Source organism: Musca autumnalis, unplaced genomic scaffold, assembly GCF_047663935.1.
Source record: "Musca autumnalis isolate F117 unplaced genomic scaffold, ASM4766393v1 scaffold_3, whole genome shotgun sequence".
Taxonomy (NCBI): domain Eukaryota; kingdom Metazoa; phylum Arthropoda; class Insecta; order Diptera; family Muscidae; genus Musca; species Musca autumnalis.
The window spans coordinates 233,752,998-233,825,086 of record NW_027411866.1 but is presented as its reverse complement, the minus strand read 5'-3'; positions in this window follow the sequence as shown (position 1 = coordinate 233,825,086).

Genomic DNA, 72,089 nt, shown 5'->3' with positions numbered 1-72,089 from the left:
GTTGGATTTGGCTCGCTTTCGAAGACCAAAACGGTCGTTTCCTGCTTTGTTTCGGGCTCCTAACAGATATCCAAGATTCGTCGTCTGTGACGATCTCATAAACGTAGTTTTTATTCACAATTTCTTTGCATCAATCCACAAGGGCCTCTTTTTGAGCGATTTTCCAATTTTACAGTCAGGTGTTCATGCGATATCAAATGTTAATAGGTGGAAGAAATGCCCTAGGATGCCTCTATCCCACGATATATAACATTGCGATCCGTTACACACAGCTTAATTTTTTTTCTTGCACAACGACCGATTTTTAGGGACACTCACGACCTTCGTTTTTTTTGCGAGTGTCGGCCACGATTAAATTCATTAAACCAGATTTTCATAGTGATATATGATGGCCCTTTATCGATAAACAACGATTTATTTTGATCGATGCACTTTTGTCGTGATTATCGACGTCGATCGTCCAACGTTATCGGACAAAAATGTTCACAAGTAAATTCCATTTTTTTTTTTGCAAAGTGATTTTTTCAAGTCACTGTACCACAACACATGGTCATATGTCAAACTTTCCAAAGTAATCTTAAGCTAAAAACTGCCAAACTTTAAAAAAAGTCAAATGACACCTGGGGACACTGCGTGTTGCCTAGGCCAGAAGGTCTTTTAGTGGCCCTCGTAAGAGTTGTGTTATTGTTTAGCATGCTATTTACCATCACATTATATATGGACCAATATTAAAGAAGATATGTCTTGGCACATAGTGATTAAAGAATTCGGTTTTTTCAAGTCTCGATATCTCTGGAACCGTAAGTAAAAAAAAAATCTGAAAATATATAAAATGTTTTGCTGATGAGTTGCGTGATGCTGCAAAAAGGAAATCAAAAACCACTTCTTGAAAAAGTGTCAGATTTCATTCAGAAATCGCCATATATACGTTATAGGGTCGCGAATGATTATTTCTATGCTCCATACTATTTCAGTTGCTGCGACAACAACATAAATTTCGATTTTCTATACTCAATAAACTCGTAGTTTTATGTTTGCCATTGAAATACTTTAAGCTTCAAGCAAGCATTTTGTAATATCGATTGTTAATAACCTCTCCCCGAATGATAAGACCAAAACACATAAATCTAAAAAATGTAGCCATTCTACAGCAAAAGTCAAATACAAAAGGCGGAGCAAAACAACATGTTGCCAACAAATGCACATCAATTAAAGGTCATAAACAATTGTAAATAACTCTTCTCAAATAATAACAAAAATATTTCCAAAGGTCAACTATAACTTCATAACACAAAAATATTTACTTTTTTTTTTAAAGGTTGCATTTTTAGGCGAAGATAATTTTTATACCCTCAGCCTTTAGGCTAAAGAGGGTATTTACACTTTGATACGACCAAAAATGTGCCTCATAGAAATAATGGTTTTAGACCCCAAGAATGTTTGTACGATATCCGTTTCAGACAATTTTGAGTAGATCTAGCAATGTCCGTCCGTCTGTCGGTCTGTCTGTCTGGCTGGTGCGCACGATAACTCTCGAACGGATCAATCGATTCGGTTCAAATTTTGGTTATCGAAATATTTTGTCCAGATTCGATTTAAGTTCGAAGATGGGCCATATAGGTCCACTCTTCAGGTACCTCCCCCACAAATGTTCAAAAATTGTCGCAAAACTTGTGCGCACGATAACTCTTGTAGGGAATAACCGATTTGGTCCATACTTTGCAGATCGTGTAATTTCTACGAAACTTAGATGAGGTTCCAATATGGACTCAATCGGTCCACTCCTTCGGGTACCTCCCACACAAAATTTCGGAAAAGTTCAGTTTAGGACCTGGTCTCGAATCGCTTTGATTTTTGTTTACGCAAGTTGTATTCGCTGTCCTCTATACGACGCCGTAAGTTTCATTAGGGGCAAGTCCATACTTCCTGAGAAAATAGCCTGAAAGTTACAAAAAACCCTCTGACATCGTGTGTAGTGGCTGGAGCGCAAGATAACTCTCGAACGGATCAACCGATTCGGTCCAAAATTTGGCTTTCGTAATATTTGTCCAAACTTAGCTCAAGTTCAACGATGGATTATATCGGTCCACTCCTTCCGGTACCTTCCCCTTAAAAGTTCGAAAATGTTCGGAAAATTTGTGCGTACGATAACTCTTGAAGGAAGTAACCGATTTGGTCCATACTTTGCACATTATGAAATTTCTACCAGACTTATTTGAGGTTCCAATATGGACTCAATCGGTAAACTCCTTCGAGTACCTACCACACAAAATTTCGGAAAAGTTCAGTTTAGGACCTGCTCTCGAATCGCCTTGGTTTTTGTTGTAACATTTTGTATTCACTGTCCCCTATACGAAGGTACAAGTTTCCTCAGGGGCAAGTCCATACTTCCTGAAAAAATAGCCTGAAGTTGAAGAACAAACCCTATGACACCATGTTGATGGGTGGAAGCGCAAGATAATTCTCGAACGGAAATGCCGATTCCGGCCAAAATTTGGCCTTCGTAATATTGTTTCCAAACTTAGTTTAAGTTCGTAGATAAGCCATATCGGTCCACTCCTTCAGGTACCTACCCCACAAATATTCAAAAATATTCGGAAAAATTGTGCGCACGATAACTCTTGATGGGAGTGACCGATTTGGTCCATACTTTACACATTACCATAATATCTACCAGATATAGATCAGGTTCGAATATGGACCATATTTGTCCACTCCATCCACACACAATTTTGGATAAGTTCATTTTAAGACCTGCTATTGAATCACTTTGTTTTTTCTTGAAGCAACTTACATTTGCTGCCTCAATTACGATGGTAAAAGTTGTTTCAGGGGCAAGTCCATACTTCTTGAGAAAACAGCCCGAAGGGTGTAAAAACCGCCTATGGCACACCCATGGTCTACGTCGGTCCATTCCTTTAAGTTCCTTTTCCGCAAAATTTTTGAACTTTAATCCTAATTAACATTTTTGTCGGTTCATACGACCAAAATTTTGAAACCCCCTAAATACATAAGTTTTTTGTGAAAAAAGTGTTTCAATTTGCACAGGCTGAGGGTATATCTCTGTCGGCAAAGCCGACTGATACTTTTTTACTTGTTAGTATTAATTTTTAATTAATTTCTCGTTGGAATTTATTTGATCATTAAGCTCGATTTCCAACGAGAAATTATTTAAAAATATATACTGTTGCCACAGTGGAACTACAATGATTCCATCGTTGCTTTGTTAACGATAATAAAAAACAACCTTTATATTTACCCATGATCAACAATACATACTACATTGCTACTACTAATTTAATCCATAATAGGCTGCGCTATACATGGCCAAAACACACGCTCATAATCCTTTAATACAAGACATCCAAACAATTCATCCAAAACAATTCTTATGGACGTCATGGTAAGCAACTTCTTTATTTGTCGTTAACCAACAACCAAAAGCCCTAACAAAGGCCATTAACCTACCATCGAAATTGCAGTATTAATTGTTCATACAGCTGTGTTGACAGGATGTTGTTCAAATGAAATCTCCATTAATTGTTCATATTGAACTATCAAAAAGGATTTAAGCCCATATTTTTTTCTTCTTAATTATTGACACTGTCTCGCACACAGACATTGGAGCCAATAATCGTTTTATCAACCATACAAACTTGACCATTCGCATTCGAAAACACACATACAAATTAAAACATTTCAGTATTATTTCTCTCTTCATTTCATAATGGATGTGGTCAATTTGTAGAAAATAAATATGCATTTACTGTGTTCAACATTTACAAGCAGACAAACACAATACATCAGACAGATGAGCAGAGAAGAGCGTTTTAAATGCGGTCTTAATTCTTTTGGTAAAGTTAAGGTCAGTTAACAAAAGTCTTACACATATGTACATATGTAGCTTTACTTTAAGGTGACTATGTAATACAACTTAAGTTCTTTTGAGTACAAAGAAGGCCTGGTTTTAAGCCACGGGAGAAACGTTTAACATCCGTTAAGTGTATCAAGGAAACCTGTCACGCGTATTACATTCACTTTAAAAATATTAGCAACTTCTGTTAAGACCTCAGTTTAACAACCTAAAATTAATAAAATCGTAAGGACGATGTTCATTTTGAATACAACAGAAATTACACTGTGAACTAGAGGTGGGTGGGGCCACCGTGGTGCAATGGTTAGCACGTCCGCTTTGCACTCAGAAGGTCTGCGGATCGAATCCCAGGCCAAGCAACATCAAATTTTCAACAGTGGCAAAATTCCCCCTCAGTAATGCTGGCGACATTTCCTGAGTATTTAAGCCATGAAAAACTTATCTACAAGTGGTGTCGTAAGACACGCCGTTCGGACTCGACAATAAAAAGTAGGTCCCATATCATTGAGCCAATATGAATCGGCGTGCACTCATTGATATGAGAGAAGTCTCCCTTGTCCCTTCGGGTATGTTGTGGAAACATATGTATGTACTAGAGGTGGGCGCGTGTCGTGCCGTGAGTACTGCGTGCTCGTGCCTTCTCGATCGTCTGATAGTGCTTTTTTTAAGGCACGATTTTGCACGACACGACCAAACACGATTTGCACTATGTGCCACGATCGTGCTAAATTTTTGGGCTCCCTTTAGAAGTCGTGCAAGAGACCATACTAAACTCAAAAATCGAACACGAATATAAAACCGACCAAAAAATTCACAAATTGTTGTTACCTAAAATTATTTGCTTCGTTTTTGTTGTCTGGTTCTTTTTGTCATTTTGTTATGGAGAGGCCAGAACAAAAATATGATGTTTGTTTGCCATTTGTTTTGTTCATGAGATAGAAGCAAATACAAATACAACTCAAGGGGTTAACGCAATATACTGTCATTGAAAATCAGTTGTTTATCTTGCTAAATTTGACATTAAAGTAGTTGGGAAATTTTGTATTTGTAATCGACAATGGTTCCAACGTTGTTTCGGATTTTAAAACATTTAAACGTATACCTTGCGCTTGCCACAATTTGAACTTAGTTATGGATGATGTTGTTGAAAAACATCCTCTTCCCGAATTGGGACTTAAAGCTAGAACCTCTATTGGGTTTTCTTAAAATATGCAAAGAGTGTTCCGTAAAATTTACACATTTTTGCCGTTTGTTCTGAACAACTTTTGAAAGTTTGCTCAATTGATACCAGTTACTCTCAATTCATGAAAGATTTGACGATTGTTCTGAACAACTTTTGAAAGTTTGCTCAATTGATACCAGTTACTCTCAATTCATGAAAGATTTGAAAGCCCTTAAACAAAATGTTTTATCCTTACAGAGTGGACGTGCACTGGTGATGGCCAAGAGTATGTGTCCAGCGGCAAAAGTCAAAGTTAAATTGATGTTTAGAAAAGTAGATGAATTGCTAAAATTTGTTATGCAATTTTATTTACAGATGACAACGCCCAATAGGATTATTAACTTCGTTGTATGAAATGCTCAATGTGAAATGAAAAAAAAAATATTGGGTAAACTATTTCTTGTAGTTTTTATGTGTTCAGTTGTTTTTATGTGAATTTTCATTTATAGTTTACTAGCAAAGTGCCCGCTACTTCGTATGCGGAAAGGATATAAAACGAAAATAAACAATATATAATATGGAAATGACGAACACTGAAAATTTTGTTGTACTAATACCAGTTTTAATCAATATTTTTTTTTTATTTTAGTACTTTTCGTACCCCTTTATTTGATTTTCAAAAATATTAGCCGTATATCACCCTTACACATTAACAGCGAGACCAACGTTGCACGCCAATACTCACCCTAAATACGAAAAATACAGATTCCAGCACTGTCCCTACACCCAACAACAAATTGAGTACCATTAAGTACTTTTCGTATACTTATGGTACGTATTTCGACGACATATCCCAACCCTACATTGGCATTAATACAAAATAATAACAGTAATCGTAATTCCAAATCTCAAGATTCCAGCTGTATCCGTTCGTGCAATTCCAAATTGTACCAAACTTAGTACCATTTCGTATTCTTCGTACCCATATGTAAGATTTTCGGATTTTCAATCCTTCACTTTAACAGTAATCATAATTCCGAATTTCAAGACCCAAGCCCTATCCGTTAAACCAAATCCAAATTGTACCAAATTTAGAACTTTCGTACTCATATGTACGAATTGTCTTTCCTCAATTCAACAGGCCTACAATAATCATAATTTCAAATTGCAGGATTCTACCGCTATCCGTTCACCTAAATCCATATTGTACCAAATTTAGTACTTTTTGTAACCATAAGTACGATTTTTCAAAACTACCTGAATTCTACCCTTCGTAATCGTAAACTGTAATCGCAATTCCAAATTTCAGGATTCCAGCTCTATTAATTCACCCAAATCCAAATTGTATGACTTTCCAAAACAACCTGAATCCTACACTTCTACAGTTATATTAATTAACGAAGTCAACCAAAATATTGGAATAAAAATAAAAATTTAAAACTAAACATAAACAACGTCTTTTCACTGACCTTTAGCCGAAATATACATCAAATATAAATTACCATATTGCAGTTCAACAATAAATAACAACAACATTAATTCCAAATTTCAGGATTCCACCTCTATCCTTTCACCCCAAATCCATATTGTACCATAATTAGTACCATTTAGTACTTCTCTTACCCATAAGTACGAATTTCCAAAACTTCCTCAATCCTGCAGTCGAACAGTAATCTTAATACCAAATTTCAAGTGTCCAGCTCTATTGATTTACTCAAATCCAAATTGTACCAAATTTAGTATCATTTAGTACTTATCGTACACATAAGTACGAACTTCCATATTTAGTACCCTTTAGTATTTTTCGTACTTTTCTAGGACGGCTTTCCAAAAACCCCTTTACACAAAAGCAAATTGTACTAAATTCTGTAACAATTAGTACTTTTCATGGTATGACGCTACACCCGATACCAAATTTAGAACGATTTAGTACTTTTCGTGTATATATGGTATGCACGTACTTTTTAAACCACCTCCATATACGCTACACACCAACACTCATCCTGGCAACCACATATGCCAATCCTACACTGACATTAATACCAAATAATAACAGTAATATTATTTCGAAATATTTAGGATTTCACATCTATCCGTTCGCCCAATAACAAATTGTATCAAAACTACCTCAATCCTTCACTTCAACAGTAACCTTAACTCCAAATAACAGGATTCCAGCTTTATTCCTGCACTCAAATCAAAATTGTACTATTTAGTACCAGTTGGTAAAATTCGAATTTCACAAACTACCTCCATGTCTCAATCCCACACTCCAACAGTAGTTTTACCAAATCCAAGGATTCTAGCTCTATCCGTCCCACAAATGCAAACTGTACCAAATTTAGTACCACTTAATACTTTTCATACCCATAATTATGAATTTCCAAAACTACCTCAGTCCTAAAATCCAACAGTAATCCTAATTTCATATTTCAGGCCTCAAGCGCTATCCGCTCACCATAAGTACTAATTTCCAAAACTACCTTTATCCTACACTCCAACTGCAATCTCAATTCCAAATTTAAGGATTCCAGGTCTATTTGTTCACTCAAATTTTACCAAATCTAGTACCATTTAGTACTTTTCGCACACTAATAGTTTCAAAAACCCTTTGGTACATCTGTTTTACTCTTTATCAGTGACCCTCAGTAAAAATTTGAGGAAATAAGCTCTATCCGTTCACCCATATCCAAATTGTACTACATTTCGTACCATTATTACTGTTCGTACAGTGATCCTAATTCCAAATATCAGGATTCCAACTCTATACGTTAGCCCAAATTCTAATTGTACCAAATTTAGTACCATTTAGTACCCATAAATACAAATTTCCAAAACTACCTCAATCGTACACTTCAACAATAATCTCAATTCCAAACTTCAGGCTTCCAATTCCCCGTTGTACCAAATTTAGTACTTTTCGTTCACATAAGTACGAATTTCCGAAACTACTTCAATCTTACACTCCAACAGTAATCTCAGATCCAAATTTCGGGATTCCAGCTCGTTCACCCAAATCCCCATTGTACCAAATTTAGAACTTTTCGTTCCCATAAGTACGAATTTCCAAAACTACCTCAATCCTACACTCCAACAGAAATCTCAGGATTCCAGCTCTATCCGTTTACCTAAATCTATTGTACCATTTCGTACCTTTTGTACCCTAAGTACGAATTGCCAAAACTACTTTATTCCTAGTAATATCAATTCCAAATTTAAGGATTCCAGCTCTATCCGTTTACCCTAATCCAAATTGTACTAAATTTAGTATTATTTAGTACTTTTCGTACACTCATAGTTTATAAAAACCCTTTTTTCACCCTCAGTCCAAATTTGAGGAATCAAGCTTTATCCGTTCACCCAAACCCAAATTGTACTAAATTCTGTACCATTTAGTGCTTTCCGTATCAATAATTACGAATTTCCCACACTACCTCAAACCTACACTACAAAAGTAATTTTAATTCCAAATTTCAGGATTCCAGCTCAATCCGTTCTTCCAAATGCAAATTGTACCAAATTTAGAACCATTTTGTACTCTTTGATCCCATAAGCACGAATTTCCAAAACTACCATTCATTTATTCCTATTCTCTAACAGTAATTGTAATATCATATTTCAGGATTTCAGCTCTATATGTTAACCCAAATCTCAACTGTACCAAATTTGGTACCATTTAGTACATATGTACACATAAACACGAATTTCCAAAATCACCTCAATTCTACTCTCCAACAGTAATCTTAATTCCAAATTTCAGAATTCCAACTCTTCCTGTTCGTCCAAATCCAAATTTAGTACTATTTAGTACTTTTACCACCTATAAGTACGAATTTCCAAACTTATCTCAATCTTACACTCCAACAATAATCTTAATTCCAAAATTGAAGATTCCAGCTCTTTTCGTTCATCCAAATCCCCATTGTACCAAATTTAGTACCATTTAGTACTTTTCATACACATAAATACGAATTTCCGAAACTTCCCCAATCCTACACTCCAACTGTAATCTCAATTCCAAATTTCAGGTTTCCAGCTCGATTCGTTCACCCAAATACCTATTGTACCAAATTTAGTACCACTCAGTACCTTTTGTACCCACAAGTACGACTTTAGTACTTTTCGTTGCCATAAGTACGAATTTCCAAAAGTATCCCAATCCCACACTCCACTAGTAATCTTATTCCAAATTTCACTATTCCAGCTCTATCCGATCACTTAAATTCATATTGTACCAAATTTGGTACCATTTAGTACTTTTCGTACCCAAAAGTACGAATTTCCAAAATACCTCTATCCTACACTCCGACTGTAATCCTAATTCTAAATTTCAGAATTGCAGCTCCATCCGTTCCCCCAAATCCAAATTGTTCCTTATTTGGTACTATTTGGTACCTTTCGTACCCATATGTACGAATTTCGAAAACTACCTCGATATCTCAAACCTACACTCCAACAGTAATAGTAATTCCAAATTTCAGATTTCCGACTTTATCGGTTCGCCCAAAATCAAATTGTACCAAATTAGGACCATTTAGTACTATTCGCACACATGAGTACATATTTTCAAAACCTCCTCCATATATCAACTCATCTTCAAAACCTTGATTTTCATTCCAAATTTCAAGATTTTAGCTCTATCCGTTCACGTAATACCAAATGGTACTAAATTTAGTAACTTTTAGTACTTTTCGTACACTTATAGTTCGAATTTCCAAAAACCCTTTGGTACACCTTTCTAACTCTCCATCAGTGAACCTCATTCCAAATTTCAGAATTCTAGCTCTTCGCGTTTGCCTAATACTAAGGGTACCATATTTAGTACCTTTTAGTACTTTTCGTACCGTTCTAGTTCGAATTTCTAAAAATCCAGCCTTATCTGACACCTTGGCACCAAGAGTGACACTCCCTCAAAATTTCAAGATTCTAGCTCCAGCCGTTTAGCCTGGGCGTTGATTATGAATCAGTCAGTCAGTGAGTCAGTGAGTCATCATTACTCAACTCTTTTATAAGTATAGATAATAAACCCGCTAGAAGTCGCAATTATACATCAATAGTCACGAAATTTTGCACCGGGTAAGAGTATAGGTCGAAAAAGATGCCTACAATTTTGAATGATGATCTGATATTGTTTAGCGGGTGAAATGGACCATTTCTTTTGAATGAAAAATATAAATTTTTTTTTGGTCGATATTTTAATTCCTTGAGGACATATATATTTCGCAAAGTAGCCTACATATGGAAAAAAACTACTGACCTTTCCTCTGATGTAAATTGCAATAAAGTGTTTGCTAGATAACGGGACTACTGCCTAATATATAATGGGTTCTGTGTAGAGAACCACATTTTTATCCTATGCTACTTATTGTCTCTCCAAAAGTTTATGTAACACCACGAAATATTCGTCCTAGACCCCTTATTTGGTATGCCGAAATTCATATCTCGACGAAATAAAGCGATTTAGCGTTCATTAAAAATTGTAAACAAGCTTAAGGCCGCAATTATGGACCGATTGTAACGAATTTTTTAAGGAGGTTGGGTTCGGGCCAGAATAGAAATGATTAGTTTTTGGTGATGATCGTGAAATGTTCAGGGGATGAAATGGACCAAAAAAAAGTTTAACCAATTTTGTAGCGGCTCTGTAGGTCGAAATAATAACCCGCAAAATTTTAAACAAAATTTGAGTTTGTGATGAAGAAGAAACGTACAAATCAACGTGAAGATCATACAATACTTAGCGGGTTAAATGGACTGAAACTTTTGTGTGAAATTGGTAAAAATTTCAATAACGTAGCGGTTAAACAACGGAAGTAGTAGTACTACATAAGTAGGTTTCATTACATTTTAGTTTGTGTGAACTAAATTTTCCTTTCCTGCTACAAAAATGTCTTTGTCATGCTAGATAACTTTCTGGTTTTGGTCATAAGTATTATACATTACATCTCTGATATTTGATAATTAAATGTTCACAATCATTGAAAAGAAGTTCCGTGGAGAGCGATTGTCCACGGATGGTGGTATAGGGTATCCCATGGTCGGCTCCGTCCGACTATAGACTTTTCTTACTTGTCATGTGTTCAGTTGTTTTTATGTGAATTTTCATTTATAGTTTATTATGTTCATTGCAATGGAGAAAATTTAAGTGGAATGACGTAGACTGTCCGTGGTCAATGAAGCACTATTACCTTAAGAAATAAAAAAATATTGTACCCCAATATCATGGAAGTATACAGGGGATGACGATGCGGCAAAAGTATTATTTAAACAAGTAAAAAAGTATCAGTCGGCTTGGCCGACAGAGATATACCCTCAGCCTGTGTGTATTGAAACAATTTTTTCCCAAAAAACGCATGTATTTAGGGAATTTTGGGCGTTTGAACTGACAAAAATTTTGATTAGGATTAGAGATCAAAAGTTTTGCGGAGGAGATACTAAAAAGAATGGATCTCCAGCCACTACATATGGTACCATAGGGGTTTTTTACAACTTCAAGGATGTTTGCTCAAGAAGTATGGACTTGCCCCTGAAACAACTTTTACCATCGCAATTGAGGCAGCGAATGCAAGTTGCTTCAACAAAAATCAAAGTGATTCGAAAGCAGGTCTTAAAGTGAACATGTATCCGAAATTGTGTGTGGCAGGTACCGGATGGAGTGGACAAATATAGTCCATATTTGAACCTGATCTATATCTGGTAGATATATTAAAATGTGTAAAGTATGGTACAATTCGGCCACTCTCTTCAAGAGTTATCGTACGCACAATTTTACCGAACATTTTTGAACTTTTGTGGGGGAGGTACCTGAAGGAGTGGACCGATATGGCTCATCTTCGAACTTAAACTATGTTTGGACAAAATATTACTAAGACCAAACTTTGCCCCGAATCGGCAGACCTGTTCGAGAGTTATTTTGCCCTCCAACCTCCTCACACGGTGTCATAGGGGTTTTTTTGCAAGTTTCAGGCTATTTTCTGAGGAAGTATGGACTTGCCCCTGACGAAACTTATACCGTCGTATGGAGGGCAGTGAATACAAGTTGCTAAAGCAAAAATCAAAGCGATTCGAGAGATGGTCCTAAACTGAACTTTTCCAAATTTTTGTGTGGGAGGTACCCGACGGAGTGGACCAATTGAGTCCATATTAAAACCTGATCTAAGTCTGGTACACGCTCCTCGATGGGCAAAGTATGGACCATATCGGTTACTCTCTTCAAGAGTTATCGTGCGCACAAATTTTCCGAACATTTTCGAACTTTTGTGGGGGAGGTACCGGAAGGAGTGGACCGATATAGCTCATCTTCGAACTTAAACTAAGTTTGGGCAAAATATTACGAAAGCCAAAATTTGAACCGAATCGGTTCATCCGTTCGAGAGTTATCGTGCGCTCCAGCCAGCCATACAGACAGACAGACGGACGGACATTGCTCAATCGACTCCAAATTGTCTGAAACACATTTCGTCCAAACATACTTGGGGTCTAAAACCATTATTTCGATGAGGCACATTTTGCCCGTATGAAAGTGTATATACCCTTCATAGCCTAAAGGCTGAGGGTATAAAAACCATGTAATTTGCTAACAATTTGTTCCTTCTTTCAATTTTACCTACAAATGACAACGCCCAATGGTATAATATATTCGTTAATGACTCGGGAATTAACAAATTACGCGTTGTATCCATGGTCAAAACTAATTGCAATAAAATTAAATAAACATATGTATTTAGCATTCACTTAATTTTTGTTCACAATATATAAGCCCCCGTTTACACATGCAAGTGACAGTTCGAAAAATGCCAATACACTCACACATATTCACTGCCACACCGACTAACAACCTCACTGCCGACAAAATTTTCTTGTCAGTAATCAATGTAAGTGCTTTGAAAGTAACTTAAATTTTTTCCGAACGTCTACACATGCAAGTGTCAGTTCGAAAAAAATGAAGTTTCGACTATAATATGTATACACAACTGCCTGCAAGTTACTTGCATGTGTAATCCTTGGGTAAATGAACTTTTACGTTACATCAATGAAATTTGTCATTGATTTTGAAACTACGCTTCATTGCATTAACGAAGAAGTTTCATTGTATCAATGAAGAAGTTTCATTGCAATGAACAAATTCGCTAATTTTACTTCAATGAAACTTTTTTCATTTATTCAATGAAGCTCTACGTTGGCTCAGAATCAATGACAAATTTAATTGTTATAACGAAGGACTTTATTAATATTACGTAGTTTTTCTTTCAGTGTAAAGTGATTCCATCCTTACTGTGTAAACAATAATAAAAAACTACCTTTATATTTACTCATGATCAGCATTAACTACTACGTTGATACTACTAGTAAATAATACCACACAAAATGTCCTTAATATTTTATCCATAATAGGCTGGGTCGTACATGACAAAAAAACTCACAAATAATGTCTTAAGACAAGACATACATACAATTCACCGCAAGCAATTGTTATGGACGTCATGGTGAGCCACTCCTTATTTGATATTAGCCAACAACCAAAAGCCATAAAATCTACCATCGAAATGCCAATAGCTATTGCTCATACAGCTGTGTTGACAGGATGTTGTTCAAATGAAATCCCCATTAATTGTTCATATGGAACTATCAAAAAGGATTTAAGCCTACATTTTTTTTTCTTCTTAATTTTTTACACTGACTCGCACACAGCCATTAATCGTTTTATCAACCATATAAACTTGACCATTCAAACAGACAGACAGCAAATAAAAATATTTCAGTTTAATTTCCCTCTTCATTTCTTAATGGATGTGGTCGGTTGGTACACATACATAAACAGAAACAATAAATCAAACAGATGAGCAGAGAAGAACATGTTTAATCCGGTCTTAATTCTTTTGGTAAAGTTAAGGACATTAACAAAAGCTTACATATCTGTAGCTGATAATGTTTTATTGTGACATTTTAAGCTTTTAACCAGTACACAAAGTATTAAAGTTGGGTGAGTGCAATTATATAATTGAATACCAATAAAGGCATTTTGAATTATCTACTTACTTTAATGTATATTTCGAAGTTATGTAAATCTAAAAAACACACACCAAACCAAATTATTGCTTTTAATAACGTTGAACGTCCCCGGATGGTAGTAAGGACATATGTGCTTCACCTTAAAAACATTAGATAATTAGTGTTGGGCAATATATTTCCTGGAGCGGATCGATCCTTCTAGTTCCTTATCCTAAAAGGATCTAGTTCCTTAATATAGTTCCAAATATTTCCGAGACCGATATAGTTCAACGAATCTGTTTCTTTCATCGTTCTTTTCGTTCCTAATAGTTCCGATACCGAAATAGTTCAACGAATCTTTCTCTTTCGTCGCTCCTTTTGTATCCTTTGTTCTAAATATTTCCGAGACCGAAAGGTTTTCATGTTTTCGTGGATGAATGACATAAAAATAAATAAATTGCAGCGAAAAAACAGCAACGACGAAAGATCGACGTAGACTTTAAATTGAAGGAACGAGAAGAACGAAAGGAACTATATGAACTAAAGGAGGTATATAAACACAAGAACTGGATATAGTTCCAATAGTTCCCTGTCCGGAATAGTTCCTTGCAGCTAGTTCGTTCTGGAACTACAAAACTTTATAGAAAATTCGGTTGTATCTATTGGAAATGTGTTATTATAAATAAGCGATTAAGAAACGTAAACGTTTTAATAACCTTAATCGGTAGTTGACGCGTGTACTGAATATTACAAACCAGTCATTACCATATCATTACAAATTGGCAACTTTATTATGTCGATAAGTAAAGGACAGAATTGATTATGCTCCATATTATTTCTGGTATAAAATGATACATAACACTGGTCAACAGGACTTTTGTTTCAACCGAAGTTGCAGTTGTTTCTAGATGAAATCGGCGAGTTATTTTCAAATCCGGTCCCGGTTTTTCTCCATCGGCTCTTGTTTTTGAGATATAGCTCAAAATCGGTTTTTACGAGTCTAACCCAGACTTTCGTTATTTTCGGATACAAATAAATATTTTTTTGTTTTTAAGGAGATGTTGTACGCTCGATACAAATCGTTTTTGAAATAGTTATGGTGAGTATATATCAAAAAAATATAGAAAATATACGACGGACCTTGTAACAATTGCATATTTTGAGTACTTTAAGCTGTAATTACGTCATCGGGGGAAGTCATAGGATCTTCATATGGTACTCCGGATATGCTTAGGGTGTCTACTATATAATCCAGTATTCAAATGTATAATATAAAGTTCATAGCCCCCATGATTCGGCCATAACCTAAAAATCGCCATGAAGACTGCTAAAGGGAAATAATTTACCAGTGATATCATTACCACATAAGCCATTTACTTTTCAATGGCAGTCTTCATGATGATTTTTAGGTTATGGCCGAATCATGGGCGCTATGAACTTTATATTATATATTTGAATACCGCACTATATAGTAGACACCCTAAGCATATCCGCATTGCCATATGAAGATCCTATGACTTCCCCCGATGACGTAATTACAGCTTAAAGTACTCAAAATAAGCAATTTTTACAAGGTCCGTCATATATTTTCTATATTTTTTGATATATACTCACCATAACTATTTCAAAAACGATTTGTATCGAGCGTACAACATCTCCTTAATATATTAATGTCGAAAAACCCACAAAAAAATATTTCTTTGTGTCCGAAAATAACGAAAGTCTGGGTTAAACTCGTAAAAACCGATTTTGAGCTATATCTCAAAAACAAGAGCTGATGGAGAAAAACCGGGACCGGATTTGAAAATAACTCGTTGATTTCATCTAGAAACAACTGCAACTTCGTCTGAAACAGTCAACTTTTTCAATTTTGTTGAGCAGTGTAATCTGTGCAGAGGATTTATGGTAAGCCGATTAATAAAAGTCTTTTCAATAACAAAGAAAGTGTGCTGTGTGACCTTTTGACTATTTCTCTTGAAATGTTGTATGTTTGACACAAAGGAACACGCGTTTCTTTTCAATAAATATGACATGAACAAAGCAGGAGCACATTTGAAAAAAAAAAATACATAGTCTACAGCAAATGCTGATGAATACAGGTCATAGTATAAGTTTGTGAGAAATCTAGTAGACTTGGATACTGTACAACATAGGTACTGATTAGAAGAACAACTTAGGGGAAATGAAAGAAGAGCTAAAAATACAAATCGCGTGTATCGATGATTAAAAAGTTATGAAAAATGTACTAAACATTAAAAATAATATTGTTTTAATTTGCTTAAAGTTCTACTAAACCTGCCATATTTCCCACTGTGGCACTGTGGGCGAAATTCAAATCTAGCGGGGAAATAGTCAGAAAACTGACCAACCGCTAAATACAAACTATTGATGTAATCTTTTTCTAAACATAATGGTGGACCTAAAAATAACAATCAGTATTGCATTTAATGGTTATTGATCGTTATAACGGTACATTTGTTAGGAGCTTTTTTTGCAAGTGATAAAAACTACTTTTTTGATAATATGCTAAGTGATAAGGAAAATTTAATGTAAAGATGACCATAATGCAATCTTTTTGGATAGTTTGGAAGTAATGCTTATTAAAAAATAAGTAAGCAAAGGCTATAGTCCGACGGGACCGACGTAGTGATACCCTACACCACAACTTCTAGGAATTAGCAATGTGCAACCGCCTTGCACGCTGAATGTCCGGGTTCGATTCCCAGGCCTGGCCACATCATATTTTCAACAATGTCAAAATTCCCCTTAGTAATGTTAACGATATTTCCTTAGTATTCCAGCCATGAAAAACGTCTCTACTAGTGACAATTTAGGACACTTAATATGAACTCATTGGTATAAGAGGAGCCTCCCTTGTCCCTACTGGAATGTTTGTGGAACAATTATATAAATTATACATTTCTAAAAAATATTCGAAAATTGCAAAATTCGCATTGATTAGCCCCTCCTGCTTAATTATTATTGTCTTTGAATATCAGGTTCCTTTTCGGTATACACGTAAAATCTCTGATGTTTGATATTTGGGAAAATTGTGAGGTTGTTGAAGATCTATCGCCCAAAGTTGTGAACTTGTACCTCACATATGTTTGATAATGCACGTGCTTTTCAGGCTAACTCGAAAATAGAGCATTGTGGGTATATGTATATTGTGATATCAAAAATATATTTTATACCGGTAGAAATAACTAATAAGGAAGAGAAATTCAAATAATTTGCATGCAAACAAATGTATATATCCCGAAATTATTCATAACGGTGATATACCCTCAGCATCTGACCAAAAAGAGAAATAAACACAATAATTATGCCGTATAAGAATATATTGATTTTGCATCACGGATTTTCTTCAAAATACGTTGAATCTGTAGGTATCGTAATGTGGGGCTATACCAAATCAATTTTAGTAAGCTAACTTATGATTTTTGAAAAAGATTGAGAATTATTTTTCGGATTTGTAATTTTAGTTGGAGCCGGCAGAGGTTTTTGCAACTTTTGGACTATTATCTCAGGAAGTATGGACTTACCCCAGAAAAATTGTACCGTTGCAATAGGGACCGTAAAAAACATTCTTCAAAAACATTCAAATAAATCCGATACGAGTCCTCAAACTGCACTTTTTCCAAATTTTGTGTGACTGTATGAAATAATACGATATGCAAAGTTTGGACCAATCAGAAAATCCCCTTGAGAGTTATCTTGCGGATTTGCCATTTTATTTAGGTTTCTTGTTTGTTTTTCAGGATTTTTTGGAGCTTTTCGGCCATAATCTCAGGAAGTGTGGACTTGTCATTGCAATAGTACTATCGTAAAGGGGCCGTAGAACGATCTGCTGAAAAAAATTCAAAACGATTCGAGAGGACTCTTAAATTAAATCGAAGTATAAAATTTGGTTTAAATCGGTAGATCTGTTCGAAAGTTATCGTGCGCACCAGTCAGCTAGGCAGTAAGAGAGACAGACGAACGAACAGGGCTAAATCGGCTCCAACGAATTTCGTTCAAACATACTTGGGGTCTAAAACCATTATTTTAATTAGACATATCTTTGGTCGTATTTTGTATGTATCCCCTTTACCCTAAATCCTAGATAGAATAGGTGGCGAGGCAACCCTATGCTTCAATATTTGTATAAAAATTCTATTGGACGACTGAACTGAAAATTTCTCTGTCATGATAGAGACAGTCCCATGTAGCATGGAAGGAAATTGTGGTTCTCTACACAAAACCCATTACATATTACGCTGTAGGCCCGTTATCTAGAAGACACATTATTACAATCTGCATCAGGGGAAAGGTCCGTAGTTGTTTTTCCACATGTAGGCTACTTTGCCGGTATATGCCCTCCAGGAACCTTGTGCAAAATTTCGTGACTATTGAGCTAGAATTGCTACCTCTAGCGTGTTTATGACTACACTACAAACAAAAAGCTGAATATATTAGGCTGTAACTATGCTATCTGATCACGTACATCAACATAATTGACATCTATGGAAAGGTCAAGAGATCGTCTTTCAATCCAACACTCAAACACCTGCGGCGTTTCTAATGTCCACTCCAAAAGGTAGTACCCGAAAATGTCCGAAAAGTTTATGATGAGCCCAATAGCGAAGGGGCAGAAAAATCAACACGCACGACACTTTCACTGGATCTTATGTTAGAAAACAAATTAATATTATACGCCTAACAGGGCTAGTTGAAGGGAAACACAGTATTTGGGTTAAGTTGAATATCCAAATTTTATATTAGTTTATTTCACTTTTCGTTTACAGGGCTTATTGGAATTTAGTTTAGTATAATGATCTTCAAATTGTTTTATTTTGATTTTTAATGGTTTTGGGTTTGTTTACTTTTACTTTTCTTGGTTTAGGGAGACGGTAAAGGGCTGACGCGAAAACACTGACTGACCGGTATACTTAACATCAAAAACAAACGAAAACAAGTTTTTCTCTTCTTTTTATCTTTCTCCATTCTTTCTATCTCTAATGAGTATGAGAATTATGAGTAAGGAACACTTATAGACTAGTGCTGGCAATTAAAGGCTGTTCTCTTAGACAGGGATGGAACGGTTGAAACAAATGTAAATAAACTTAAACATCGTTTAGACTAACCATCCATTTGGTGTAAGTGATATAAACAAAAATTGATTTGATTTCATTTGCAACAAAATAAAAATAACTTATCACTGCCTAAGAGAACATACCGCCTCCCTTGAACTTATTGTTCAATCTTATAGTTATATGAATACAAAGGGTTTAACAAAAATTATTCAATTAAGCCCATCCTGGGGCAAAGGCATAATAAATTTCAAGATATCTCTACATACATTAATAAAAAAAACATAGTGATAATTCAATTAATATAACGTCCACCAGGGACAAATAAACTATAAATATATTTCAGCCGTTGATGAGGTAATCAAGCGTCCTTCAGGGACAGAAAAATAGTGAATTGATAGAAAATTATTGTTTGGCCACTGTCGATCTCTTATTGTCATTATAGAATTTGTCTTCTAAATCTGTACTCTCTTTGTCTATCGGAATTGCTCCAAAAAAGGCAACACCAAAAATTGTTTTCTGTACAAACGGGATATTTCTGCTTTGTTGAGGGTGTCCCAGAAATATGAGCTTAGAAACATCATTTCCCAGACGGATACTACAATTGCTCGGCAAATAAAAAGATGGATCGGCCACATCCTCTACACTGTATTCGTTCCATACAGCTGTCGGGACACAATGCGATTCCGGTGTATATATGCGTTTGTTGTGCATCACTGGCAATTCAAGGGTTACAGTTCTTACCTCACTGTGTCTGTCCGTTAGCTGTATTTCGTAGTGGCTTACGTCAGGATCGATATCAAATGGCAGATTGCCTCCAGTAGCCGAGATGTAGCTTTGCGACCTAACTGGATCGAGCAAGATACGTGTTAGCTGTTTCTGGTTATCCACTCCCGGACGATGTACCAGAGCCAATGCGGTCATCGAAAGCCATTGCGTGGTCGACTCATTTATTGGGTGAAGAAGGGTATGGTGTCCATACCAGCACACTCTACAGGCCGAACTGCGGCAGTCTTTGATCTGATGAGAGGCTCCTAGGCAGTTGACACAGTGCTTAGCCCCTTCCACGATATCCTTTCGCCAGATTGGATCCATCGTCAAAAAACGCCGGCAGAACCGCAGAGAGTGACGTGTGTCACACAGAAAACATTTGTATTCGTCCATGAAGGGGACCATGACGACTGGAGAAAAATAGAAAAATGATTAAGAATGTGATATGGTACAATGAGAAAGATGGAAGCAAATGTAACTACTGGTTGGGGCAGGAATGGGTTTGGATTAATTGGATGAGGGTACCAAGACCAACTTATGGACAGGTCGCTTTATGATGCCGGCCGATGTTTTTAAATCGACCACTCTAACATGCCCATCGGAGCCAGGATATAATTTTATGACTCTCCCTAAGCGCCATTCGTTAGGGCTTCCCATCTCCTGAGACAAAACAACAAGATCATTGATTTTCAAGTTTTCTAAGGGACGTTTCCATTTATTCCTTTTATGTAGTTCTTTCAAATAGTCGGATTTCCATCGTCGACAGAACTCTTGTTGAATAATCTTAAGCTTAGTCCACCGATTCAGCAGCGACACTTTGGTAGGCACTTCCTCGGGTTCGGCCGGGGACAGTAGTGAAGAGCCAATAAGAAAGTGGGCAGGTGTCAGAGCCGTTAGGTCATCAATGTTCTCTGACTGTGGAGTCAGAGGTCTTGAATTGAGACAGGCTTCTATGGCTGCTAGAATGGTGCTAAATTCCTCATATGTATGACGAATTTGCCCGGAAATCTTCTTCAAGTGCATTTTGCAGCTCTTTACCCCCGCCTCCCATAATCCGCCCATGTGGGGAGCGGAGGCAGGAATGAAGTGCCATTCTAAATGTTGTTGACTAAACTGAGACAGTGCTTTCTCTTCTATGTGGGACAAAATTTTCTTAAAGTTGTCTCTGATCTCTCTTGCAGCACCAACAAAATTACGGCCATTGTCAGAAAAGATCTTATTGGGACAGCCACGACGAGAGACAAATCTGGTTAGTGCTGCCATGAATGCAGAGGTAGAAAGGTCGGAGACAGCCTCGAGATGAATCGCCTTGGTAGCGAGACAAACAAAGAGACAGATATACCCTTTAACGATGCGACAACCACGCCCAGAGAAGGTTTTCAGATCTATCGGTCCGGCATAATCGACTCCAGTATTAACGAAGGGTCGACTTAGAGTTGTCCTTTCAGGGGGGAGAGCTGCCATTAATTGTCCCTGCAGCTTCTTCCGAGCCAGAACGCATTTCACGCAATTGTTGATGTGTGTTTTTATCAGGTTTTTTCCTCGAATGATCCAACATTCAAGACGAATGGTGGCCATCATTAATTGAGGTCCCCCATGTAGTGTCATATCATGTATGAAGGTTACATAAAGCCTTGTAAATTTGCTCCTCGGGGACAGTATAAAGGGGTGTCTTTCGCTATAAGACAAAGACGACGTTGATCCCAGCCTCCCGTTGGCTCGAATGATTCCATCATTATCCATAAAGGGAGTTAGGGTCAAAAGCGGACTGCCTTTACCAACAGGTTTATTTTGGCACAGTGTTTTATATTTATCTGGGAAGTGACTCATTTGCGGTAGCCTGATAAGTCGTTTACGACCAGCAGAAAGTTCCTCGGAAGATAGTCGAGAATCCTTCGGCTCATGGGACAATTTTTTAACCGGATGTGTGGCTTTAATAAACCTTTCGACATAACCAAAGGTGTGTATTGCCGACGTAAGATTATGCAAGTGCCTCAAATGTACTTCGGGGTCAGAAGGGGCGTCATTGGATTCATTATCTGGAGTGGCAGGTTTAGCAGATCTAGCTAAATGTGTCTGGGAAGCTTTCATTTCTAGGTGTATTTCCGGAATGTTAAAATTTGAGGGCCAGAATTTATCGTCCTTTTGGAGCCAGTTTGGTCCAAACCACCACAGATCTCTCTCCTTTAACTCTAAAGGAGTCACCCCCCGGGTTGCTAGATCTGCGGGGTTGTCATGCGTTGAGACATGCCTCCAATTATCACCGACCGCTTCTTGAATCTTCGCAACTCTGTTTGCTACAAAAGTTGTCCACGTGTGCGATGGTTTTTTAAGCCAGGCTAGCACTATCGTTGAGTCTGACCAAAGGTTCAACGTGTAATTTTTAACACCTATTTGCGGTAGAAATGCCTGTACCAATTCCGCTAGCAGATGAGCTCCACAGAGTTCTAATCGGGGCAGAGAAACTTTCTTTATCGGGGCAACTTTTGTCTTTGAGACCAGAAGGTTAGAGGCGAAAACATTTCCGATTTGCACTCTGGAATATAAAACTGCTGCATAAGCGAACTCTGACGAGTTGCAGAATCCGTGAAATTGTATCGTGCACCCTGGCGAATATTTGACCCACCGAGGTATATTGATCTTATCTATGTCGCCATAGCTTTTCAAAAACGATTGCCATTTCATAAGAGATATTGGTTTTAAGTGGTTTTGGGTTTGTTTACTTTTACTTTTCTTGGTTTAGGGAGACGGTAAAGGGCTGACGCGAAAACACTGACTGACCGGTATACTTAACATCAAAGACAAACGAAAACAAGTTTTTCTCTTCTTTTTATCTTTCTCCATTCTTTCTATCTCTAATGAGTATGAGAATTATGAGTAAGGAACACTTATAGACTAGTGCTGGCAATTAAAGGCTGTTCTCTTAGACAGGGATGGAACGGTTGAAACAAATGTAAATAAACTTAAACATCGTTTAGACTAACCATCCATTTGGTGTAAGTGATATAAACAAAAATTGATTTGATTTCATTTGCAACAAAATAAAAATAACTTATCACTGCCTAAGAGAACAACGATCGAGGAATGTGTTTTTCAGGAAAAAAGATATAAGCTGTATATTAAAAATTTTCACACAAAAGTTGTGGTCCATTTAACCCTCTAAATATTATCTGATCGCCATCTCAAATTGCAGGCTTCTTCTTTGTCATATACTCTTACCTTATTTAAAATTTTAAGGCCAGATCGCCTATTATTGCGACCTACAGAGCCGCTACAAAATTGGATAAATAATATGTTTTTGGCCCATTTCACCCGCTAAATATTTCACGATCATCACCAATAAAAACAGGGATCTATTCTGGTCTGAACCCGAACCCCATACAAAATTTTGTGACGATTGGTCCATAATTGCGGCCTGGTGTTTGATAACAATTTATAAAGGACAGACGGACGGACCGACGGACGGACACACATCTCAAAATCGCTTTATCTCGTCGAGATATGAATATTGGTATGCCACATTGGGGGTCTCCGACGAATATTTCGCGGTGTTACATGAATTTTTCCCAAAACAAACATAGAATACCCTTTCCACATAGTGGTGTAGGGTATAACTACACAAGGAAAACAAAATAAAGTCAAAGGCTTACTTGAATAGAACCCCTTTAAAACTTGGGAATACAGAAAGATTGTATTAGAATAGCGATGCATATTCACTCTATATTGAAAACGAAGTACTTTCAGTAATATTCAGTAAAAGTACATCCGTCCTGATTAAGGATACACCCGTATATCCTGCTTTTGCAGGGATTCTTTAAATAATCAAGTGTATTGCTTAACAAAGCTTGCTTTTTTTCAACAAGTTTATTTTTGGAAGCGTTCTGTCTTCAAGAGTCGTATATTTTACGCATAAGTCATTTCCATACATTTTAGTTTTTCTATTGAAGCGTCTAATAATTCCCCTATTACTATGTCAGCAATAATCGGTGATCCCATTGGAGGTCCTTTTCGCTGCTTATACACCCTGTCATCATACACGAAATACCTTGTGTCTTTGATACAAAAAGTCAATATTTCCACAAAAATGTCCTTTGGTATGCTTGTATGTTCGCTAATAATACTCCATTTTTCCGAAATTGTCCTTATTGGTAAATTTATCGGCACGTTTGGAAATAATGAGATAAAATCGAATGAACTTAATGTTTTCGCAATTCACCAAATCGATCGAAATCTGAAGAAACTAAAACAAAAACGATCGAAATGAAATTACGGAATTGAAACCATTCCGATCGGAATCTATAACATGCCTGATAGGTCCATTATTTAAGCAGTTTCTCCTTTCTTGTTTTAAAACTATGCAGTTCGAGGATATATCCACAATGGCAATATGAATTATTCAATGTTCTTTCATTAGGTTCAGTATAATATAACTACTTCATGCAGAACCAAATCCCTTAACAATGTGTAAACAACATATAAACGGAAATTTAATGACATTTGTAATATTTCCCATTATAACCGGCAGAAGCATTTGGATTCAACGGCATAATTAATTCTCGGTAAATACGCCCTACCATATTTTAACAAAGTAGTTAAAGTTTATTAACAATTTGTGAGGGCTTTATTATTTGTGATAGAAATATTTATACATATTTTGCAATTGTGCCTGTTTTATCAGCATTTATTTTCTAATGTTTCGTCACCAGTTAAAACTGGTTAACCTCTGCATTTACCATATTATGTGGTCGATCACCAAGCAAACATTGATGACATTGTGAGGACTTAACTGAAAATAAAAAAAAAAATAAAATGTAGAGTATAAAAATGACTAACTTTGCCAAACAATTGTTCCGTTCTTTTTTATTTTTTGCCTCATTTCCGGAATAAAGTGTGTAATAAGTACATCCAACTGAGTGTTTGTTTTAATTGTGTAATGAAAACATGTCATTTGTACAAATTTCGAGGAAAGTCGTTAAGTGACATTTAATTAAATTCCAAACTGTTGTGGCAATGGTCAGCAGTAATGAACCACAAGCATAACTATGTATGTGGTAGGTGTTCAAGTGATAATTTACCGTTGAGTTGAGCATACTTATACGAGTATATTAATGAGGTAATTACTTTTCAATTTAAATGGTTAGTAGTCAGTTAGTTATTTAGGCATGGGAGAAATACATATGTTTTTTGTAGTGTTGCTTGGGTTAACTTCAACCCAGTATGTTATGTCGTTTGGAAAGTGTCAAAAACTGAATTATATTCTGTGAAATTTTTTTGCATTTGTCACGAATATTCCGAATTATGCCAAATTCCGCGGTCATTTCGATAAATCGTACATAAAACCTTCTGAACGACATTTTTGCAAAGTATTTTGAAGCTGAAATATGTAATCTCGTTGTACTTTTATTGCGGTTCTTGGAATATGGGAACAAAAAGATATAAAGCATTCTTACTTGCTCAAAATGTTCTACGAAACAAGTAAGAAAGTATCAGTCAGCTGTGCTGGCGGAGATACACCCTCAGCCACTGACAACAAAAAAGAACAACAAAACCAAACCAAACACAATAATTATCCCCTATAAAAAGATTTTGGTTTTGTATCACGAGTTTGCTTTAAAATCTGTGCGTAACGTAATTTGTGGCTATACCAAATCATTGCCATATACCAAACATTTTTATTAACCAAACTTCTTCATAAAGGACTCGAAGAAATTTTTGAAAAAGTTTTAGGATTATCTTCCACAATAGCCATTTTGGTATGTGCAGGCAGGGTTTCGGAGCTTTTGGGTCATTATCTCAGGAAGTATTGACTTACTCCCGAAAAAATTTTTATCGTTGTAAAAGAGGCCGCTAGAACAACCTACTGAAAAAAGAATCAAAACGATGCGAGAGGAGCTCTCAAACTTCACTTTTTCCGAATTTTGTGTGGGATGTACCCGAAGGAGTGGATCGGAGTGGATAGTACATATTCTAACCTTATACATGACTCGATTAAATAATACGATGTGAAACGTCTGTACCAATCAGAAAAACACTGCGAGAATTATCTTGCGGATTTGCCATTTTGGTTGGTGCCGTCAGAGTTTCATGGAGCTTCTTGACTAATATCTCAGGAAGTGGACCGATATAGCCCATATTCGAGTCCGATATATATCTGGAAGGAATCAATTGTTCCCTTCAAGAGTTATCGTTTACACCCTCACAAGGCCTATATTTACACGCTCTTTAGTGAACACTGGCTGGACTATGTCATTCTAATGATATGGGTGGAATTCTGTTAAAAATACCAAACATTAATAATAACAAAAAAGTTATAACACAAAAAAATTGCATAACTCACCTATTTTTAATGACAAAAATCCTTTATGTAAAAAGACCTTTGCGGCAATTCAATATTCACACATGGCTTGGAGTGACCTTGATCGTATAGGGCTTTGTAATCGACATAAATATGGCAAGTCTCGATTTGCTCTCTTGGACCATTTTCCTGTATTCGCTACCATCACGACATTCCTGGCCATACCCGGGGTTCCTTGATGGAGGTCTCTGGTATCCAAGTATGGATTTTGCGGCTGTTATCATGGAGTGGGCAATACTTTGACAGTGTGCAGATATGTTATGGGGATGAGGAGTGCTTTGATTAAGCATTTGGGCAAGTTGAGTAGATACTCGTAGATAAGGCTTGCGGTTTCCAAGCAAAATCGTGAAAACCTAAAAACCGCTAAAATGTGAACTTTGAACGCGATTTATTTAAAATGCGCTTCAGCGATTTTTTTTTTATTTCTCCCATCTATGAACATTTCAGAATCCGCAAAAACTTCCTAGGTGTAAGCTCCTTTCATTTAAAGTTAGTTCAAGAGTACCGCGATTTACTTTGTAATTCTAATTTCATTTTAAAACGAACCACTTGGATTTACAGTACCACAATACGGAATCGCATTTCAAAAAAACTGACAAAAGGCCACAAGGTTTGTTTTTGTTTCAAACAACGGCAAATTTTGTGTTTTATTATATTTCTTCTGCCAGAAGTTAAGGTTGGCCATTTTTCATAGTGGAAAACTATGTACAATGTAGCTAAAAAGTGTCTATAAAGTTACGAGAATATGTGGAATCTCAAGTGATTATCGCCACAATTTCATCATATTATATGATGTTTTTATTTCCACAGGGAAGATATTGCATCATCACAACACAATAGCCAAAAAACTGTTGGGGACAAAATTAATTTTGGACGAAAACTTATATCGTATCCCACATGTCATAATTCCACTCTTTTGTCCCATAAGTCATGTCTGTGTCTGCACGTACATTTAATTGAGTTTTAACAATTACATTTTTGGGATATACAAAAGAAAGGATAGTTTTTCATGAATGGACATTTCGGTGTCCCATGATGATGTTATGTAATATGAAATTGTTGAAAGTTTTCGCCGTGGGGGAAACATATGTGACTTTTAATATGGATAATACTAGGCAATACGTTAATAATGTATAAAGTTTTGTTGTATAAGAAGTAAGAATTAGTCCTCTTCTTTAAGAAAATACTTTCACTATTTAATACAAAATTCAGGACAAATTCGACAGGCTATGACAAGGCGACTGCAACTCTTTGTGTTGTGCACTCAATATCCTCTTTTGGGATTGGAATTGTGATACCTTCGTCGTCTTCGTTGTTATTGGATATCAACAATTTAGAAAATGCTCCTTCCATAACCTGAGCACACTATCGCACAGTGGTCCCACTTGTATGGAAAGGAGTACCAAACATAGTTCTAATCGAGTTAACGCCCCGAAATTTTAAACACAGTTTTATAACGAGCCCAAAAGGGAGAAAACAAATTTAATGGATATATGTCCACATTTGGGTGTAGCCCCCATATAAAGGTACCCCCCGATTTTTTATATTTTGACGATTTTAGCCAAATTTTCCAACCGATTTGGCTGTAATTTTGCATTTTAAGTTTTGAGGGAACACCATACCTCCTTGCAAAAAATTGTCAATATAGGTCCACGTTTCGGTATAGCTCGCATATACACGTACCTCCCGATTTTCGGAATTTTGGTCGATTTTACAGACGTGGTATAAGGGGAATAAATTACAGGGTGGCAGCCGGATTTCTTTTTATGGTAAACTAGAGACCTTCCCCTGTATTTTAAAACAAGTAAGAAAAGGCTATAGTCGGACGGGGCCGACCATGTGATACCCTACACCTTTACCCTTGGGAATTAGCCTTCCACATATCAAAATTTCTTTATGGATCACTTATAGTAAGAAGTAACTTTGTACATTCTGGTACCGTATCACACCACGCTTAAATAATAATATAATAATTATTTCACAAACATCCTAGAAGGGTCAAGGGTGACTTCTCTCATATCAATGAGTGAGTGTACCCCGATTCATATTCGCTCAATGGTATGGGACCCACACCTCATCTCCCAGTCCGAACGGAGTGTCCACTTGTAGAGATATTTTACATGGCTGAAATACTCAGAAAATGCAATGCAGATAATGCAAAAACTGGAAATGGGCAAATGTGGTTCTATACACAAAACCCATTATATATTAAGGGCCCGTTATATAGCAGACACGAAGATCGGTAGATCTATTTCCATATGTAGTCTACTTTGCCGGTATATGTCCTCCAGGAAATAAAACATTGACCAACATTTTTTTTATTTTTCATACAAAAGTAATGGCCCATTTTACCCGCTAAATATTATCAGATAATCATCCAAAATTGTAAGAGAAGTTTTTCATGGCTGAAATACTCAGGAAATGTCGTCAACATTACTAAGAGGTATTTTGCCACGTTGATCGATTCTCCGGCCAGGTAACTTCAAACGGTGGGAAATACCCCACAGTAATGTTGGCGACATTTTCTGAGTATTTCAGTCATGTAAAACTTATCTAGAAGTGGTGTCTTCGGACTAAACACCTGCATAGATACAACTGAATATATCAGTTCCGACATTTTTCAACATTGAGTGAGTATGGATATGTAGAATGTAGTTTCAGTTGCAAGTTGGTACTGATACTTTTTCAAACAGGTTGATATGAGTTGGTATAGACAGAAAAAAGTAACATATTTGTTTATATCTGGTTTGTACAAACTGATATAAATGGATATTGGTGTGATACAATAAGTACTTATTGTATGTAGCCCAAACAAAATAGGAATTGAAATAAAAAAATTCCTACAGAGCTGTTTTTCGGTGGATATGTAGGATTTGTCATTACAAATGAGGTCCTAAAAATCTCTGTCGATCCCATGCGTGCAAAGAAACTTATTCATGGTCATAGGTCATATTTTTGGTTTTTTTATATATCTCAAAAACTGTGAGCCTTACCAAAAAGTGACTAAAGCAAAAGACAACGGGCGTAAAATTCTCTATAAGATATAGCGTTCCTAAAAGTTGTGTAATAATGATATGTACAATTAAAACACCTATAACTTATTTGACCCGAAACTCAGGATACAAAATCTGGTTAGACCTGGTGCTACTGGACCGAATACTACAAATCAAATCAAAAATGTGAATTTCGAATTTCTTCAGAATCTTTCCATGGACCAATAACAAATTCTGCATTATGAAAACCATTAGGAATAACAAAATCGTTTAATTTGTTATGGAGGGTATATTATGTTTGTCATTCTGTTTGTATTTTATTTATTTCGTATTTCCATTACAATAATAAAATACTTAAATTATTTGAATTAACGGAAAAATGGATCATCTAGTGGCAATGCGAGGCACTAACCAACAGCAAAACAAACATGGGTAACCCTGGCGGCAATTACCAGAATTACCAAACGTCATCACACAATCAGTTGTGTTGCTGTGCTGTGTGTGTGTGGGCCTGTCCCCAACAGGTATAAAAGGAGGCTGCAAACAGACAATCTGGGCAGTCGTCTGTTGATGGCTGGTGTGCTAAGTGGGGTTTACAACGTTCCCTTGGCAAATTGTAGATGTAGTTTATTTGTAGTTCTGTGGAGTTGAGTGGGGTTTATAACGTTGCCCTCGGCTAAACAGAAAATAGTAGTGTTGTTGTTTAGAGTCAAGTGGGGTTTATAACGTGCCCTTGGCTTTAGACATATTATTTGTGGAGTGTTTGGAGTCAAGTGGGGGATTACCGTGCCCTTGACCCCAGACATATTTGTGGAACGTGTGTGTGCGTTTAGAGTCAGGTGGGGGATTGCCGTGCCCCTGGCTTTAGACATATTTGTGGAACGTGTGTGTGTGTGTTTAGAGTCAGGAGGGGGATTGCCGTGCCCCTGGCTTTAGACATCTGTGTGTGTGTGTTCGAAGTCAAGTGGGGGATTGCCGTGCCCTTGGCTTCAGACATATTTGTGGAACGTGTGTGTGCGTTTAGAGTCAGGTGGGGGATTACCGTGCCCCTGGCTTTAGACCTATTTGTGTAGTGTGTGTGTTTGCAGTCAAGTGGGGGATTGCCGTGCCCTTGGCTTCCGACGTATATACAACTGTAGTTCCGTGTCAACGTTCTTTGGCTTCTGCTGTGCCAAAAAGGTTACCAACAATTCTACCGTTAATATTCATCGGGACGCTGCCGTGCCAAAGCCGCTGTCAACTATTCTGCCGTTAACATTGATCGGACCGCTACCGTGCCAAAGCCGCTGCCAACTATTCATCATCATAATAATGCTCAATACAGTGTTGTGTAAAGTGTATTTTTTAATAATAAATAAAGGATTGTTTATAACGTTTTAAAGAAAAAGAAACTGTGTGCCTTCCCTCTCTCTAATGCCCTATAACAAATAAATTCTTGTGACGACCCTGGCCCCGCTGAACCTACCCCAGCTTCAAAGTGAAATTACGTCGTCACAATGGCGCCCGAGCAGGGACATTAAAAAGAGAGAAAGGTGAAAAATCAAAAAAAATAAAAAATTTTGTAGACAATCGATAAGAATGTGGTGACAAATATTCCTTTTAAAAATACTATAAACATATAACCGTATGAGTGAGTGTTAAAACTTATTGTCAGCAGCAACCGGAAAAATAAAAAATTAAAGACATTAATGAACCCTATTTGTGTATAAAAAAAAAGGAAATATGTTGCGAGTGTTGTGGCGTATCTTCGCGTATCTTACGGAATTTCAACCGGATCCCACGGGAAAATGGGACGACATGCGTAAGCGATGGGCAAGATTGTTAAACATTGATCATGAAGAAGAAATATTAAAAAAATTTAAGAAATCACAACCTAAACCGGCGAAGCTCACGGTAGCTTCAAACAATTCAATAGTGTTATCACCTGTAAAAACAGAAAGAATACATTATTCAGTGTCTACCGCAGTGAATTTCACTAAGGGATATACCGAACGAACTCCAAATCAAGCGCAGCCGTCAAGAAGCGGGTATGTGGATGCGATTCAGTATTCACAACAAATTCTGGATCTAATACATAGATGGAACATTAAGTTCGACTGGGGTAAGGATACTATCGAGTTTGTGGAACGGCTGGAAGAGCTTGCACGCATGTACAACGTGGATTTAGATCAACTAATAAAGTTTATGCCCGAACTACTACAAGGCAAGGCCTTGATCTGGCTAAGGAATAATAATAGTCATTGGAACTCATGGCAGATATTTAAAATCGATTTTCTAAATTTCTTTTTGCCTTCAAGGTATTTTGAAAAACTTGATGCGGAAATTTGCAAGAGGTTCCAAAGACCACGAGAACCTTTTAAAGAGTACGTTTTGGAAATACAAAGTCTAATGCATCATGCTGAAATGACCGAAGAACAAAAGTTAGAACGTATTTATCGAAATTCCCAACCAGATTTCCAGTGGTATATAAGGCGCAAGGATTTTACGTCATTGACTGAACTACTCCAGCTGGCAGATGACTTGGAGAGTATCCCGAATTCAGCACTTGATGAACCGAATAGTCCTCCTCAAAGCTTCGGGAGAAGCGTAGACCATCCTAAAACAATGTGTTATCGTACAGAAAGTAGTGATGGGGAACAAAAACAAAACTCAATGCAGGGTGAACAATCAGGGGAAAGCAATGGAACATCGCTTATCTGCGAGGAGCTTCGGCTAACGGCAACTGTACTCATCGAAGAACGTGAAGTTAAAGCCACGATCGACACCGGAGCCACGAGCTGTTTTATAACAAAGGAGAATGCGGAGAAATTAAAGAAGGATCTGGATTATATGCGACATCAAACAAGTGTAAGATTGGCTAATGGTGCGACCGTCAATATTTCCCAATCGACAATACTCCAGGTTTCTTTTGGTAACCACTGCACTGATGTACCATTCTTAGTAATGCCAAAATGTAAGGATGAAATAATTCTGGGATTGGAATTCCTGAAGAGATTTTCGACTGAGCTGACCTGTGCAGGACTCAGCGTCGAATTATCGACACCGACACAGCAAATTGAGTACTGTACCATGGTTACTGAAGATCGGGCTGAGGTAGGAGAACCTGCTACATGCGAAACAGATTGCACCGTGATTTGTGAAAAATTAAGTTCCGAAAAAAAGAGACTGGTGAAAAATTTCCTTGCACGAGAACTACCATTTTTCAAAAACATTCAAGGACTCTCCCACATTGCAGAACACAAAATCATCATGACGGATGACCGCCCCATTAAATTAAGGTATGCTCCCCGCAATCCAGCCATGCAATCCATTATAGACGCAGAGGTAAACAAATTAATAGAACGAGGGTGTGTAGAACCATCAACAAGTCCGTACAGCTTCCCCATAACGCTGGTGCGAAAGAAAAATGGAGATTGGCGCACGTGTATGGATTTCCGACAGTTAAATAAGAGATCAGTGCCAGATGCGTATCCCTTGCCTCGCGTGGATACGATATTAAATCGCCTGAGAAATGCGAAGTATGTGAGCAGTCTAGATCTTAAAGATGGGTACTGGCAAATTCCGCTGGCCGTGGAGAGCCGCAAATATACTGCATTTGCCGTGGCAGGTAAAGGACTATACCAATGGAAGGTCATGCCATTTGGTTTGCATTCAGCACCCGCTACCTTCCAACGAGCTCTAGACAGCGTAATTGGGCCAGAAATGGAGCCACATGCCTTTGCATATTTAGACGACATAATCGTCATAGGGAGAACTTTTGAAGAGCATATGGACAATTTGCGAGAGGTTTTCCGAAGACTGCGGGCAGCGAAGCTAAAAATAAACGTGAACAAGTGCGAATTTTTTAAGAAAGAAACAAAATACTTAGGCCATGTTGTGAGTAGCGAAGGGATAAAAACGGATCCAGATAAGGTTGCAGCCATCGCCGAAATGAAACCTCCAACGTCGGTCAAAGAAGTACGTCGATTCCTAGGAGTGGCCTCGTGGTATAGAAGATTTGTTCCACAGTTTGCAACCATCTCACAGCCGTTAACAAGCCTGCTAAAGAAGGGAAAACATTTTAAATGGGGGAACGAACAACAGGAGGCATTTGTTCAATTAAAAACCAGGCTAACCGAGGCACCGGTACTTGCCTGTCCTGATTTCAGTGTAGCATTTACCCTGCAGACGGATGCGAGCGCCTATGGTTTAGGAGCGGTTCTCACGCAAGAATTGGATGGCGAGGAACGGGTGATAGCTTATGCTAGTAGACACCTGAACGGAGCCGAGAAGAACTACTCGGCAACCGAAAAAGAGTGCCTCGCCATTATTTGGGGCATTCGTCAAATGCGGCCATACATAGAAGGCTACGAATTTACGGTGATAACAGATCATCTCGCTCTGAAATGGTTAAATTCCATAGAGAGTCCGTCAGGAAGATTAGCACGTTGGGCCCTTGAGCTACAACAATATAATTTCGTAGTAAAGTATCGCAAGGGAAAACACAACGTTGTAGCAGATGCGCTCTCGAGGCAGCCGTTGCAAATTTTTGAGTTAGTTACCTTGGAAAATACTGCACAGAACGCATGCCCATGGATAAAAAAGTTAAAAGAAGCAATTGCAAAGAACCCCAAGAAGTATCCCGATTATGCGGTTATAGCCGAACAAGTGTATCGACATTTACCTCGACAAGTGAACGAAGAAGACTGTACTCCATGGAAACTGTGCGTACCAACGGCATCCCGAGAACAAGTGCTCAAAGAAAACCACGACAGTTTAGCAGGTGGCCATCTCGGCATAAGGAAAACGATTCATAAGGCGGCGAATCGTTATTTTTGGCCTGGTATGTTCCAGGACATAAAGCGATACGTAAAAAAATGTGAATTGTGCCAAAAATATAAGGTCAGTCAGCAGAAACCACCAGGGGAAATGCTTACGCGCGTCCCGGAAGAACCTTGGGCAACCATATGCGCTGACTTTGTTGGGCCCCTTCCGCGGTCCAAACACGGAAATTCTATGCTGCTGGTTATAATGGACCGATTCTCAAAATGGACGGAACTTATTCCTCTTCGAAAGGCCACTACGGACGGACTTATTAAAGGTTGTAGAGAGAGGATAATTTCCAGGTATGGTGTTCCAAAGAGAATAATCACCGACAATGGGGCGCAATTTACCAGCCGGCAGTTCGGAAAGTTCTTGAGGGCGATGGGTATAGAACACCATCTAACAGCACCATATACTCCACAAGAGAACCCAACCGAAAGGACTAATAGAACCGTCAAAACCATGATCGCGCAAGTGTCACAACAACAGCACAATAAATGGGACGACGCATTGCCGGAAATAATGTTGGCAATTAATACGAGTGCCTCCGAATCGACTGGATATTCCCCCGCTTTTTTAACTCAGGGAAGAGAGCCCAGATTACCGCAAGCGTTATACGATCAAGTTACGACCGGTACCGGAGCACGAGCAGTCCAACCGGAAGAGCGAGCGCAGGAATTGAAGGAGATTTTCTCAATCGTTCGGCGAAACCTAGCGAAGGCGTCACAAAACCAAAAACGACACTATGACTTACGCCATCGAATATGGAAACCTAAGATTGGAGAAAAAGTTCTGCTGAGGCTGCATCCCCAATCAAAAGCTGTAGAAAATTTTGCTGCAAAACTAGCACCAAAATATGGAGGGCCATTTATCGTGGAATGTTACACATCACCGGTCATTGTGGTACTTCGGATGAGCAAAAACGAAACGCGGGTGGCTCATATTAATAGCTTAAAAAAATATTTCGAATAAATTGATTGACCGTAATAGCATCGAAAGAGAAACTACATGCGTTCAACCTTCAGTAATACTAACAGCCAAGAGATAGCTACATTGGAAAAACAGAAACATCAGAGGGAAAACGGGAGGTACTGTAACGATCAAAAGTCGTAGCCTCGTTTTTGACTACAATCAGTATTTTATTTATTTCGTATTTCCATTACAATAATAAAATACTTAAATTATTTGAATTAACGGAAAAATGGATCATCTAGTGGCAATGCGAGGCACTAACCAACAGCAAAACAAACATGGGTAACCCTGGCGGCAATTACCAGAATTACCAAACGTCATCACACAATCAGTTGTGTTGCTGTGCTGTGTGTGTGTGGGCCTGTCCCCAACAGGTATAAAAGGAGGCTGCAAACAGACAATCTGGGCAGTCGTCTGTTGATGGCTGGTGTGCTAAGTGGGGTTTACAACGTTCCCTTGGCAAATTGTAGATGTAGTTTATTTGTAGTTCTGTGGAGTTGAGTGGGGTTTATAACGTTGCCCTCGGCTAAACAGAAAATAGTAGTGTTGTTGTTTAGAGTCAAGTGGGGTTTATAACGTGCCCTTGGCTTTAGACATATTATTTGTGGAGTGTTTGGAGTCAAGTGGGGGATTACCGTGCCCTTGACCCCAGACATATTTGTGGAACGTGTGTGTGCGTTTAGAGTCAGGTGGGGGATTGCCGTGCCCCTGGCTTTAGACATATTTGTGGAACGTGTGTGTGTGTGTTTAGAGTCAGGAGGGGGATTGCCGTGCCCCTGGCTTTAGACATCTGTGTGTGTGTGTTCGAAGTCAAGTGGGGGATTGCCGTGCCCTTGGCTTCAGACATATTTGTGGAACGTGTGTGTGCGTTTAGAGTCAGGTGGGGGATTACCGTGCCCCTGGCTTTAGACCTATTTGTGTAGTGTGTGTGTTTGCAGTCAAGTGGGGGATTGCCGTGCCCTTGGCTTCCGACGTATATACAACTGTAGTTCCGTGTCAACGTTCTTTGGCTTCTGCTGTGCCAAAAAGGTTACCAACAATTCTACCGTTAATATTCATCGGGACGCTGCCGTGCCAAAGCCGCTGTCAACTATTCTGCCGTTAACATTGATCGGACCGCTACCGTGCCAAAGCCGCTGCCAACTATTCATCATCATAATAATGCTCAATACAGTGTTGTGTAAAGTGTATTTTTTAATAATAAATAAAGGATTGTTTATAACGTTTTAAAGAAAAAGAAACTGTGTGCCTTCCCTCTCTCTAATGCCCTATAACAAATAAATTCTTGTGACGACCCTGGCCCCGCTGAACCTACCCCAGCTTCAAAGTGAAATTACGTCGTCACAACACCTCGAAATAATAATTTAAGATCATATAAAGTGTATATGTTCTTTATCAGCCTGCTTCTACACCGATATAGCCCCATGACTGTACTTCTGTGGAAATGACTTTAATATCCGAAGTATGTAGGTGGATAATACTTCGGTAAATGTATTGTAGGTCCATTCAGCTTAAAACAACCCCTACCTTACAAAGTGACGCGTCGTTTTAAGGGCTTTTGAAGGTATTATTCTATTAAGGTCAATCCCCAACCAGAACAACAACATTTTCGGCGGAGGTGGCCTGAGTATTTCAGCCATGAAAACTTATTTACAAGTTGTGTCGTAAGATACTCCGTTCGGGCTCGGACTTGATATGGAAGAGGTATCCTTTTTCCCTTCCACGAAAACTTATTTACAAGTTGTGTTGTAAGATACTCCGTTCGGACTCGGCGATAAAAGTAGGTCCCATATCATTGTGCCAATATAAATCGCTGTGCACTCTTCTTCCGGGATGTTGTAGGCACATATAATATGTAAGTATTTGTTCAAACTAACCATAGGAAAGCAAATATGTTACTCTCTCTATCTCCCTCTCTTTTTAATCAGAACCACACCAATTTAACACGTAGGATGACGTGAATGCTATAGCATTCACTTCCAAAGTCAATTTTTAGTCATTTACTTGTATACAACCGAATGTTTTTGTGATTAATGTACATAATACGATACATAAATATCCATAGTACAATAAATAAAAAAAAAAATTATAATAATATTAATAGTTAATTAATAAATACAAAAAAACTAATTTCGAAAAAAAATTGGGTGTCATTTTTTGCACCTCTCTGGGTTTTTTGCGTCCGCGAACTTGTTAAAAATGTAACAAGCTAACACATTCCTGCGGGAAATAAATTAGTTTAAAGGTATTTTTAACCTAGTTTTGAAATAACACAAAAAAAAACGCTTAAATATAACAAAACTATTTGCAATAAATATTTGGAATATAATAAAATTATTTTTGATAAATATTCACGTTTTCATTATTAGGTCGGAAACTTTTCTAGTAACCCTCGTACATTCCACTCACTGAACCCAGAAAAACATTCAAATTGATGCATTCAGTTGTAATGTCATGTCTTTAATATTTATTTATCCCCTAAATAATAAAAATGTTGAAAAATGTTATTTTTGATGAAATTTCCCTTTGAAGTTATTCACACAAGCCTGTTACACCTATAGTATCTGTTGGTATCTGTAGTTTTTGAAAAATATCTGTTGTACAACAGTTACTTGAGAACGAAAAAACAAATAAAGTTCTCACTCGTTCATATACAACACAGAACTGTTTGTAACAGTTATTTTATTGTGAGTATACACAACCCAAACAATATCATAACTGTTACACTCATTCCCATCTGTTTTTCCTATCTGTTTTGTTGATATAAACAGTTATACCATTGCGCGTGTTTACTTCGAACCTGACGGTAAACTGTAGGTCGCCATATCAGGAAGTATGAATCGGGGTGTACTCATTGATATGAGAGAAGTCTCCTTTGTTCCTTATGGGATGTTTGTGGAACAATTATTATATTATTATCTAAGCTTGATGTGATAAGGTGGCGGAATCCACAAAGTTATTTCTAACAATAAGAAATTTTGTATGGTTCCATAAATGAAATTTGATTTGCTGAAAGCTAATTTCCAGGGGAAGTGGTGCAGGGTATAATTTCGACTTACCTTGGCATATTACCGCTGTAAATTGGCAACAATAATACTGGATAATAAAAATTTAATGTGTTTAGAGAATATTTTTGTCAATCGCAATCAAATTTGACGACATAAATTTTTCGATTTTTGTCCACGGGCGGTACCACAGTCTATAGGTGTCTTCTACCATATTAGCTTGCTCGTCTCTGTAGACCGATGTACCTGTGTCAAGGATGCTACATTTTCGTAATTTCACATTTGAGGTTCTTCGTGGTCCCAAAAATTTACATTATAGGTCTATCGCCCTCATATGGTGATTGACGGTATTTTGGGGGGTTTACCTACATTTTTGACCGACACTCGCAAAAAAATGAAGGTCGCCCAAAATCGGCAGTTGTGCCAGAAAAAAATTAAGCCGTGCGTGAACGGATAATGCAAGATCGCCGTGTTATATACCGTGAGGCATCCTTGAGCATTTCTCCCACCAACTAACATTGGAATTGCTGAAAAAGCGTTCAAAAACCATGTTTTGGAGGTGTCTCAATCAAGCCACTAAAAACAGCCCAACACATGGTCGCATGTCAAACTGTCCTGAGGACGCTTAGGCTAAAAACTGTCAAACTTTCCAAACCAAATGTTAAATGACGCCTGCCGACACTGCGTGTTACCTAGGCCAGAAGTTTTTCTAGTGACCCTCGTATAGACCGAACTATCTATAATTTGACATCTTAGGTCCCAAGTGGTCACAAAAGTTCTCCATGTTTCGGTATAGCCCCCTCATAACAATATCTCCAGATTTTAGGTGTTTTGAGGAGTTTAGCTAAATTTGTGGACAGAACTACCTTTAATTTTACATTTAAGGTCACAAAATTTGTCCACCATGTTTTGGTATAGATTTTATATTAAGTTCAGGTATTTTGAAGTGTCCATAGACGTTTTCGGCCCGAATTGGACTTTGTCGGCCCAAGTTGGATGTAATTTGGCATTTAGGTTTCAAAGAGGTCAAAAATGTAATATACCAAAAAGTGTGGACAGAGATCCACTTTTTGGAAATACCAACCAATTTCAGGTATTTAAAATGTGTATCAACATTTTCAGTCTAAATTGGCTGTTGGCATCTAGGATTCCAGGTGACCAAGAAACTTCTTCACCTAAAATGGTGGACATAGGATTTAGCCCCCATATGACGGCTTCGCCCGATTTATGGATTTTAACGCCTTTTCCTTATTTCGTTTAATTTTTAAGGTGTGCACAGTTTCGGCCAAATGGTATAATCAATCCCCAACTTATAGTGGTTAACAGATAAGAGGTGCCACCGTGGTGCAATGGTATATACACCAAATGCCCGGGTTCGATTCCCAGGCCAAATAAGTAGAAATTTTCAATGATGGTAGCGTAATGTTGGCGACATTTCCTAAGACATGCTGTTCGGACTTGGCGATAAGAAGTAGGTCCAATATCGATGAGCCAATATGATTCGGAGTGTACTCACTGATATGAGAGAATTTCCCTTGTCCCTTCTGCAATGTTTGTGGAACTATTATATATGTCATTAAACGAGATATAAAATATATGTTCTTAAATATGTGAACATTTTTAAATTTTGCCTGGGAGGTACCTGTGCACAGTGGTCGAAATCATTGATCTAACGCCGCGAAATTAATAACTTGCAAACGAATGGAGATACGTTTCTGAAATTTTGCACAAACGTAGTATGTTTCCGTGGGTAATAATGGACGAAATACGAACAACATCGGCTAATATTTTGGCATAGCCCCCATATAACGTTACTTCCTGATATTGGGCATTTTGAGGATTTAAGCAATTCTTTCCTTCCAAATTAGTTGCAATTTGGCACTTAGGGTTTTTCTAGTGGTCACTAAACTTGTCCACCAAAAATTGTGGACATAGGTCCACGATTGGGTATAGGCGCCTTTTTAGGTACCTCCCGATTTCACTCTTTTGGGGGATTTAAGCTACATTTTCCGCCCAAAATAGGTGTAATTTGGTATTTGTGGACTGCACCAAAAATTTTTGACATAGGTCTACGTTTTGATATTGCCCCCATATAAAGGTACCTTCCAATATTTGGTATTTTGAGGATTTTGTTCACATTTTCAGACCAAATAAGCTGTCATTGGAGGTTATAGGTGGTTATACATCTTCTCCACCAAAAATTGTGAACATAGGTCCACGTTTTGATATAGCCCCCATATAACTATAACGTCCGATTTTTTGTATTTTGAGGATATAAGCTACATTTTGCATGCATTTATCAGCAAGATTTGCGGCTATTTGCAGCCCAAAAGTTGATTGTTCGGAATCTAGGAATTTAATTAGTCGAAAAAGAATTATACTGGACATTAGAGAACTTGTGTAGATACGCTCCATTTAACAAAAGTATGTTATTATTTCACAAGAAAAATAATAATTTTTAAAACTTTATTGCTTTTTAAATGGTTTTATTTAGCTCACCCCATTTGTTTTATTTATTATTTATTCTTGGGTCAAATTTAGTAATTCAAATTTCACCCTCTTCCTGTCAACCGATTAATCTGAAATTTTGTATACACTTTGGATTTTGGTGACAATACAATTATATTTATTCATTATCATTATAAATTCAAGATGGCGGCCGCTACAAAATGGCGGATAACGAAGGTTTTATCAATCCCATCAATATGGGTATCAAATGAAAGGGCTCAACAAGCTCAACAACAATATACTATAAAAAATTTAAATCCAAGATGGCGGCCGCTACAAAATGGCGGATAACGTAGGTTTTATCAATCCCATCAATATGGGTATCAAATGAAAGGGCTCAACAAGCAGAATACTATATACTAAAAAAAATTGAAATCCAAGATGGCGGATAACGTAGGTTTTATCAATCCCATCAGTATGGGTATCAAATAAAAGGGCTCAACAAGCAGAATACAATATACTATAAAAAATTGAAATCCAAGATGGCGGCCGCTACAAAATGGCGGATAACGTAGGTTTTATCAATCCCATCAATATGGGTGTCAAATGAAAGTGCTCAACCAGTAGAATACAATGTACTATATAAAATTAAAACCTAAGATGGCGGCCTCTACAAAATGGCGGATAACTTAGGTTTAGTCAATCCCACCAATATGGGTATCAAATAAAAGGGCTTGACAAGAAGAATACAGTGCACTATACAGTGCATCTTATACACCCGAAAGCCATACAGTTTCCAGCTAAGTACAATTACGGGACGGCTGAAAGAAGAATGTTGCCTTTAATACTATCATGGGCTTCTACTATACATAAAATGCAGGGCAGCACTGTGGATCACGCAGTCGTATACTTAGGTGCGAAACTGTTTGAAGAAGGTCAAGCCTACGTGGCTCTTAGTAGAGTAAGATCTTTGCAGGGACTACGTATAGAGGGGTTGGACTGCAATAAACTAACGGGCAAGAAACCTTGCAATAATGAAGCACTAAACGAATTAAACAGAATGCGAAATAAAAACTAAAAACTAGAAAATAAAAATAGGTAAAAAAACTTTTTAAGTTAAACGGTTTTATGTTAAACATACATTGCAATGTTTAAGATAAATGTACTAAAAACCAAAAAATAATAAAATAGATACAGTCGTGGGAATTATAAACATATGCATAAACTAGACTAAATTAAAACCGTGGGGCACGTCAATTGTCTGCAATCGTTGATTAAAATGTTTGTTTTGTAATGTTACACTATAATTAGGCAGTTGTTCAACCGACAACGATGGACGTGTGATAAGTAGGACTAGAATGTGGAAACAAGCTAGCAAGCTCGACTATAAGCGAGTTTTAGGGTTTCATAGTGGTGAGCGAGTAGTACTTTGTCGATTAAAGACAAACTACGAGCAGTGAAACGATTCCTCGCCAGCCAGCAGTGTGAATGTCCAATGATAAGCTAGTTAAAACATCTCTTTTATTTACATGGAGTGTATAGCTATTGGAATTTCCCTGAGCAAGAAAATAGTAAGTAATTTCCTCACCGTCTGCGGGCCAACTGCCTAACGACGAATTAAACGATTCTTCTATCGCACATTAAGTCGATAATTTGTAGACAATTGACGTGCCCCACGGTTTTATTTTAGTCTAGTCTATGCATATGTTTATAATTCCCACGACTGTATCTATTTTATTATTTTTTGGTTTTTAGTACATTTATCTTAAACATTGCAATGTGTGTTTAACATAACACCGTTTAACTTAAAAAGTTTTTTTACCTATTTTTATTTGTCTGTATATTTCTGTAAAGTGCCCGCCTACGGAACACGGTTTTTACTAAAGCAGCTTGCGGTGCCCACTTTAGCTCGAAAACGATTAAACCCTAAAACTAATCTAAATTGTGTGAAACGGATTTGGTCCTAACATATGTGGGACCTAAACCACTATTTTGCTGAGGCATATTTTTATCGTATCAACGTGTTAGTACATACCCTCGTTACGTTGTCTCGAAACGTTTAATTTTTATAGGACGAAGGCAGCTGTATAGTGATTGATGAGACGGACTACTCGTCTCATCACAAAGTGCAACCTAGGAAAACTAAAAAAAAAAACAAGTAAGCCAAGGCTATAGACGGACGGGGCCGACCATGTGATACCCTACACCACTACCCCTGGGAATTAGCTTTCCACACATCAAAATTTCTTTATGGAACAAATAAAATTATTGTACACGGTGCGCCTTAACTAACTTTAAATGAAAGGTGCTTCGTCCTGGGAAGTTTTTGCGGATTTTGAAGCCACAATCTTCATAAATGAGGAAAATCAAAAAACAAAAAACTCGCCGGAGGGATTATCAAATAAATCGCAGTCAAAGTTCACATTTTTAGGGTTTTTTAAGATTTTCACGTTTTGGCTTAGAAAACGCAAGTCCTATATAACTGGGTTTATGATATTTTGTTAGGTTTTACCATTTGTGAAAATAGAAGTTCAAATTGGGACAATGCACTGCCTGCATAGCCTCCTTTAATAGAATGTCATGTACGGTGCCCTTAACTAACTTCATATGAATGGGAAGTTTTTTTGTGGAATCTGAATCATCAATGTTCATAGATAAGAAAAACCCAAAAAATTAAAAAAACAAATCGCTGGAGGGATTTTTAAATAAATCGCGGTCAAATTCACATTTATAGGTTTATTTTAGCTTTTCAGGATTTTGCCTGAAGAAAATTTTATAGCGCTGAAAATCCTCTACAACATTCTATTTAGTCCCATTTCGATAGAATTTGCCGTTTTAAAGCAAAATCTTGAAAACCTAAAATAAACCAAAAAATGTGAACTTTAACTGCGATTTATTTACAAATCCCTCCAGCGATATATTTTTTATACCCTCCACCATAGTATGGAGGGTATATTAAGTTTGTTTTTCCGTTTGTAACGCATTGAAATACTCATTTGCGACCCTATAAAGTATATATATTCTTGATCAGGGTAAAATTCTGAGTCGATCTGTGCACGTCCGTCCGTCCGTCCGTCTGTGGTAATCACTCTAGCATCCACAAAAATGGAGATAGGACGCTGAAATTTTGGGAAAATTTCACAAATTTTCAGACCGATTTAGCTATAATTTGACATTTAGGGTTCTTAAGTGCCAATAAATTTATATAAGAAAACTTGTGGACATAGGTCCACGTTTTGGTATAGCCCCCATACAACGGTACCCCCGATTTACGGTATTGTGACGTTTTTAGCTACATTTTCAGACCGATTTAGCTATAGTTTGACATTAAGGGTTCTTTAGTATCAATTAACTTATATAACAAAAGTTGTGGACATAGGTCCACGTTTTGGTATAGTCCCCATATAACGGTAGCCCCCGATTTACGGTATTTTGACGTTTTTAGCTACATTTTCAGACCGATTTAGCTATAAATTGACATTAAGGGTTCTTAAGTGTCAATTAACTTATATAACGAAAGTTGTGGACATAGGTCCACGTTTTGGTATAGCCCCCATATAACGGTACCTCCCGATTTTCGGTATTTTGAGAATTTTACCTACAAGTTTTAACCGAATTATCTGTAATTTGAACATTTGAAATTCCTAGTGGTCACCACACCTCTCCACCAAAAATTGTCGAGAAAGGTCAATGTATTGATAAAGCCCCCATATAACGGTACCTCCCGATTTTCTGTAATTTGATGATTTTAGCTACAATATTAAACCGAACTAGCAGTAATTTGACATTTGAAGTTCTTAGTGGTCACAACACCTCTCCATCAAAAATTGTCAACATAGGTCCATGTTCGGATATATGTAGCTCCCATATAACGGTACCTCCCAATTTTCAGTAATTTTGCAATTTTAGATACAATTTTTAACCGAACTAACTGTGATTTGTAGTGGTCACCACACATCTGCATCAACAATTTTCAACATAGCCCCAATATAACGATACTTCCCGATTTTCGGTACTTTGAGGATTTTAGTTAAAATGTTTAACCAACGTAGGTCCATGTTTTGGTATAGCCCCAAAACAAACCTCCCGATTTTCCGTACCTCAGCTTTATTTTTTGGATGAACTTTCTGTAATTTGAAATTTAAAAGCCAACAAAAATTCTGCAACAAAAATTGTTCATTTAAGTTCATATTTTCGTATAGCCCACATACCTCCGAACTACCTGTTAATGACATTTGAAGTTCCCACGTTATGTACCGATTTTCGGTATTTTGAAGATTTCTAGCTACAATTATTAACCGAATTAGAAGTTATTTGACATTAAAGGCTCCCATCAAAAACTGTCAACATAGGTCCATGTTTTATTATAACCCCTATATAACGGTACCTCCCAATTTCTAGCCCACCAAAAATTGTCAACATACATAGTTAGATATTGACACCATAAAAAAGGGCCTCCCGAATGAAGCATTTTATGTACATTATCTGACATTTTAACGTACCCACTTAAAGTTGGGGACAGGAATGAAAACTAATTATTCCATTTTAGTTCAGAACATTTTATGGTGGAGGGTATGAAAAGTTCGGCCCGGCCGAACTTAACGCTTTTTTACTTGTTTGTTTTTTGATTTTTCTCATCTATGAACATGGTAGTTTCAGAATCCGCAAAAACTTCCCAGGTGTAAGTACCTTTCATTAAAAGTTAGTTAAGGCGCACCGTGTGTAAGAAATAACGCTGTAGATTCAGGCACCGTATCACACCAAGCTAAAATAATAATATAATAATTGTTTCACAAACATTCCAGAAGAGACAAGGGAGACCCACCTCATACCAATGAGTGAGTGTACCCTAATTCATATTCGCTCAACGATATGGGACCCACAGCTTATATCCAAATCCGAACGGCGTGTCCTAAGACACCACTTGTAGAGAAGTTTTACATAGCTGAAATACTCAGAATATGTCGCCAACATTACTGAAGGTTTTTTTGCCACCATTGAAAATTTGATGCTGCCTGGCTGGGGAATCGTTTTAAAAAAGGTTGCAGAGCGGGCCATGTACGCTAGGGCACCATGTAATTTTAAGTAATGAAAAAAACTGGGGATGGGAAAATGTTGTTCTCTACACAAAACGCATTATATATAAGGCAATAGGCCCGTTATCTTGCAGACACGTTATATGCCCTCCAGGAAATAAAATATAGACCAAAAATATTTTTTTTTATTTTTCATAAAAGTGTAATGGTCCATTTCACCCGCTAAATAATATCAGATAATCGTCCAAACTTGTAGGCATCTTCGTCTACCTAAACTTTTACCTCGTGTAAAATTTCGTGATTATTGAGCTATAATTGCGGCATCTAGTGTGTTTATGATTATACCACAAACAAATAACTGGGTATATTAGGCTGTAACTCTGTAATCCTATCATGTACACCAACACAATTAACATCAATAGAAAGGTCAAGCGTTCATCTTCTAAGTATAAGTAAGCTTACTTGCCCGGAATGTCTCTTACAGGAATAAAGATATATGCTGTATATTAAAATTTTTTAAAATTTTCGCACAAAACTTGTGGCCCTTTTAACCCTATAAATATTATATGATCGCATTTCTCAAACTGTAAGCTTCTTCTTTTTTTAAAAAATCGGGTTGATCAGACTAATTTTGCGGCCTAAAGAGCCGCTAAAAAATTGGATTAATATTATGTTTTCGGTCCATTTCACCCGCTAAATATTTCACGACCATCACCAATAAAAATAGCGATATATTCTGGTCTGAACCAGAATTCCATACAAAATTTCGTGACGATCAGTCCATAATTGCGGCCTGTAGTTTGATTACAATTTATAATAGACAGACAGACACACATCTCAAAATCACTTTATCCCGTCGAGATATGACGATTGGTATACAACGTTGGTATACCATATTTCGAGGTGTAACATGAATTTTTACGAACACAAACTTATAATACCCTTTCCACATAGTGGTGTAGGGTATAAAAACGAAATGAAGCACGAAAACACGCAAGCTGAAAGGAAACTCATAGTTTCTCTACAAAACCATAACAGAGATTATTATATTTTTTATCCTAACCGAATATCGAATGAAAATTTCAGAGATCTTTCACTTTAAAACACGGCGTCGAATAAATTCAGCTGATAAACTACTCCTGTAGTGGGATTCTCTAACGCAGTTTTTGTTTACCGACACAAATCACTAAAATTAAAAATCTAATAATTGCAGTAATTAACGAAATTTGTCTGTAAATTTGCAATCAAAATAAGCAATTGTCGATAAGTCCTACCGATGGCAACAGTGTTGCCAATTTTTATTCATAATTTTGCGTTTTAATTTTACCGATTTTTGTTGGTAGCCAAAAACAAAGATTGTGTTGAAAAATTTGTACAAGGATATTTTAGACATATTGAGAACTCACTGTACCAAATTAAAGCCAATATGATTGTAAAATATGGCTAATAGGTAAAAATACTTTAAATCGGGAGGTACGGTTATATGGGGGCTATATCAAAACATGGACCCTTGATATAAGTAAGATTTGAGCCAAATTTCGTTTGCCTACGTCAAGTGGTTCGACAGTTAAAGAAAAACAGGGAGTTCCCCAAGGTGGGGTGATATCTCCGGAACTGTTTAACCTCTACCTCTCCTGTATTCCACCCCCTCCAGACGGCATTGAGATCGTGACGTATGCGGATGATTGCACGATCCTGGCGTCGGGTACCTATCCTGATGACATCTGTGAGAGACTGAACAACTATTTAATTGATCTTACCACCTTTTTCCATTCGAGGAATATGCAGATTTCCCCACAAAATCTACAGCCACTCTGTTCACCACATGGACAGCGCAGTTTGGACGTGAGTTGAATGTCGTGGTCGACGGTAGCAGAATTCCGACCACAAACTGCCCTAAAATTTTAGGGGTCACATTCGACACTACATTCACGTCGTGCGCACACGCCACAGCTATCTGCGACAAGTTGAAAAGTAGGAACAAGGTCCTCAAGTCCCTGGCCGGCAGCAATTGGGGTGCAGATAAAGAAACCTTGTTGGCCACGTATAACGCGATAGGTCGGTCTGTGATAAGCTATGCGGCTCCAGTCTGGTCCCCGAGATTGTGTGATTCGAACTGGAAAAAGATTCAAACTTGCCAGAATGCCGCCCTGAGAACAGCGACAGGGTGCCTTCTCAAATCTTCAGTGGACCATCTACATGAGGAGGCAAAAATTCTTCCTGTAAAGCAACACAATGAGATGCTTTGCAGTACCTGCTTGGATGTTATCGTGTGAGCCATCCCAATCACCATCTTGTGGGTAGGCTCGGCCCATTCAGGGTGAAGAATGTTATAGCTTTTATAACATTAAGAGGAAGGAAGGTTCTTATTGACCGAATGGTAATAAGACCCTTACTAGCCAATGTTACCGCTTGTAACACTGCTATGCACAACTACAGAGTTTGAACTAAGGTTCTTTTAAGAAGTTGCTAAGGCAACAGGACTAAGGTCCGAGAGAGGCAAATTTAAGGGAGAATTAATATTTAATTTTTCTTAATGTTTCATTACTTATTTCAACATTTTTTAAACAATTATGTTGTCTAAAATCGTCCACAATGCAAATTATTAAAAAAATATATAAATAAAAAATTGCATAAACTTTTAATTGTTTATGGTTCACAAAAAAGTAAGAGTACGTTTTCACAATTTGCCTGTGTGCTACGCAAAACTTCAGAATCTGCAAGTAAACAGAGTGCCAATCAGATGTACATATGTCCAATGTTTACTTTTTATATGACAAACCAGATGGTTGATGGAAATGTATTAAACTCATAAGTTTGTCACGAGAAATAATCTTTAAGAGAGCCAAGAGAACGTGTATATAAACCCTCCTGCAACAACACTTTATAGCTGCGTTGTATACTGAATGTATTTCAACATAAAATTGTGTAAATGATATTTTGTTTGAGAATAGATGTAGAGATGATGTAAATGATATTTGTGTTTCAAAATAGTTTTAGAGACTATGTAAATGGTATTTGATATGATGTAAACGATATATAATTTGGTATGAGTAATCTGATAACATTTCACTTACGGTTGATTTCCGATATGATTAAGTTTTGTAGTATTACGTGGTGTCAATGGTCTATGTTCCTCTATCATCAATATGTTTGGAACTTTTTAATATGTACAAATGATTTATGTTTCCAAAAGAATTCAGTTTTTGACTATTTCCATAGATATTGTTGCCCTCTATTTTCCTATATTGGACTCACTGTGTATGCGATTATTTTAAACAATGTTGCAGAACAAGGGAAGTTTCTGATTGCTGATGTTTGCGATAATAAATGATATGGAAATATCTTGTTTTTGAAATTGTTATAATAGTGACGTAAATTTATACGTTGATAAATAGAATGTAACTTGACTTACGGTTTCCTTTCCATTGTTTATCCAACGTCCTGGTGGCAATAAATTCTTGTCTCCTTAGAAGCGAATGTTGCAATGGTTTGGTATTGACAAGGTATATTGTTGCAAACAGTGCTTAGTGTTGACGTCGATGAAATGTTGCCGAAACACAGATTGTTGAGAAATATGTATGTTGCGTTTGTTCTTTAAAGGAATGTTGCCGATGTATCGTGAGAGCGAACCTCTGCAACGTCATCAAACAAATCCACCCAGTGGGAAAATTGGGAACATATTACATTGAAAATATATTTATTAACGCATTATAAGCAATACTTTCCAAAACGTATCCGTAAGAATCGAGAAAAGAATATAATTGGACAAAAAGTTAAATTATTAAATATATTATAGAAGATACGTTATATAATATACCGTAAAGAATCGAACGAGTAATTCCACTTGACAAAAAATTCATATTAATTACCTCTTACATTCCCACTGGATACGACAAGGGAATGCAATGTTTCTTTTTGTATTTTTTTTTTTTTTTTGTTTTTTTGTTGTAATCCCGTTATCTGCCGACGCCTTTAAGTCGCAGCATAAATTTGCCAGTTTTGTTTGTGTCGTGTAACAATAAAGACGTAGTTTTGTAAAAAAATTTAATGAACTATTTTAATTTCTGTTTTTAATGACTGAATCTTCTTTTTTTGTATTCTATGAATACTTTTTTAACTACATAAAATCCTTATATTTCTAAATATAAATAAAAAATTAATTAAAATTAATGGTTTTCTATTTTAATGCAATAAATTACTTAAGGCATACGGGGGAATAAATTATTTATAAAAAGAGAATACATACATAATACGATGCATTCCAGTATATGAATTCCATTATATATTACTAAAGAACTATAAAAGAATATACCCATTGATTACACGATGCTTTCTATGTGGATACTATAAAGGAATATATTATTTTCCTAGGACATGTACCGTGTTACGAATAATGTATTCGGTAATCAATAAAACATAGTGGCTCTGTATTACCCGTTCGATTCCCATCGATTACATTTTCCCACTGGGCACTGTTGCTGAACACAGCAGTTGTGACTGACTGGGTGTTGCTGTAATTTGTGCTGTTCGGGATGTTTTAAGAGATGCGACTGCTGTTGAGTGGTTATAAACTTCTTTTAAATTAAGTTGTTGAGTTGCTTGTAAAAACACTTCTCCTCTGCTCGTAAATTTGCACCCAGCAATAACACTGTTGACGAAAATATTTTTTAATTATATTGATGTCTCCACCTCCAGCTAAATTGTTTCTAATAGTTTCCCAGCAAAATGTTCGATGCCAAAGATGACATTCAATCATGGGTGCAAGTGATCTAGCATGTCATCTTTTTAGCATCTTCATCGATGAATTTTATATGAGCGTGGACCCCAAAAGATGACGTTCTTTTCTGGATCCTAAGCATGTCATTTTAACCAATGCGTTGACATGTCATTTCCACCAATGCTTTGGCATGTCATTTCCACCAATGATTTGACATGTCATTTTCACCAATGCTTTGACACGTCATTTTCACCCATGCTTTGACATGTCATTTTCACCAACCCCTTGGCATGAAATTTTCATGTATTGTTTGGAAAATGGAAATGCTGTATTGGAATATGGTTTTCATGAAAAACAAAACTCTTTATTAATTCAAACGAATTCATGAAATAACTACAATTAATTTATCAGTTTAGTTTTTCAAAAGTTTACAGCCAAAATTGCAATGTAATCACCACCGCTGCAACGCAAAAGATTACTTCCTCCGTTCTCCGCAATTGATATTCTTTCATCTTACAAAAGGTTTTTTCAATTATCTTCCCATCACCAGTTCAGATTTCGACATGGACTCCAAATGCACTCCTTTAAGTATTTTTATTTCGTAAATTACTTTTATTTTATAATTTTGTTATTTTATAACAACGTTTTGGTAATTTATACTCTTTTGTTTAGTGACGGAAATATGTAGGGATCTACAACCCGGCTTGCTTTAGGGATCTCTAAGAACAAAATGTAACGAACGGGGAGGAGAGACTTTTTATGGAAAATACCATTTATGCTTAATTAATTTATTTTTAATTGTTTCTTTCCAAAAGTAGTTTCTTCTTTATTTTCAGATTCTTGTTCCTTTTCGTTTCGGACTTTTTTTTCAAATTCCAAGAAGCGAGATTTGATTGATTTCATTCTATGTCAGATTTAGAACAGACAAGGGAACTTTTAAAATAGCAATGTATGCAGTCCGATTCTATTTTTACCTCGATGGTTGGGACTTCATATAATACCAATTGTTTAGAAGTTTTAGTTGTTTGATATGCAGGAAATGTAAGACAACATCACGACGACAGTTCTAACAACTTTGGTCTCTTCCAGAAACTGCAAGAATCTACTTACATATTTTTACTACGATAACAATTTTTCCTTTATGTTATCGGAAAAAATAGTAAAAATTAGTAGATTTTTGCAGTACTGGAACATACCGAAATGAAAATAAACAGGTGTGTAAATAAAAACACAAATATCATCTCTATTGGATCGATGGAATGGGTACAAATGCTGATGAAAAGATCGGATCTTTCACGACTTCCTTTGCAGTGGTTCAAATCCTAATGAAAAGATCGGATCTTTCACGACTTCCTTTGAACCAATGCAAAAGATGACATGAAATCACGTCATCGCAAAGAACCCCTTCCGTCAAATTTTGCTGGGTTATGTTAGGAACAGTGATAATGCTAAAGAAGTCACTTGGCAGTTTAAATTTACATTGCTGTTTCCCACTTCAGCCAAACTCTGTTTCTGTTGGGAACTGTACCACTTTATATTGGGAACCGTAAATTAATACCGAGTAACCAGCTTTTGATATCAGGAGTTGCTCTTAATACCAGCTACTATGAACAAATAAATTGGAAATACATATGTCGTGGCAGAAGTTCTATGCTTCAAAGACCTGTTTTAAACTTTTTATTCTGAAAAACAACAGGCGTGTCTGTATTTTAAATGAAATCTAAATGTTGATTGGAGGAGTTAGGTGTTTAGACATATTGAGAGAACGTGAACGCTGTTGTGGAGAGTGCTTCAAATGTTATTTTGTGCTTTAATCTCGCTTTAGAAAAGAGATGGAATGAAGCTGAGAAAGAAGTGGATGCAAAGAACTTTTAAATGTTTGTACCAAGAGAGAATGACAAAATCTTACAAGAAGCAGCTAGAGTTTGCACAATTATAAATTTTTTGAAACAAGCTCATTGTTTCTGCAGTAACTACTTGAAGAGTCTCTTCAAATTTCGCTGCTCTTTAAATTGTGGGAACAGACGAGCTGTTATTGAAAATAAAGTTTTACTGAGGGAGCGAAGAATGTTAAAGAGACTTTTCCTTGTAATGTAGGTGACGTTTTTTTTTTTAAGACAATTAGAAGGAGCAAATTAGAAGGAGGAAATTTTCTGGATTGATTGGTGTCTGTTGGCTGCTTCGCCAAAATCGCTGGGGTTTATACACAAGTGCTCGGCTGCTTGCACTTTTTGTACGCCTTACTTTGCGTTGAGAAAATTATGAATGCTTAAACCTTTGACAAACTTTTTGGAATTGCAGCGAATGTGCTGCCATATACCTGAAGTATCTGTGGCTTGCCGAGTCGTCTCTATGCTTCTGAAATTAATTATTAATTCTTTTTAATGCGTAACCAGAAATGTGGATTGGAAATTTCACCTGTTTACACAAATTAACAATTTTGTAAATTGCAGGCTTAATTTTCCTTGTGCTAATTTTGAAAAATTTCACGTATTGCGCAGGCTAAGGTTTCTATAATTCTTTTTCCTTTTCTTTGTAAATTTTTGGGTAAACGTTTAATTTTTTCATTTATTTTTAATGGGCTTTTTTGGTCAGATTTATTAATGAATAAAACTAATGTAAATTCATTGTTTTTCCCAACGTTTCGTCAGTTTGTTTCCGACTTCTTCAGGGGATATTTATTGGAATTTTCTGTAAAAACATAGCAGCATTTGTTGAATATACTTTTTTCTTGTGTACTTTTTTGATTATACTTTTTACTTACAATTAGTTCATTTTCCTTATATTTATATTTATAAAAAAAACGGGACTTCACAAACACGCATTGTATAAATATTAAATAATTAAATAAATAAATAATTGTAAATAAAAAACTTAATCTATATCACAGAACGTATCACTTAAGCTATTGCAACCGAGTATTGTAGTTTAGTATTGTCCTTGTCTTCTTTGGTGTTTATTGACATTTGTATTCTCTCTTGAATACGTAAGCTTTCCAGTGTATATCGTTTGTTTTCATTTGTCTCTTTATCCAATATCTTGACGTTTTTCAAATCAGCTGTGTGTCGATTTTCATTTACATGCTGTGCCAACGCTGTGCTGTGTTTACCTTTTTTGATGTCTGCTTCATGTTCGCTTATTCTAACACCAAGTCGCCTCTTTGTTGTCCCCACATATACTCTGTTACATTGTTCGCTTTCGTTCCCCTTGCAAGTTATTTCATATACGACGTTATTTTCATTTAACTTGTCTCTCTTTATCGTTCTCCGTGCAAATATTGTGTTTAATGTTTCGTTGGATTTGTATGCTATGGCCGTGTTGTTCGTTTCTATCATGTTTCGTAAAGATTTATTTTCAGTCAGTCGAGGTAAAAATGGTACACTGAAAAAATGTTGGGTTTCCCTTTCGGGCTGTGGTGCTTTTTGGTGCATACTTTTTTTAATAATGTCATTTATAATTTTTGTTGGGTAATTGTTCTTCTTTAGTATGTCTTTAAGTTTCTTTTTGTTTTCAGTATAAAACCTTTTATCGCTTAACTCGAATACTTTCTTGGCAAGATTTATTGCTGTATTTTGTTTCATATTGTAGGGTTGTGTTGAGTAATAGTTTATTAACCTCCCAGAAGATGTTGGTTTTGCATACCAATTAGTGATTATTTTGTCATTTTCTCTAATTATTTTGATATCCAAGTATGGAATCGAGCCATCATTTTCTTTTTCCACTGTAAATTGTAATTTGTTATGATATATGTTGAGTTGTTGTAGTATAGATTCTATATGATTCTTGTTTATTATGGCAAAAATATCGTCCACGTATTTGAAATGTGTTTTATTTGTATATTTTTTGTCCTTAGTTCCTCAATCACGTCGTCAAGTAGTTTATCGAGTACGATACTACTTTCTACTACTTTCTACTTTCTTTCCTCACATGTGGTTTCTTCTTCTGTGTATAGGAAATGCTCAGATCAGTGATCATTCACAATGAAGAGATTATGTTACCAGATCTGTTTGTTATGTCAAATATGTGATATGGTTGTGTGACAAATCGTACGTAGTTTCCAATGCAGTGATAAATGTGAAACTTTTTGTTTTAATAATTTCATTTACGATTTTTGTGAAATAAAGACTTTCCTTAAGGAAACATTAATGACTCCACTTCTTTCTGCGAAATTAAATATTTTCCTTAGGGAAATATTTATGACTGTAATTCATAGGTTGGTTTAGAGAAATTTCGAAGGACCATGAAGAATGTTATAGCTTTTATAACATTAAGAGGAAGGAAGGTTCTTATTGACCGAATGGTAATAAGACCCTTACTAGCCAATGTTACCGCTTGTAACACTGCTATGCACAACTACAGAGTTTGAACTAAGGTTCTTTTAAGAAGTTGCTAAGGCAACAGGACTAAGGTCCGAGAGAGGATTACTTACTGGTTTCTAGAGGAACAATAAAGGGAATCCACAGGAATTCGATCTTCAACATACATTTTTTTTTTAAAGTATAGAGATATCTTCAGGTGCGATCCGAGCTGTTGTTCCGTCGAGTGTTAATCCAGAAAAGGAAAGAAACAAACGCATGTGTTTCCCACAGGCAACTTCATAAGAAAAAGAGGAACAAAAGCACGGATAAAATTTTGTACAATGTTGCCACTTTAGTGGACTTAATACTGGTTTCTAATTCATAGTTGCATTACACATTAACAGGGTGATTAAATTCAATTCATTAACATTTCATAAGAAAAACTTCTTAACTATTCAAATAGTTATAAAATAATCAAAAAAGGTAAAATACGCCAAACACAGGGAGATCAGGAAAGATATCCATGCTCTAGAGGGAGAGGTCCAACGATACAGGAGAGAACCCCTAGATCAACAAGCATATCAAGCAGGATTGAATAGCATTCACACGGACGCAGTTGCCAAGGCCTTAAGCAATTATAGTGTGAATAAAGTACTCGGAGTACATCCTCCATCTATCGCAGCTGAGGAGCGTCAGCTGCCACGACAAACTAGAGTAGTTTTGGCTGAACTACGCTCGGGATATTGCAGTCGCCTAAATTCTTATTGGGCGGAAATCGATCGCGCCGTGCAAGACATCTGCCCAGTATGCGGCATGGGCCCGCACGACACACAACACCTTTTTAACTGCCCCGCCAAACCTACCCATCTAACTCCAGTGGATCTGTGGCTACATCCCATCGAAGCAGCCACTTTTCTGGAACTGGAGATAGACCCAGAGCCAGATTGAACAGAGGATCGAACAAATAAACATAACAAAAACACTGTTACAACAACAACAGTTAAAGAGTTTTTACCCAAAGTTTGGGTAAATACTCGAAATCGGGGGAAATTGGGGGCTATTAGAAAACGTGGACATATGTTGACAAATTTTTGCATGGGTATTTTCTACATATTGAGAACTCACTGTGCCAAATTTCAGCCAATATGATTATAAAATGTGGCTAGTAGGTAAAAAATACCTTAAATTGGGAGGTACGGTTTTATGGGGGCTATATCAAAACATGGACCCATAGACCTCATTTTCAATACCAGATGTTCTCTTGATATAAGTAAGATTTGAGCCAAATTTCGTCAGCTTACGTCAAGTGGTTTGGCAGTTAAAGAGCTTTTACCCAACATTTGGGTAAATACTCAGGTATTTACCCAAATAAATACCCACAAATGGGTATTTACCCAATTTACCGGGTATTTACACATTGGGTATTTACCCACTGTCCATCTCTAGTTGTGTTCGAGCGACTTTGAATGTTTTCTATAGTACAATTGACCCGCCTTCAAGGAATATGTGTTATATGGGTTTCTTCCTGATGGGTCTGTCCATCCGAAGTGTCATACAATTTATGTTATAATATTTATGCTTGTCAGTTCTCCGTGTTTTGCAGCATTCAGCAGATCATTTTCGTTGTTGTAGCCTGTCCAATCCATGATATTTTTGATCCAGGATTTTTCTTTTCTTATTAATTTCCGGATTACATTCATTCTTCTCAGTACTTCGTAATGCTTTACGTTACCCTAATTATTTAATACGTAAATTAAGCCGACCTATGTTTGATCTTAAAATACTTATAAACTACTTAAATAACAACTTAGGAAGAACATTAAATTATTAAAATTTATTTTTTGCCTCTTAAACGTGTTCTTTTTTGAAGCTGATATGGATGATCACTCTGGTAAGTTTTGCCAATCCAAAGTTAAATTGACCATAAACTGTGCATTTGAATTTATAAATATTTAATAAGCACAAAATGTTGTTATCGTTTAGTGTTCACTGGAAAGGTTAATAAGTAATTCAATTAGATTGCTGCATAACCAAACTAGCATTTTCAAAGAGACTTGAAATTTGATACGAATTTGTTTATAAGTTCAGATATTGTTGTTGACGTTTTGCTTTAGTTTGCGTTAAATCGAATTGAAACTGTGCACGTGTATTCAATCAGAGTGAAATCCAATTAATGTTTCCAAGAACGAGAATGGTTTGCTGGAATAAGTCCTTGCTTACTATTTTCCTGTCTTGGACAATACTCTCGAAAAACTTTTGGTTTTTCTATTGAAGAATTAAAAGTCAAATGTTATTAAATTACAGATGAAATTGTAGGGATATTGTTGGTTACAACGAACAATAAACACAAAATAAATGATTTTTTAGAGTTACTATCTTGAAGCATTTTCGCAGGAATAACATTTCATAAGAGAGTCATAAGAGTCTTACTCAAGTTTTGTATTTGCTTTCCTTATAATTTTACATTAGTAAGCAAGGCCAAAAATGCAATAGCAATCTATTGTCCTAATTTGAACTTCAATATCTCAAAGTCAATCTTGTAGAGAATTTTCATAGCTACAACATTTTAGTCACATGCCGATAGGACTTGCGGTTTCCACGCAAAATCGTGAAAACCTTCCGCTGCCAGGTCATTGGAAAAACATAACCATTGTTCGCTTACGTTACATTGGCAGAAGTCGCAGTATCTCGTGCGTTCATATGAACCGTGACCAAAAATAGAAGCAGTTGACGTAGATGGACGAATTTTAATACAAGTACTTATTATTGGGTGACAATTTCGAGGGCACATAACGGTACTCCCCAATTTCGATATTTTGGGCTGTTATGTACCATTCTTCATATCTCGTCGAGGTAAAGCGATATAGAGATGTGTTTCCGTCTGTCCGTCGACCTTTCCATAGATGCCAATTATGTTGATGCTCAGATAACAGAGTTATAGCCTAGTATATACAGAAATTCCACAGATTTAGTTGTGTGTATAGTAACTATAACCAAGCTAGAATTCGCAGTTATAGTTTAATACCGACAAATGTTTACACGAGGTAAGAATTTTGGTCAAGGAAGATGCCAACAATTTTGGACAAAGATCGGATAGCTCTTAGCGGGTGATCTTTTGTGGGAAAAATATACAATTTTTGGTCTATATTTTATTTCTAGGAGACATATTTCGGCAATCTACGAAATTAAACTTGAAAACCAACATGAATATAGCTGTTAGATAACTGAACTACTGCTTAAAATATAAGTTGTTTGTTATTTTTGTGATTTTCTGGCATAGAACTACATTTACATTCCATGTTACAAAATGTCGCAATCATAATGGAAAAGTTTTCAAATCATGAAAGAAGGAGTCGACTTACCAATGCCCGTCCGTTTGTCTGGCTGGTTTTGGTTCAAATTTTAGGTCTCGTAAATTTTGTTCAAACTTAGTTTAAGTTCGAAGATGGACCATGGCGGTCTACCCCTTCCTTTAATTACCCCCACAAAAGTTCAAAAATTTTCGCTAAGATATTCGCACGATACTTCCAGAAAGGACTAACCGAATTGTTTCAAACTACCCAGCGAAAAGTTTGCCTCCAAAGAGGTAGTTAAATGATATGTACAAGTGATTTGGAAGTGCATCAAATTATGCATTTTCACTCATGATTTTTACAAGGGAGTGACCCCGGAAAGATGCACTCCATTGCACCGCATTTTAACTGACCCTTTGGCATTGCATTTTAACCGAACCTTTGGCACTGCATTTTAACTGACCCTTTGGCATTGCATTTTTACTGACCCTTTGGGGTAGAATAGGAGGCAGTCCACAGCACGTGTTTTGAATAACAAAATAAAATGCATTTATTATTTTTGCAAAACAAAAATATTAATAACTTTATTAAATTAACACAAATTATGAAAATTCTCTATTGAATTCAATCGCAAACATGTGTGTTTCCTCCGCTCTTCATTTAATCCAAGCTTAAGTGCTTTTGCTTCATCTGCTAAATGGGTTTGATATTGTCTTCCCATCACCAGTTAAGATTTCGACATGTACTCCAACAGCACTCCATTGGGACATTTTCTTCTCGTGAGTTACCGGAAAAATTTTCACAAATTAAATATTATTTAGTTTGTATTAACAAATGTTTGGAAATGTTAACACGAATATCTCTTTTTGGAAATGTATTCCGCTGCCTGTAGAGATGTACAAACTGATTTATGTACATGTAGGGATCTCTAACAACTGCTAATAAAATGTAGTGAACGGAGTGCCTTTTTCACGACTCCGTTGAACTGCCTCCGGATGTTGTTAAAATGTTACAAATGGATGTGATTCTTTGGATTGCATCCAAATGCGGTTAAAATGTGAGGAATGGAGTGCCTTTTTCACGACTCCGTTTGAACTGCATAAAAACATGCCGTGAAAGAACTAGTCTACATTGCACTATTTCCAATATATTTTGCTGGGTAGGGATGTGGAAATATTACTTCCATGCATATAGCGCATATGGACTATATCGGCCTACTACTTTGGGAAAGGGTAGTTTAACAGACCTTCTCGAACCGTTTTGAATTTGTTTGAAACATGTTCGCCTTGCGGCGAAGTCCATAATTGCTGAGACGACGTCAACTAAACTGACTAGTGCCTACGATAACCCTCGAAAGGAGAAACCGGTTAGGTCTTAATTTTGTACATCGTATTATTTCATAGAGAATTGGCTTATGTCCGAATATGGACTATATCGGAACACTCCTTCGGGTGCTTCCCACCCAAATTTTAGAAGGAGTGCCCTTTAAAGACTAGTCTCGGATTGTTTCAATTTTACAATTTTTTTGGGGGGTCAAAGTCCATTCTTCTTGGGAAATTGGTCCAAGCTTTAAAAAAACATATAGACGTTATAAGTATTAAGTTTGCTTATTTTCTTTGTCCGAGGCTGAGGGTATATCTCCGTTGGCACAGCTGTTTTAATAATATGTAGCAAAAAAGACCCTTGGAAAAGAGTACCCATGTGTAGTGGAGTAGGGTATCACATGGTCTGCCCTGTCCGACTATAACCCTCTCTCACTTGTTACAATTTATAATGGACACACTGACGGACGGACACACATCGCTATATCGCTTTATATCGTCGAGATATGACAAATTGTATATAACAATGGGGATCTACGACGAATATTTCGCGGTGTTACATGAATTTTTAGCAAAACAAACTTATAATACCTTTCCCACATTGTGGAGTGGGGTATAAAGATTCATCTTTATTGGATCGATGGAATGAGTTCAAATACTGATGAAAAGATGGTATCTTTCACGACTTCCTTTGCATGGGTTCAAATGTTAATGAAAAGATGGGACATTCGACGACTTCCTTTGAACCAATTAAAGATGACTTGAAATAACGCCATCGCATAGAACCCCTTCCTTCAATTTTTGCTGGGATTTTTTAACAGAACTACCTTTAATTTAGCATTTGATGTTTTGGTGGTCCCATAAAACTTCTTCATAAAACTTCCCCATAAAACTAGTCTATTTACATATGTAGATAGGTCCAAGTTTTGCTATACTTGTAGCACCCATATAGCCGGTTTTCAGTATTTTGAGAATTTAAGCTACAATGGTCACAAAACATCTCCACCAAAATTTGTCCACATAGGTCCATGTTTCGATAGGTCCATGTTTCGATTTTCGGTGTTTTGAGGTTTTTGCTACAAATTTTAATGGAACTAGCCGTAATTTTCCATTTGAGGTTCCTAGCGGTCACAACAAATCTTCACTTTAATTTGTCAATATAGGTAAATATATTGATGTTTAAGGTTTCGAGCGGTCACAAAACTACTCCACAAAACATTTTCAACATAAGTTCATTTATTGGTAAAGCCCTCATATAACGGTACCCTCTGATTTTATGTGTAAATTAATATTTGATATTTTCAGTGGTCACAAAATATTTTCACCAAAAGTTGTCAACATAGATCCATGGTTTTATATAACCCCCATATTACGGCACCTTCCGATTTTAGGGGGTTTGAGGAGATTAGCTACACTTATTGCCGGAAATATCTGTAATTTGACATTTGAGGTTCGCAGTCGTCACAAGGGGTTTTGAGGAGATTAGCTACATTTATTGCCGGAAATATCTGTAATTTGACATTTGAGGTTCGCAGTCGTCACAAAGCTTTTCCACAAAAAATTGTCTACATAGATCCACACTTTGATATAGCCCCCATATTAAGGTACCGACCGTTTTAAAACATTTTTGATAATTTTTCTGATTTTAGGAGAGTTGGCCGTTCTTATTTGGGATGCCGACTTCTATTTTGCTTTTCAAAATAGTTAGGCTTTATAACACAGTCGTGGTTTTAATATTTTATCCAAACAACTTTAATTTATTATGGGGAAAAATTGGGGCAAGGCAGGGAAGACTATAGTTTTGGATCTCGCCACAGATCCTCATCAGTTCCCTTGTTTCTTTTTTTCAACAAGAAACTTTTAATACCTAAGTGTCAATTGTTTGCTCAAATAGATACGAGTTCACATTGAGAATTCCTTTGGCACTACCTAAACTCGAACAACTTCACTTGCAAACAACACCAAATCCTTTCCACTGTTATGCGTTCGTTGAGTCTCAACGAAAAACACATAACTAATTTAGTGGTATTGCTTATTATATCAATAAACCACACCTTCGACGATGCCTGGTCCCACAATTAGGCATAGGGGTATCCGCGGTCAAATAAAATCTTCATTTAAAATTGTGGGCAGGAAAGAAAACTTACTATTAATTTTGTTGTGGAGAGTATAAAAAGTTCAACTCGGCCGAACCTAATGCTATTACTTGTTACTATTTCTTTATTGTCGTTTTTTAACATTTGTGTTAAAAGTTGATCGAAAGCCCTAGAAAGGTCATTTATAATCCGATTGATATAAAATTTTGCACAAAGCATATCTTCTATACAAGGATTAATCCTATAGAAAATAATGAAAATCGGTCCAGATTTGGATGCAGCTTCCATATAAATTCGCATCTGATATGAGATAAAAATGCACCAAAATCACTGAAATTTGACACATGCAACCTGAACTAGCCTAAAAAACATTGAGCCAATTTTCGAACAAATCCGTACAGATGTATATGTAGTCCCATATACATATATTTCATTCCAAATTTTATTTATTTTTTTTTTTGAAACTTACTTAAATTAAATTGTTCTCAATTCACATGAGAAAAGCCGTGAATGTTTCTGAATAATGCAAACATATTTGATAGGTGTTGGTTTAGTCTGATAAATAAGAGCCCCGGTTATAAAGCGGAGCAAAATTTAGTGTGAGTAAACCTTGCAATTCCATATAAAAATATTTCATATTTTAGTTGAGAAAAATTAGATTTTTTCGGAATGGCGCAAATATGCGCAATTTTTTATGATTGAATCTGATATTTGAGACTCAAGCGCATAAAACATTAGAAGAAACTGTGGTCGGGAAACGACGGGGAAATAGACTTTTTCACTACTGAAATTGTAGTAATCTTAAAAATTATCATAAAAATTTTTCATAAAGAGGATATGTATCACCATTATTAAAGAGCTAAGATGTAAAATCAATCTAAAATTTTTAAATGCTAATCTTGTTCGGAGACTGTACAAAAACAATAAATCTTGAAAAATATAAAATTTCGCGAAAATAATGTCATTTTAATGTTCACCTAATTTCTTAGTTTTCGAAAATTTAGTTTTTGTTTTCAGTATGGCTGAGTTCAATCGACTGCTGCATTGATTTGGTTAATCTTACATAGTCGAGGATGGTTATAGCAAATGTAGAAAAGAGTCTGGTTGACGTTTATCAAAATTTTTTCATAAAAAAACGATTTTCATATTTTGATTTTTGAGCAACTTTAGGCCTATGTTTCCATCAAAATATAAAATGTATAAATTCAAAGTATAACAAAATTCTAACATTAAAGCGCCTAAACTGAACTTTGTAAATGCACATAGCAGAAAGAGTTCATTGAAACAACAATGTTGGAGATTTACAATATGGGTTTGATGTTAGGATTCACAAACACTGTTTGCAATCATAGACTCATGCCGCTTTTTCTTCTCCTCAAATCAAGAGTTGAATCCACAAAAAAAAGAATAAGAAAAAGGAATTTTGCGCCAGCAGTATTTAACAATTAAAAGTTTGAAACAAACACCTCAGGGTTGCTTTGCAAAGATATAAAAGAATGGATATAAATATGTATCTGCAAAGTTTCTTCACCACTTTTTATATTGTATAGGGGTAAACAAACGGCCTCAAAGTTCAAAACCACATGCAAATCTGTAATTGAGGTCATGGTGGTAATAAAAGAAAATTAAATATGCAAAAATGTTTAGCTTACAGAAATAAAATGCAATAACTTTTAGAAGAACTAAATAATCAAATGGGTGGTTTCTTCAATGTTGGAATGTGACTTAAGAAAATAATTAAATAAATTTTTAAATAAATCCGAAAATAGACCATAAAATAGGGAACAATGAGGAGTGAAAATGAGTTTTTCACTATGCAGCATTATGTAGTGTGGCACATAATATATGATCGCAACAACACTATATTTTTTACAAAGTTACAATACATTGCACACATGTTTCCCTGCTATACACATTAGGGTTATGACGTTTATACAACCTTATATCCCTGTATGATATTTTGATGATTTTTACCTAAGATTGCATAAAATCTTAATTATAAATTGATTCGACAAAAAAGCTTCCGCACAAAAATCTTTTAAAGTTTTTACTTTTCAGAACTTTTTTTAAGGTCACTCCAAGCAGATATTTCACATGAAAACAATGTATGGGGCACACGATACAACCAAAGAATATATGTAACTCCCATGGATTTTGGGCGTTATGTCCGTCAAGCAAAGCGGACACAACACCCATTATTTCTTAATTTATAAATTATTTCTTTGCTTAATTTTGAAATTTATAGTTATATATATTTTTTTTAATTTAGAGTAGAATTTAGAAAGTAAGCGGATTTTTTTATTGCGAAATTTTAAATTATGAAAATATTTGCTAAGAAAATAGTGTGAGTTTTTTTCAAAATATTTTTACAAAAACTTTTTATATTTTTAAATTGTAAAAATATTTTTGGGAGGCACCGGAGGGAGAGTACCGACGTAGTTCATATTCGGACGTAATCCAAGTCTCTAAGAAATAATCGTTATTTTAGTCATTAATAGACAAAAGGCCATTTATTCGTGCAACAGGAAATACTTTTTTGAGAAAAAATTTTCATTTCATAGAATTTTTTAACAAAAAAAAAAAAAAAAAAAAAATTCAAAGTGATTTGTGCGGAACCTTTTTTTATAATAAAATTGAATGAATGTTATTTTTGGTATTAATGGGACAAAGTTCATTCGTTCTCACTACAGGAAATCATTTTTTAGAAAAAAATGTCCAAAAGTTCTAACCCTAATACACATGTGTAAGACGACAAGTAAATACAGGCAAATTGTGGATTCGACAACTATAATGTTGATGCAGTCGGTAACTCAATTCAAACTCTGCTAACGAATGAGGTGCTATCCGAATAATAAAGTAACACTTCATTGAATGTAATATAATGTTTCGAAATGTGCTGACAGTCGAAGTCAAGCGGAAAACAGTGCAGCTTCGAACTACATCCGGTGTCCAATTGCCGCAACAAATGTCCTCTTTTAGCACCTAACTTTCTATGTAATTGACTGTAAAACCCATTGATAAATTTATTGAATAATATTTGATAAGTACTTTTTAAACACATTTACTTTCTACCACAAAATATGATTTATCTCTCATATTTCTCGTTAGTTTAACCATAGTCAAATATTTAATATATTTATCGAATAATATTTCTTATGTCCTTTTTTAACACACTTACTCTCTGCCACAAAAAAATATGATTTATCTCTCATATTTCTTGTTACTTTAACCAAAAGAAATGTATGCCCAAAAAATGTGTATATCGGCTTTACTATTCACACAATGTGAACTTTTGTGAAATAATAACCATTTGAATTTTCTTTATAGCTTTTCACATTTTTTGTGTGACCAAATCCCAAATGGACGAACGAATGAATGACCCAAACAGCACAGAACATGGAGAAGACAACAACTGTGCCACATATTTTTTAAATCCCTATTCTCCCATTCATTGTGGTTGAAATATCTTTGGCAGAAGATTTAAAAAACGAAAAACATAAATACATTCTTACTTTGCCCATGAATATTAAACGAACAATTCCTACTAAAGCATTAAATGCTTTAATATAGTAGAAATGCCTTGTTTGTTGAACTGACCTCCACTGCGTATGCTTGATCAGAAGTTTATCCTGATCAAGAATATATGGGGATTTCTGAGTAAAACCTGACCCTTTTTAAGAAGTGGTTTTTGATTTCCTTTATTTTTTGCTGTGTTGATGCTGCGCATCAGCAAAACATTTCTGTATATTTTCAGAATTTTTTTGACCGTCGGCTGCCGAGATATCACGCCATAAAAAAGCCGAATTCGGTAAAAACTATATACAAAACAAGTAAGAGAGGGTTATAGTCGGACAGCGCCGACCATGTGATACCCTACTCCACTAGCACTATTTTGGAAGGAATTTGTTTTATATGATTGTGACATATTTATACATAGTAACATACCAGAGATATAGAACATACATATATACGCCGTCAGTACTGGAAACGTAAATTGTTGGCATCTTCCTTGACCAAAATTCTTACCTCGTGTACAATTTGTCAGTATTAAACTATACACACGATTAAAACTGTGGAATTTCTGTATATACTAAGATGTAACTCTGTTATCTGAGCACGTACATCAACATAATTGGCATCTATGGAAAGGTCGAAATATCGTCTTTCAAAAGTAACTCACGTGGGCGGAATGTGTCTACCAGGAATAAAAATATAGGATATATATTAAATTTTTTTCCAATTTTCACACAAAAGTCTGGAAGAAATTTTCGAAAAAGTGTTAGAGTTATCTTGATCAATAGCCAGTTTCCCAAGAAGTATTGATTAACTCCGAAAAAAATTGTATCGCTGTAAATGAGGCCGCTAGAACAAACTACTGAAAAAAGAATCAAAACGATGCGAGCGCAGCTATTAAACTTCTATTTTTCCGAATTTTGTGTGGGAGGTACCCGAAAGAAGTGGACCGATACAAGAAGAAAATTGCACCTTCGTAAAGGGAGTAGCAAGTACAAAGTTCAATTTATGCAAATTTTGTGTGTGAGGTACCCGAAGGGGTTGGACTGATATAGTCCATATTCGAACCCAATGTATATCTGGAAGGAATAATACGATGTTGAAAGTTTGGACCAAATCGATTGCTCCCTTCGAGAGTTATCGTTCACACCAGTTTACAGAAACATTTTTAACTTTTATTGGGGAGGTACCCCAAGGAGGGGACCGATATGGCCCATCTTCGAAATTAAACTAGGTTTTGACAAAATATTACGATACCCATTTGGTTCGAATCGGTTGATCCGTCCGAGAGTTATCGTGCGCACCAGCCAAACAGAAAGACACACAGACGAACGGACATGGCTAAATCGACTTCAAATTGTCCGAAACGAATTTCGTCCAAACATATGTACTTGGGGTCTAAAACCGTTATTTCTATGAGGCACACTATTCGTCGTATCAAAGCGAATTCGCGAATTGTTAACATATTCTCTATTATATGACTGAAATTCTTTAAAATTAAGTGTTTTACAAGGGATCCCATAATGTCGACCATTAAAATTAATTTTCGTGGAAGCTGTGTTGGCATCAATGCCGAAAAATGGGTAAAACTGGGTTGAAGCCAACAAGTTTTTTTTTGGTTCTCTTCCGATTTCTGGCTTAACCTTATAGACCTATGCCGAAAGAAAGAATCTCCATGCGCAACATGGCACTAGTGAATGATTTTTTGATATATCCACCGCATCCACCAAAAATGTATGCTGACATTTTGAAGTCGGAATTTCGGGATTTTTTGATTTTTTTTAATAATCCGGACGCGCAATCCAATTTTACGGCGTTTAATATATATTTCATGAGTGTGCTTCTTACAGTATCTTAGTAATTGGAGTCTAAAGGCCAAAATTTTTTGCGTGAATTTAAAAAAAAATTTGCGTTTAAAATTGACAAGTGTCATTCAATTTCCTTTGAACCCCGCGTGAATTTAGTTTTTTTTAAGCGACGGATCTAATTAGCCCTTCCTCGAACGAATCCATCCACTAAAACCTCACATCGTATGCACATTGCGCGTCTTTTACCAACTTTAAGTTTTTTTGCATTGTGAGATGCAACTGACGGCACAATGGCCGCTGAGTGAAACATCGAAATATGCATAGATATTGAAAGAGATTGATTCGCTGTATCCAAATCCTAAAGTCGGATTAATAATTCGCGAATTACCGGCTTTTTAATTCTCAGATTTTTTGAATGATTTTAATGTCTATATGTATTACTCTTAATTTCCTATCTTTGTAAGTTATTATATTAAGCACTTAAGCTTTCACGATGGTAAACCGTATTTCCTGATGAAGCTTTAGCAGCATACTTTAATTATTGTATGGGATTATAGCGAAATAATTGGAGAACTCCAAAATATTTTTTTCTAATTTTCCAAATCGAACCGAAAAAAATATATTTGCAACTAGCATGTGCCCGCTACTTCGTTATCGAAAATTGTAATTTATAGAAAAGAGGAAGCAAACAGACCCTCGTTTTTATTTATTCCAGAATTAATCTAACAACCGCCTCTATATCTCAAGCCTGACCCCAGATTTTAAATTCCAATTATGTTCCTTCATATAAAACTAAACGATTTTTCCAATTCTAAATTTATTACTTTTCGTACTCTTATAGTGTCAATTTTCAAAATCAGCCCCACATTTCAACCGTACACACCAACACTGTCCCTAGTACCAAAATTCAGAATTTATACTCTATCCGTACATCTTTCGTATTGGGAGTACCATTTACCAAGTTTTTGTATATTTCGTTTACCTACGGAACGTGTGTCCAAAGCTCTTCCCTACACAGCAACACTGACTTCAGCTTCAAATTTCCGAATTCTAAATCTATCCCAAGACCCAAGTCAATATTTGTATGTACTAAAGTATTTCCAAAACCAACTACACACAAAATTTCCCATAATAACTTATATCAGGTACTTCCAAAACCACATTCACATCTCTTTTAAGAATTTTAGTATATTTATTGTACGTATTTCGAAAATTCGATACCAAAAAACCCTAGTACAAAAACTCAGAATTTTAACACTATCCATACACCCAATACAACATTTAGTACCATTTGGTACCTTACGTATTCTTATAGAATGTAGTACCAAAACCGATTCAAAGGAGTGACCCTGATGCCAAATTCCAGAAAATCGCTTCCATACCTAAACCCAATCCAATTTAGTACCGTTTGGTACTTTTCGTAGAACCATCTCCACATATAAAACCTAGGCAAGCGATCTTCATTTCAAATATCAGAATTACAACCTATACGAAAATTAGTGTCACATAGTGCTTTTCGTGTATTTTCTGTACGTATTTCCAAAACAAAGACCATTTCTTTACGCTACCATTTACCATTTAGTATTATAATTAAGAACATCCAAAACTACTTCCAAGTCCCAAACCCTTACCTTAAGCTTAATTCCTAATTTCAGGATTTTAGCTCCATCCAGTTGTCCCAAATTTAGTACCATTTTGTACTCTTCGTACACATATGTGCGAATTTCCAAAAATACCTCCATATCTAAGACTTACACTTCAACAGTAATCTTAATTCCAAATCTCAGGATTCCAACACCCCTTCACCCAAATCCAAATTGTACCAAATTTAGTACCATTTGGTACTTTTCGTACCGATAAATACGAATTTCCAAAACTACCTAAAATCTTAAACCTTACCCTAAACTCTTAATTCCAAACTTCAGAATTCCAGCTCTATCCGATCACCTTAATCCAAATTGCATTAAATTTAGTACTGTTTAGCACGCATATGAACGAATTTTCAAAACTACCCCCATTATTTAACCTACACTCCAACAGTAATCGTAATTCCAAATCGCAGGATCCCTGCTCCATCCATTCACCCAAATCCAAATTGTACAAAATTTAGTACCATTTGGTACTTTTCGTACCCATAAGTACGAATTTCCAAAACTACCTACAATCCAACAGTAATTTTAGTTCCAAATTTCAGGATTCAAGCTCTATCCGTTCACCAAAATACAAATTGTACCAAACTTAGTATTTCTTAGTACTTTTTGTATCCATAAGCACGAATTTCCAAAACTACATTAATCCTAAATTCCAACAGTAATCTTAATTGCAAATCTCAGGATGATCCGTTCACCAAAATAAAAACGTTGCTACATTTAGTACCTTTTTGTACTTTTCGTACCCATAACTAAGAATTTCCACAGCTAATTCAAACCTACAATCGAACAGTAATCTTAATTCCAAATCTCAGGATTCCTGCTCTATTTATTCACCAAAATCCAAATTGTACCAAATTTAGTACCATTTGGTACTTTTCGTACCCATAAGTACGAATTTCCATAACAACCTCAATCCGACACTCCAACTGTAATATCAATTCCAAATTTCAGAATTCTTGCTCTAGCCGTTCAACCAAATCCAAATTGTACCATATTTAGTACCATTTAGTACTTTTCGTACACATGGTATGAATTTTCAAACTACCTATATATCTCAATCCTGAACTCCATCTTAATTCAAAATTTCAGGATTCCAGGTCTATCCGTTCATCCAAATTCAAGTCTTACCAAATTTAGTACCATTTAGTACTTTTCGTACACACGTCTATACATTTCCATAATCACCACCTTATATCAAACCTACACCCCAGCCTTATTTCTCATTTCAAATTTCAAGCTTTTAGCTCTATCCGTTTACATAATACAAAATGGAAACAAATTTAGTAAATTTTAGTAGTTTTCGCACAAACAAAACACAGTTTTTTCTGAGCAAACAGGGGTAAATGTCAAAAATTACTACAAAAACGCGACAAAATCGATTAGTTGTCAATGAGAGCCGTACCTAAAATTTTCTGAGCGACATTTCTGCAGAACATTTCGAAGCTGAAAAACGTCATCCTGAAGAAATGATTAGTTTTTGCTGATGATCGTGAAATAATCAGGGAATGAAATGGACCAAATACAAAATTTTAACCAATTTTGTAGCGGCTCTGTAGGTCAAAATAATAACTCGCAAAATTTTAAACAAAGTTTGAGTGTATGATGAAGAAGAAGCGTACAAACCAACGCACAGTGCGAAATATGAGCACTTTAGTGGAACTTTGCTAATAACTTTTAAAGGAAAGGGCGTAGATTCCTAAAATTTTGCAAAAATGTCTCTTATATTAGTGGATAGTGTCTGGCTCAAATTGGGCGACATAGGCCCGCGGTTTCCCGTAGCGTTCATGTAACGCCGGCTGCCGTTTTTACGTTTTACATTCAGTTTTCAATCGATTTTGCTGCAAATTGGTATATTCAGTTTTCAGCGGATAGAAAACTTATGTACAAAATATTTTCAATATAGGTTCGCGTTTAGGTATAGCCCCCATTGAACGGTACCGGTAGATGGGACCTATTTTAAATGTTACAGACGCATTTTCCAATGTATTTGGTTGTATTTTAGCATATTATGTTCTTCGTAGATAGAAAACCACTGTGCGAAATATTATCATCGTAGATACGCGTTTTTGGTATAGCCCCCATCTGACGGCTTCCTTCATGTTAGGTATTTTAAATGTTGAAGACAAAAATTGCAACCGATATGATGCAAATGTGCATTTTAAGATATTAGCGAATAAACATCCTCCTCACATAAAATCTGTCAACATAGGTCCACTTCTGGGTGAAGCCCCACATGTGTAGGGTATACATTAAGGAGTAAAATGTCAATAATTTTTATACCCTCCACCATAGTATGGAGGGTATATTAAGTTTGTCATTCTGTTTGTAACACATCGAACTAATCATTTGCGACCCTATCTATATATATAAAAATGGTGTAAAAAATGTATAGTAATTCATAAAATGAGAACGGCTAGGCCGATTTCTGTAAAATTTTTTGTCAGTTATTCGCATTTTCGAGGAGAAGGTCTTTGCGGAAGAAAATTTTGGAAAATCCCTCTGGGAAAAGTCGGAAAATTGGAAAAATCGAAAATTGAGATTTTGTATGAAATTTTATTCCTTAATAGCGAGACGAAGTTCGCCGGGTCCGCTAGTAAAGTATATATATTCTTGATCAGGATAAAATTCTAAGACGATCTAGCCATGTCCGTCTGTTGTAATCACTCTAGCGCCCGCAATAATTGAGATAGAGTGCTGAAATTTTGTACCCGAGGGTATTTTTTCCATAGGCAGGCCAAGTTCGAAGATGGGCTATATCGGTCCACTTTTTGGTATAGCCCCCGGTACCTCCGGATTTGAGGTATTTTGACGTTCTTCGCCACATTTGCAGACCGAATTAGCTATAATTTGGCACTTAGGGTTCCTAGTGATCAACAAACTTATATCCCAAAGGATATGGGCATAGGTCCATGTTTTGGTATAGTCCCCATATAACGGTACCTCCCGATTTTCGGTATTTTGAGAATTTTAGCCACAATTTTTAACAGAACTATCTGCAATTTGACACTTGAGGTTCTCAGTGGTCATGAAATATCTCCACGAAACATCGTCAACATAGGTCCATGTTTTGGTATATCCCTCATATAACTGTACCTCCGATTTTCGGTATTTTGAGAATTTTAGCTAAAATTTTTAACCGAACTTGCTGTAATTTGCCATTTGAGGTTCTCAGTGGTCATGAAATATCTCCATTAAGCATCGTCAACATAGGTCCATGTTTTGGTATAGCCCCCATATAACGGTACATTCCGATTTTCGGTATTTTGAGAATTTTAGCCACAATTTGTAACCGAACTATTTGCAATTTGAGGTTCTCAGTGGTCATGAAACATCTCCACCAAACATCGTCAACATAGGTCCATGTTTTGGTATGGCCTTCATAAAACGGTACCTCCCGATTTTCGGGATTTCGAGCATTTTAGTCACAATTTTTAACCGAACTAGATGTAATTTGCCATTTGAGGTTCTCAGTGGTCACGAAACATCCCCACCAAACATCGTCAACATAGGTCCATGTTTTGGTATAGCCCCTATATAACGGTACCTCCCAATTTTCGGTATTTTGAGAATTTTAGCTACAGATTTTAACCGAAATAGCTGTAATTTGACATTTGAATTTCTCAGTGGTCATAAAACATCTCCAAAGAAACATCGTCAACACAGGTTCATGTTTTGGTCTAGCTTCCATATAACGGTATCTCCCGATTTTCGGTATTTTGAGAATTTTAGCTGCAATTTTTAACCGAACTAGCTGTAATGATCGGTATTTTGAGAATTTTAGCTACATTTTGTATAATCAAACATAATCGTCAATATAGGTCCATGTTTTGGTATATCCCCCCATATAACTGTTCCTCCCGATTTTCGGGACTTTTCAGTGGTCACGAAATTTCTTCACTAAAATTCGT